General features: G+C 34.7%; 4 protein-coding genes and 1 pseudogene across 4 annotated transcripts; 3 read left to right on the top strand and 2 right to left on the bottom strand.

Annotated features, from left to right (window-relative positions):
* Nucleotides 1–3,621: 3,621 nt before the first annotated feature.
* Nucleotides 3,622–4,469, top strand: LOC132305004 (pathogenesis-related genes transcriptional activator PTI5-like). Its single transcript, XM_059802693.1, has one exon. It carries the CDS (start codon nucleotides 3,669–3,671, stop codon nucleotides 4,134–4,136), a length of 468 nt encoding a protein of 155 aa, XP_059658676.1. The 5' UTR covers nucleotides 3,622–3,668; the 3' UTR covers nucleotides 4,137–4,469.
* Nucleotides 4,470–9,157: 4,688 nt separating this feature from the next.
* Nucleotides 9,158–11,745, top strand: LOC132304995 (L-type lectin-domain containing receptor kinase VII.1-like; annotated as a pseudogene).
* A 6,529-nt stretch (nucleotides 11,746–18,274) lies between these two features.
* On the top strand, nucleotides 18,275–21,911 carry LOC132304986 (L-type lectin-domain containing receptor kinase VII.1-like). The gene has a single exon (XM_059802679.1). It carries the CDS (start codon nucleotides 19,555–19,557, stop codon nucleotides 21,619–21,621), a length of 2,067 nt encoding a protein of 688 aa, XP_059658662.1. The 5' UTR covers nucleotides 18,275–19,554; the 3' UTR covers nucleotides 21,622–21,911.
* A 1,499-nt stretch (nucleotides 21,912–23,410) lies between these two features.
* Nucleotides 23,411–24,244, bottom strand: LOC132306168 (ethylene-response factor C3-like). Its single transcript, XM_059803482.1, has one exon. The coding sequence runs from the start codon at nucleotides 24,242–24,244 to the stop codon at nucleotides 23,411–23,413; it is 834 nt and encodes a 277-aa protein (XP_059659465.1).
* A 2,398-nt stretch (nucleotides 24,245–26,642) lies between these two features.
* On the bottom strand, nucleotides 26,643–44,154 carry LOC132304978 (GDSL esterase/lipase At5g45950-like). Its single transcript, XM_059802674.1, has 5 exons — nucleotides 43,779–44,154; nucleotides 41,623–41,753; nucleotides 27,559–27,792; nucleotides 27,205–27,442; nucleotides 26,643–27,006 (listed from the first exon to the last, which is right to left on the bottom strand). Exons 1-5 carry the CDS (start codon nucleotides 44,074–44,076, stop codon nucleotides 26,819–26,821), a joined length of 1,089 nt encoding a protein of 362 aa, XP_059658657.1. The 5' UTR covers nucleotides 44,077–44,154; the 3' UTR covers nucleotides 26,643–26,818.
* Nucleotides 44,155–68,463: the final 24,309 nt, after the last annotated feature.

Here is a 68,463-nt window from a genome sequence, read left to right as displayed (position 1 = left end):
ACGTTTCATAAGATGGAAAAAGTAGCTTTGATGGATGTTGGTTATTATTGCAATACATGAATGAGAGAAATTGTCTAAGATTTACAAGGGTTGGATATATGTACTAGACAAATTCAAATTCCCTTATATATATATATACAAATTCCCTTATATATATCTATATCTATATATATATATATATATATATATATGCATGTATGTTTCTTAGATTCTAAAACTTGACCAGGTTCTCTGTTTCACAGCCAATGCTAATTTGGCGGTCTCTTGAACTATCGATTAGAGAAATTATTTGAAATTTACAAGATAATCCTTGCACGGCTAATGCCAAATTGGAGGTCTCTTGAATGGCCGATTGAAGAAATTATTTGAAATTTACAAGGTAACCCTTGAAAATAGTCGTAACTTTTCAAATGTGATAGATTAAAAGTCACATTTATTAATTTAATTTATAAATTTGCGCTTCACATACATACTCTATTATTTTTAAATTTTATATTTGTCCTTCCATATTGAGTTATTAACCACCGCTCTTTCACCTTGTCTTAATCTCTTTAAAGGTTTCATTTTTTTCTTCCACCTCAAATTCTCCAAGATGACCAACTATGCACTAGACAAATCCATATTCCCTTATATATATGTATATGTATGTATGATATATGTATATCTCTTAGATTCTAAATTTTGATCGGGTTCTCTGCTTCACGGCCAATGCTAAATTGACAGTCTCTTGAACGGCCGATTGGAGAAGAGAAATTTAGGTAAATTTCACGAAACTTTGAGCATCGGAGTTTACAAGTCTGTCTGATCTCGATTTCTTCAATTTGATTTTCAATCTCAAATTTTCTTTTCTGTTTGGTTGAAATTAATTCAACGTCCATACCATCAATAAACATACTCATCAATGAACAAAAAAATGAAATACTTATTTTTTTATTTATCAAAATAATTTTTTCTTTCTTCTGCTTTATTATTATTATTATTATTTTATTTGGTGTGTGTGTTGTGGTAATAGGCTTGACTTTTGTTTTCAGTTTATTTACTCTCTTTTGATTCTCTATGACTCTTCGGTTATATTTATCAATTCCCCATTTTTTTTTTTTTTTTTTTTAAAGAAAAAAATGTTCATACTTCACTCCACTTTTGATCTTCTTCGGTTTTATGGTTCAATGAGCACGAACCCCATCTCTATAAAATTCATCACTTCGTATCAGACAAGAAAGTTTATATTTATGTTTATATTTATATTTATATATATATCTATATTTCTCTTAATTAGTGCATCAATGGAATTAGTATCCAAAAAAAGAAATGATGCAGTATAATATTACTTTCTCCGTATTATTTTAAATGTCACTGTTGAAAACTGTAACCTACAAACATAAAAAAATTTTGAAAAAGAAAATTGAACAAGCTTGAGCGAGCCAAGTACGAAGTGGTATTCAAATTCTATTTCTAAACCATACCAATCTTTGACATATCTTAAACTCACTTATCTCTAGTTTGTCTTACCATTCCCTCATCAATTTTCTTTAATTAACACCATTATTCAAATTTCTAGTCATTCTTTCTTTCCTTCGTTCAAACCACGTGAATTTTCTTTTCCTTTTCTCGAAAGAAAGGCAGTGTCTGTGGAAAAGGAATCTCTGAGTTGGACCCTCAATTGAACCATTTTCATTCCTCCCCACCAATAAGGGTTTGGTTTGATTTTAATTTTCCTTTCCCTTCATGAGACATGAAGCTTCGGTTGAAAAGTCAGAATTGATTAGTGATTGATACCCTTTTTTTGTTTTCTGGCCACCGATCAAGAAATGTAGCGGATGTGATGAAGACCGTGATCTCATCTGTTCTACACAATTCAAACCATGTGTATCATCCATCCAACCAACCAACTTTTTTCTAATTCCCTTTTAAATTATGGTCACCTGATGACGTCACCGTACACATAAACAACAACCCAGCTAGAAAGTGGGCATCTCTATTTTGCCCCTATATTTGCCATCAACTGCAGAATTGACCCTTCTTCCTTTTTCTTTTCTGATATATTTTTTTATTGAAAAGGGATGAGCGTTTGAGATGAGTTGTAATGGGCGTGTTCATTGACGGATTCAGAGAATTGTACGGAAGGGGTGACTTTGGACAACAATAATATATGGTGGGTATCATTAAAAATTGAGTGGAAACAAATTTAACACTTTTACAAAAATTAGAAATATTTTTAAAATTTTCACAAAATCTATGAGTAATTTTGTAGACAAAAAAAATTTCAGTAGAAGCAGCCCTTCATCGGTCCGTGTCTGGGCGGTTGTTAAAAAGGTCGTGTCCTGTATCGAATTAGGATGAAGACATGCCTTCAACTCCAACATATATGGAACTGACAAAATGGTTGCTTGCACGGTCTTGATCACCTACTAAATATATTAGGTATGATAAATAAGTCACATTGCCTTCGCGATGAAATGATACGAGAATGGAATAGCTATTTTAGCCTGTCAAAATGGGTAATTCTAATTTCTCAGATAATTGCAATATATGAATGTAGTTTTATGAAAATATTTCCAAAATAATAAGGTGAGATTGCTTGAAATTTTAGAGTCCAATTGAATATCATTGGGCCCACTAGGACGTTAATTTCTTGTGAGTGGGCCCCTACTAGGTCATTGATTCGATTTTTGGGTACGGAGGTCATCCATTAATTCGACTTATTGAATTCTAAAAAGTCACTTGATTTTTTTTTTTTTTTGGGTACAGATATTGGTGGTGAATTTATGATACTGCACTTGGCATGTTGCATTAGGAGTTAATTTCAGTACATATGAGTTAGGTTGTATGTCAAATTGTCAATAATTTCAAGGTTTGAAATATATATTGGGTGTCCTAACATGTCACTCAAAAAAAAAAAAATAAATAAATAAACAATTTTCAATTAGACGCTAGCAAAACGACTTTGTTCTTAACTTCATAAAATTTGTCACGCGTAAAAAATGTTAACAATAAATTTATATGGTGCATTTTCATTTTTGTGATTGTACAGAGTTTGGATATAATTGATACAAGAACAATATAATATGAGGTAAGTGCAAATATTTATGCAATCACTAGACCATGGTGTCATAAAAAAGTCTAGATCATTTTTACCAAAATAATGAATTTACATATAAAAAATGTTAACAAGAAGTTCATATGATACATTTTCATTACCGTAGTTATGCAGAATTTGGACATAAATTGACTTAAAACAATATAATATTAGAGTGTCATAGAAAAGTTTAGATCATTTTTACCAATGCAGAATTTGGACATAAATTGACTTAAAACAATATGATACCATGGTGTCAGAGAAAAGTTTAGTTCATTTTTACCAAAATAATGAAATTAATATTTATACATGTTCAAAAGATCAAATTTGTGAATCTTTAATCTTTTTCATTTACTAATAAAAAACACAAAGGATCAAGAGGATTGCATTCTTGTAATATAAAGAAAAAGCAGAGGCAATTGTTTGCACCAAACAACCAACTAAGTATATCCTCCACTTCCTCTCACCTTCCTTTCTCCACTAAATAAAACTTATATGGCCCCACATTTCTCTTTCCTATCCCTCCACTTAAATAGAAGTGTACCACCAGATAACACAGACTTCAAACTCTTCACAACACACCCCAAAAAACATGCTTCAAAAGGCCATGTCTTCATCTTCCCAAAGTGAGCTCCCTCTTAACGAGAACGACTCACAAGAGATGGTCCTCTATGAGCTCCTGAATGAGGCCAGCGCCCTTACCAGCCCATTTTCACCCCCCAAAAACCCGAACACAGCTCGTAACATCCTCGAACCGACTCGTACTCTAGGGAAGAAGCACTACAGGGGCGTCAGACGACGCCCCTGGGGAAAATTTGCAGCTGAAATACGTGATTCTGCACGCCACGGTGCTCGTGTTTGGCTCGGCACGTTTGAAACGGCTGAAGAGGCCGCCCTGGCTTACGACAGGGCGGCTTTTAAAATGCGCGGTGCCAAGGCCCTCCTTAACTTTCCTGCCGACGTAGTGGCAGCCTCCGCCGCGCAGAGATTTGATCTTAAGTTGTGCGCAAAGAGCTTAGGTAAGCATGAGAGCAACCCCAGTAGTGGTTCATGCCAGTGAGTGTTGCATGGTCTGGTTAGAATTGGAAAGAGGACAGCTAGAGATTCAAATGATTTGGGTCAAATTACCCAGAAAATTTTCAAGATCTTCAGTTCTTAATGTGTACCATGGAATGGAGACACAGTGACCTTTAATGGTCATGCAGGTGTGGGTAATTCTCTTTTCTTTTTTTTCATTTTTTTTTTTTTAACCTATGTGTATTGTTTTCTTCAATTTTGGTGTTTCTGATATGTCCTTATAGTCATGTATATATAAGGCATTCAGTCAGAAAGATCTATGTTTTAAGTTAAAAACGTCTATTCAATGCACAATTGTCTTAATGTTTGCTAATAATAGCTCAAGCATAGAATTAAAAGAGAAACAGGGGGGATAAAATCACTTTGTTTGGCAATTTGAATTTGTACTTTGTGGGGAGCATTTCACTGTCTTATGCTAAGGGGAATTTCCAAAACCATTTTTCTTAGATTAAATTTTTTATTTTCAAATAAAATCAATTTCTCAAAATGTTTTTAGGTGACACTATAAGAAGATCTAGTGTTATATTAATACTACTTGAAAATATAACATCACATATGTAATATTTATTTTTTACTTAATTTTAGTATAAGCCGTATTTTTGAATTGTGGATAGTTGCAAATATTCTCAGTTTACGTTATAACTATGAGCCAAAAGGCGGCTAAAAAGAACAGTTTCTCATCACCAAAAGATTGGAAAAGAAAAGGGAACAATCACGTATATTTTTTACTTTTTAATTTTTGGTTAAAACCAGAAAAATAAAAATGAAAGATAAAGTGTCTGTTTGGGAAATGTTATGATATTATTTTTCTGATATTGATATCTAAATTTGGGCCCTTAATGGGCATGTAGGTGTGGGTAATTCTCTCTTTTATTTTTATTTTTTTTCTCTATTTTTAATTTTTTTTTTCTTTAAACCTATGTATTTTGTTTTCTTCAATTTTGGTGTGTAGGAGATGTCCTTATAATCATGTATATATAAGACATTCTGTCAGAAAGATTATGTTTTAACTAATGTATATTCAATGCACAATTGTCTTTGATGTTTGCCAATAATAGCTCAAGCATAGAATTAAATGAGAAACAGAGAGGTGATAAAATCACTTTGTTTGGCAATATGAATTTGTACTTTGTGGGGAGCATTTCATTGACTTATGCTAATGGGAATTTTCAAAACCATTTTTCTTAGATTAAAAATGTAATTTTCAAAGAAAATCAATATCTAAAAATATTTTTAAAGCCAAGAAGATCTTATTGTGATATTAATACAACTTGAAAATATAGCTTCACATATATAATATTAATTTTTTTACTTGATCTTAGTATAAGTCATATTTGTGCCAAAAGGCGTTGGCAAGAACCGTTTCTCATCACCAAAAAAATTAGAAAAAAAAAAAGGAACAATCTTATATATTTTACACTTTTTTACTTTGGGTTAAATTTAAAATCAAAAAGAAAAAAAAAAATTAAAGATAAAAATGTTACTTTTGTTATCTACCTGAAGTTGTAATATATGCTCCCCACCGGCAACCCTTTCAAGCTGTTTGGTTGGACTTGGAGGTCACTGGTCAATGACTCAAGGTCTGGGTACCCCCTCTAATAACGAGCCAACAGTGAAAATCAAGGAAAATTCTTTCTTTTTTAACAAAAAAAAAAAGGAATATTCTTTCTTTCTTTTTTATTTTTATTTTTTTTATTTTTTTAGGTAAATATAACAAGAACACACTAATTTCATTTGTTTGAGCGTAAAATATTTTTTAAAAAATATAATTTTTGTATTTTTTGTGTTTGATTGTCGTAAAATATTTACGAAAAAAAATATTAAAACCTAACAAAAAAAATTTATTCATCAATTTTCAACAAACTATTTTACACGTCCCACCTGATGCATTCGACCTCAATCTCGACCTAAACCTTTGTCAAATATCAAAATATAATATATATATATATATATATATATATATATATATATATATATATATTGTATGTATTACTTAAAAAAGTATATATGTATATAATTTATGTCGAAACAAGCCGAGCCTAAATTGAGATGAATTTAAAGAACTCCATCATCTCCTTTAGGGAAAAAAAAAATTAAAAAAAAAAAGAAGAAGAAAAAGAATTATTTATATCACTTGAACTAATTACACAACAATAATTAACTAAAAAAATTCTTTGAGGACTTAAACTTTCTACGTTTAGTTAAAAAAAATAATTAAATAAATAAATTACCACTGAAGTACAGCTCAATAAGCAATAATGATAATCTAATATAGTCCAAGTCAATTTGGAAATACAAAGAATTTCTCAATTGATTGATTCATTTGAAACATTAAGAGAATGTGAGAAGTATGATCGTGCCATATATGGTCAAAAAATTGGTGGAATGTGGACCGTTCCTAGTCTAAATCGTGACATTTCAATGACTTGTAAAGTTACATTTTCTAGTAGAACAAAGAAATGGTGTCCCATATGGACTCTTATTTTGGACCTAGCACCATATTCACATCTCCAAGAAAGAACAACGCAGAAAATCACAATATTTTATTGCTCAAGAGTGACATGATAGAGATGAAGGACAATTTGAAGACCTCGTATATAAATCCATATATAAAAACAATAATTAATATGACACCCTCTTTATACTTTTAGAAAAATAAAATAAAAAACAATCAATTAATCTATTCCTACTTGAACCATTTTGAGGTGGTCTTATTATGTTATGACACGTATCTCTTTGCAGATTTGGAGGCTTTTTTTTTTTTTTTTTTTTTTTTTTTGGGAAGGGGCGTATGAATGATTTATTTTTATTTTATTCCTACTTGAACCATTTTGAGGTGGTCTTATTATGTTATGACACGTATCTCTTTGCAGATTTGGAGGCTTTTTTTTTTTTTTTTTTTTTTTGGAAGGGGCGTATGAATGATTTATTTTATTTTATTTTATTTTATTGTTCCATAATTGGTACTCTTACACGCATATCTTTACTGAGATTTGAACATTTAACCTCCCTTTGAGAAGTAAGAGACTGATACTGTTAGGCCATTGGCCTGTTGGTCATATGAATGATTTTTTTATTGTCTTTAAATGCATTACCTATGCTTGGTTAAGAAGGAAGAAAATTGGACGGAATGGAGAAAAGAAAGAATAAATAAGACATCCATAGTTCTTCCCTCTTTTTGTTCGGCCGGATATAATAGAAGATAAGAAACTGACAATTTACTGTAGGATAAGAGGGAAAATAGATTTTTAAGTTGTTTTTATCATTAATCCCATCACTTATGTTATTTGTGGGATTTATTAAATATTTATGAAGGTTGATATAGTAATTTAAAACTTCTATAATAAGTCCGTTTGTCTTTTCTCATCTCTTCTGCCCATATTTAAAAGGATAAAAATTTGTAAAGAATGAAGAATGACTCATCCATCCTATTATCTTTTCTTTTCTTATATTATCTCTACCAAACCAAAAAAGTTTGTTCTTCTTTTTTATTTTCCTTCTTCCATTTTCTTTCATTTCCACCAAACAAAACATTAGGTTACAAGAACAAAACATTAGGGTTACATGATTAGGTTGAAAATTTCATCCTCTGGCATATAATATTTAGGTTAAACAATTCATTTATTAGATTACAAGTCAAGTTGTTAAAATATATTATGCTTGAGAAATTAGATTATTTGATGACTTGGGTTGGTGGATTGGTGTAACTGGTGGACGCTTGTTTATTTATCCAAAAATTTAAGTACTATTGGGTAATACTGCATAGCCATCTATTTATATACTTTTCAATTCCCATCCAGATCTGATATGGGACAAGTCTCACTTGTAACATTCTCCCTTACCCAAATTCGGGCAACACCCTTGTTAAGGTAAGGCCACCTTGCCTACTTAGGGTGAAGATCCAGAACCCTCCGAGCGGAACGTTTGGTGTGACATCGGATGGATTGAGTCTGACTCAGATACCAACTATAACGAGTGGACACTTATTTATTTACCCAAACACTTAAGTTATTATGTAGTATTACATATCCACTCATTTATACACATTTCAATTTTTGTCTAGATCTGATATGGTACAAGTCCCACTTGTAACAATTAGAAATAAAAGAATATGACTTTGACTTTTCTTTATTATTTAATTAAGGGTATAGATAATGAAGAACTTATTTTCGGCCTACTTGTAATTATTAGCTATACTATTTAAGGCCCATTTTGTAGTAATACAGGCCGAAACTATTGAAAATTTTAAGCCCAATATGGCCCTATCAACCATATATATGTATATGTAATTGCATTACTTTCACTTTAACAAGTTGAGAAGATATTAGCTTTACCCTTTAACAAAAAAGGAAAAAACAAACAGTTGAGAACGAATTATTAGATTGTTATCATCCTATTTAAGGCCCATTTCATCGTACAATGGGCCAACACCTTGGAATTCATCACCTAATGAAGCCCATCATCCTGGCCTACATGCATTTGGATATCTCAATCATTTATTTATTTATTTTCACAAATCTAAATCATTGGCTTTTTCACCGTTAGATTAAAAAGCAGCGCCCAACAAATGATTCTTCTTTAGCCTATACAATGATGTCATTGCACTAAGAAGAGCCCGTTCATTCATACTTTCAGTATCAGCAAATTCCGTACTTCTTGTAACAGTCAAAACCGTCGAGTTTAACTCCATACTTTGTGAAAAAGACCTCCAAAAGTCCATCCTTTTGTAATTATCCTTTAAATTCTTCTCACCCGCTATGATCATGACTTGTCCAAGTTAATCTAAAACATGCAGTAGGTTTGAAAAATATTTTTCAAAGTTGGAATTGCATGTGTTGAAAAAACTAACCTAAAATTAAATGGGTTTGAACAATATTTTTCAAACTTGGAATTCTGCTTAGAGGTTCTTTGTGTCTCGGTTTGGTGTTGTAATCTAACCAATTGCCAAGCTTATATATATATATATATATATATATATATGGAATTCTGCTTGTATTGGAAAAACAAACCTAAAATCCAATCACTCTCTCTCGTCTGCTTCCATCACTCACCTCAAATGTCTCTCCAAACTCTCCCCTTACTCCTCCTTGCCACCTTCATCTTCTTCTACTCAGTTTCAGCAATCGATTTCACATTCAACGGCTTCAACTCCTCCTCACTCCTCACCTTCGGCAACGCCTCAATCCAATCTTCAATCGTCAGTCTCACCAACGGGACCGACACTAGAGGCCTAGTTCTGTACCCACACCCAATACACACTAGACCCCCAAACTCATCTCATCTCCTTCCCTTCTCAACCTCTTTCATTTTCTCTATCTATCCGTACCAATACGGCCGTCCCAGCCAGGGCTTCGCCTTCATTTTTGAACCCAGTACTGGAATCCAAGCCACCAATTCTTCAAACCTCAATTCCACTAATGATGCCAACTCAGATAACCATTTCTTCGCCGTGGAGTTCGACGTGAATTCTCTCTCTTCTAGGGCGGCTTATGAAGCTGGGGTCTGGAGATATCGTAGTTATCTTACTTCATACTTTTCGGGTATTCAGCTTAACACTGGTAGCGAGTATAAAGTGTGGATTGATTATTTTGATTCGTATATTAACGTTACTATGGATTATGTGTCGGAAATGGCAAAGCCTGATAGGCCTTTGATTAACGTTACTATTGATCTTTCTGATGTTTTCTTGGATCAAATGTATGTTGGATTTCGTGCTGCGACTGGGCAATCGCTTGATAGTCATACGATTTCGTCATGGAGCTTTAGCAATTCGAATTTCTCGATCGGTGATGCTTTGGTGACAAGGTTTCAACGGCCATCTTTGGTTCCTTCTTCGAATGGTTCGGTTGTTCGTTCCAAAGGGTTGATCGTGGGGTTTAGTGTTGGTGGGGTGTTTGTTATTGGATGTGTAGCTGTGGTGTTTGTGGTTTTGGTTAAGAGAAAGAAAAGGCAAGGGACAGTGAAATTGGAAGATTGGGAGTTGGAATATTGGCCTCATCGGATGGATTATCAAGAGATTTTTGCAGCAACTAATGGGTTTTCAGATAAAAATGTAATTGGGCGTGGTGGGAATGGGAAGGTGTATAAAGGGGTATTGGTAGGAGGAGATGAAGTGGCCATAAAGCGCATTTCACTCGAAAGTGAGCATGGAATGAGAGAATTCATGTCTGAGGTTTCAAGTTTAGGCAGGTTGAGGCATAAAAACTTGGTAGGATTAAGGGGTTGGTGCAAGGGAGAGAAAAGAAGCTCAATTTTGGTGTATGATTATATGGAAAATGGGAGTTTGGATAAGAGGTTTTTTGGGTGTGAAGATAGTATGGTGCTTAATTGGGAAGAGAGGATTAAGGTCTTAAAAGATGTGGCTTGTGGGGTCTTGTATTTGCATGAGGGATGGGAAGCCAGAGTCTTGCACAGAGATATTAAGGCAAGCAATGTGTTGCTCGATAGGGATATGAATGCTAGGTTGGGGGATTTTGGATTGGCCCGAGTGCATAATCATGGAGAATTATCTAGCATGACACAAGTGGTTGGCACTGTGGGGTACATGGCACCTTAAGTTTTTCGAACAGGGCGTGCCTCGACTCAAACCGATGTGTTCAGTTTGGGGGTCTTGGTTCTAGAGGTGGTGTGTGCGAGACATCCCATCCAAGAAGGAAAACCAGGGTTGATTGACTTGGTTTTGGGGATGATGGAGAGAGGGGAACTGATTAGTGCTCTGGATGAGCGGCTAAAGGCCAAGGGTGGGTACAGTGAAGTGGAAGTTGAGAGGGTGCTTCATTTGGGATTGTTATGTGCAAATCCGGATCCCAGTAGTCGGCCTGCAATGCAGCAAATAGTGAAGGCATCGGAGGCAACAAATGAAGGTACTGAGTCTGAGGTTGAAGCAATGGATGCAAGTTTGCTTGATAGAATGGAAACAACAATGCGGTCTAATTATTGTTGCCCCATTGGTGGAGGATATCCTCCATATGAGGAAATGAAGAAGGCTCAGTCTTCTATCATATCTCTCTCCGAATCAGATATCCTTACAGAGGGTCGATAACATTGTGTTAGTTGCAGTTTTGATGATACCATTAGATGGGTGGTTTATAAATTGTGATGAGAATGCGCTCTGTTAAATGGGCCTTTTGGTAACAACTGTTTGATTATTCCCGTGCTTGGGTTGGAACGCTTGCAACGAGGCTATTTTGTGCATTACAGAGGGATGCATGCTCAATCTGCGCTAGAACCCGAAACTGCAAGTGCTTTAGTTGTTGTTCATCTATTGGGAATGGTTACCAGAAGGCGTGTCATGAATTGGACCATTAGGCTGGTTTGTTAATTCTCCTTCTCTCTTTTTGAAGATCTTTGTTTCTTGAGGAGGGTGGGATTTGGAAGGTATGTCCCCATACTCTCCTTTTTTATGATGCTTCATTCTGTAATCATGTGCGGCCAAACAAGGGTCTTTACTCTAGTTTGGATACACTATATATTCACTTGCTTTAAGAACATATTATTTTGGTTGTTATCATTTACGACATATGAATACGTATTTTCAATGAGCCTTAAAGTAAGAAAGCTCTATCCATGCACTAAAGTATGATCTACAATGTCTATGGCAGTGATTACTATGTGGAAAAATTGTTACTGTACAAGAAAAATCTTAAGTTGTTAAAAATCTTAAAGAGGTATAAAAGGAAATGTATTGCTTCTCTCCCACTTAGTTAAATAAATAGTGATGGGTACAGCAATTTGTTATGGAAACAAAACATCAAAACATGAATAGCATTAATAATTACAAAAATTTGGGGAAAAAATAGCCAATATCTCAAAAAGATGATAACTAAGAAAAAGAAAAAGATGATGACTCAACAATCTTGACTATTTACCTTCGACATTTGAGTATTCATAACTCCTGTGAATTACAAATTATCACATATTCTCTACTACTGAATCCATGTTATAATAAGGAAACACTACACATACCCACCAAAAAAAATCCAATTGGAAAGCCAAGAATTCTAAACACTTGGAAGATTCGATGATTTCGATAACCCTGAAAGCGGAAGGACTTGGTACGAACACCCTTGGCGTGACAAGGGATCAAAGACGGGTGCTCTGATACCACTTATAATGGATTAGACGCCTACCTAGGGGTGTAATTTGGTGGGTTTGGGTAGATTTTTGGCTGATCACGGGGTTTTGATAGATTTTTGGTTGATCATAAATGAACAAGTCAATAATAGGATAATAACTCGTTATCAAGCGGATGTCTATAAATAGGTGAGTGGTGTCATTTGTAACCAACAAGCTACCATTGCTCGATTAATATGTATTAGTTATAGTTTTGATGATTACATTAGATGGACGGTTTATAAATGTGAATTTGTATTTTGTGGGGGAGCATTTCATTGTCTTATGTAAGGGGAATTTTCAAAAACATTTTTCTTAAAGAAAATCAATTTCTCAAAATATTTTTAGGTCACATAAGACTATCAGAGATCTTAGGGTGATATTGAAAATGTTATACTACTTAAAAATACGTCACATATATAATATTTAGTTACTTAATCTTAGTATAAGTTATATTTGTGAGGGTAAAGTGCAAATAACCCCCCTGAACTATGGGGAAATTTGCAACTAACCCCCTGAACTACCAAAAATGCAAAAAACCCCTCAAACTATACAAAAAAGTTGCAGATCACCCCATCCGGTGACCGGCCGTCCAAAAATGAGCGCGTGATTCACACGCGACAGACAAACTAAGTTTTTTGGACAATAATGCCCTTCTATATATGAAAATACCAAATTATCCTATAACCACCACCACCGTCGTCTACGACCACCACCACCTTCTGCAACCACCAACATAACCACCACCACCGTCCGCAACCACCAACATAACCACCACGAAACCCTCCTGAACTCATGCCAAAACACACCGTTAAACGAAATCAAACCCACCACCATCACTACCACCTCCATCGGCATCTCAACGGCACACTACCAAACCCAATCGAACCAGTACACAAACCCACAGCCACCACCCCAATCCCGCCACCACCATCACCCGTCATCACCAACCACAGCCCAACCTTCTCTCCATTAAACCCATCACACACCGTGAAACCAAACCCCCACTAACCCACTGCCATCACCCCCTTCAATCATAATCTCTGGTTCTCCCTCGGGAACGAAGGCGGCATGGAACTGCTACTCGGTGGCGTCGGATTCCGGTCTGATAGCGGAGCACTAGTATGGGCGGCGATGGATCCGTATGCGAGCAACGAAGCTTTCAATTGCAGCAACGGCGATCTGTTCAAGTGGAAGCACTTGTGGAGAATGATTGCGGAGTAATTTGGGGTTGATGAAAACGAGAAGTGGGTGACCGTCCCGATCGGAACAGGGAGGTTGGCAGATGAGGCAAAGCTCGGCCGCTGTGCAGCTAAGCCGCAACTAGCCCATCGCCGCGAGTTAACCATGGCCGAACCAGCCTATTGCCGTTCAGCCCACCTTGCTCGCCGGTCCTCTCCACCATCCGAGCTCGTTCCAGCTGTCACCGCAAGAGACGGTGGCGGGGCAGGCGCAGGAGATGACGGCAGCGAGATCCCAGCGGCGACGAGGATGATTTGGGTTTTGACGCGTCGACTCCGCATCGTCACCATAATCGCCGACTTACCTCCTCTTCCGTCACCATAATCGCCGCCGCCGCCGCCACCATATTTTTCCTTCATTTTCTTCATGATTCAATCTCCAGCCTGATGCTTCTCTCTCTCTTCAATCTCCAATGTTATATATATATATAAACACATATATATAAATTCAGTTTAAAACCAGAAACATATATATATATATATATATATATATATATATATATATATATATAAACGCATATATATTTATATACCTTATACAGTAGTGAATAATCATAAGGGCAATTCAGACTTTTTATTTTTCCGGTTAAGTCAGTCACCGGAATGGACTGAAATGCAACAAATTCATAGTTTAGGGGGGTTTTTTTAGTTTAGGGGGGTTAGTTGCAATTTGTCAATAGTACAGGGGGTTATTTGCACTTTACCCTATTTGTGATTTGTGAATAAATACAAATATTCAAAGTTTACGTTATAACGACGAACTAAAAGGCCTTGCAAACAAACAATCTATTTTTCAGTTTTTTAGTTTGGGTTAAAAGCACAAAACAAAAAAGAAAAAAAAAAAGTAGAAAGATAAAATTGTTACTTTTGTTATTTATCAAGTTGTTATTTACCTAAATTATATATTTTTCAAATATTTTGTTATTTACCTAAAATTGTTACTTTCTTTTTTTCATTTCCATTTTTTTTAGGTAAAAAACACAACAATAATTAACTAAAAAAAGTCTTTGGGGACTTAAACCTTCTACGTTTATTTTTTCCACTGAAGACAGCTCAATAAACAATAATTTGATGGGCATGATTTAACAAATATGGATAATCTAATATGGTCCAAATCAATTTGGAAATACAAAGAAGTCCTCAATTGATCAATTCCTTTGAAACATTAAGACCACGTGCAAGTATGATTGTTTAATATATGGTCAAATAATTGGTGGGCTGTGGATTGCTCTTAATCCAAATCGTGGCATTTCATTGACTTGTAAAGTTTGAAAAAATAAAAATAAAAATAAAAATAAAAATAAAAGTATTGACTTGTAAAGTTATATTTTCTAGTAGAATAAAGAAATGGTGTCCCATATGGACTCTTATTTTGCACCGACCACCATATACACATCTCCAAGAGAGAATTACGCAAAAAATCACAAGTAGTTTATATTTTATTGCTTAAGAGTGACATGATAGAAAGACAATTTGATATATAAATTCATATAGAAAAAACAATAGTATTAATGTGACACCTACCCTTTATACTTTTAGAAAAATAAAACAAAAAACAATCAATTAATCTAATTCCAAATTGAACCATTTTACAGTGATCTTGTTATGTTATGACATGTATCTCCTTACAGCTTTGAAGGCATTTTACTTATTTATTTTTTTGGAAGGGGCATATGAATGAATTTTTTGTTGTCTCTAAATGCATTATTTATGTTTCATTCGGAAGGAAAGAAGAAAATTAGATAGAAGGAGAGGAAAAGAAAGGATGAATAAGACATCCATAGTTCTTTCCTCTTTTCGTTCGGATGACTAAAATAAAAGATAAGAAACTGATAATTTACTTTAATAGATAGGATAAAAGGAAAGTTGTTTTTTTCATTAAAATCATCACTTACTTTATTTTTAAAATTTTATTAAATATTTTCTAAAGGATGATAATTTAAAAGAATAATGATAGGGAGACCGATAAATTAACTCCGAATAAGTATCGAATTTAACGTGTTTTTGTCCACCTTATTTACTTAAACAGTTTCCAAAAATAATTATTTAACACGTAATAAGAATGACCAACCACGTCAAATTCGATACTAATTTGGTAATTCCTTTTCGGTTCCCCTATTATTACTCTTCTATGAATACAATACTTGGGGCAACATTTGAAAGCCCTGTAACGCAAGAACGGATCTATAAATTCATATGAGAGGGCAAATTTATATAGAGGGTTTTTTTTTCATAATTTTAGTGGGGACAATTTTAAAATTTTATGAATATAAATGTAAGAAAATATAAATTTAGAAGTGTAAAATGTAATACTAAAAAATTTCAGTGCGGGCGGATGCCCTCACTGAGCCCTTCACAAATCCGTACCTACTTTCACGCTTAGTTTACATTGTAATCTTAGATGTTGGAAGTCTTTTCATTAAAGGCATAAAAGGACCGTTAGGAGTTTTTTTATCCTTCCCTTACACAATCGCTGATCGATTTAAAAAGATAACTTTTGTTCGATTAATCTTGAGTCTTTTGAGACTTTGACATGCCCGCACACTTCCAAAATCGCATTGAGCCAAAGCTTAAATTCCAATCCATCATTAGATGACATTTAATGGACTAAAGAAGCATTTGTTGGGCGTAGCCTTTTTCTCTAACACGGTGGAAAAGCCCAAGATTGAAATTTCCTTTTAATAGAAGCTTAAGCTGCCAATTGCACGTAGGCCAGGGTGATGGGCTTCACTATTGGGGTGACGAATTCCAAGGTATTTGCCCATTTTATGATAAAATGGGCCTTAAATAGGATGATAACAGTCTAATAATATCTTCTCAACTTGTTAAAGTGAAAGTAATGCAATTATATATATGGTTGATGGACCATATTGGGCTTAAAATGTTCAATAGTTTCGGCCTGTATTACTACAAAATGGGCCTTAAATAGTATAGCTAATAATCACAACCACGGTGAAAAATAAATTCTTTTTATTTCCAATTCACAAACCCAACTCATGGAACAATCTAATTTTTCAAGCATAATACAGTTTAACTACTTGACTTGTAATCAAATTAATGAATTGTTTAACCTAAATATTGTATCCCAGAGGAATAATTTTTCAACACAAAAACCCTAATGCTTTGTTAGATGGAAAGGAAGGAAGAGTGGTAGAAGAAAAATAGAGAAAAAAGGAACAAACTTTTTCATTTCGTATAGATGATATAAAAAAAGAAAGAATAATTTGATAAATGAGTCATCCTTCATTTTTTACAAATTTTCATTCATCCAAATACGAGGAAAGAAGATAAGCGGACTTATTATAGAAGTTTTAAATTAGAATAATGATAGGGGAACCGAAAAGGAATCACCGAATTAGTATCAATTTTACATGGTTGGTCATTCTTATCACGGGTTAAACAATTATTTTTGGAAACTGTTTAAGTAGATAAGGTGGACAAAAACACGTCAGATTCGATACTTATTCGGAATTAATTTATCAGTCTCCTTATCATTATTCTTCATAGAATCATAGGCCTTTTTAGTAGCTTTACATGAGAGACCCACATTTTGCGAGCAACTAAACCAAAAATTCAATATTTACTCGTTCATTAATCAACTTTAGTCATTTTGTGAGACCTGACCCATTTTCTATTTGCATGGACTTTGTTTCCATCTTTAAATTTGAAGGCCTAGGTGCCCGCTTAACTCGGTTTGTTTCAACATAAAAAATTTTTTTTAGATAAAATATTTTTTTATTTTTACTTTGTCGATACTTGGTAAAGGTTTACGTTAAAATTGAAGTCGAGTCCATTGGACGAGGCATGCAAAATAGCTTATTGAAAATTAATGAATAAATTATTTTTATTAAATTTTAATATTTTTTTCTTTATAAAATTTTACGACAATTAAACACCAAAAAATAAAAAAATATTTTTATAAACAAACAGAGCTCTAAATGTCTTCCAAACTCATCACTTGTAACACATGATCCCACATTCAAGTAAAAAAAAAAAAAAAAGTTCAGCTTGTCCGGTTTAATTTTCATCTTGAAACCTGAATGCATGTGACACATGTCCATTCCATATTCTCCGTTACCCACTCATTTAAGGACCGATTAACCCATGGTTTTAATCATTTTCTTGTTTGGAGTAGTCCCGTCTCCATACAAACGCATTTAGCAGAAACATCATACCCTTTATTGTAAGAACCAAGTCAGGACACTATAATAAGAATAATACTTACACATATACAAAAATAATAGTTGAAAATATTGAGAATAGATGGGACAAATAACCAATCTACACCTAAGAGTCATAAAGTGAGAGTTAGAGTGCAGTGAAAATTTGAACGGAAGTGCGTGCGGAGCGTGAGAATAAGAATACGCTCGAAGCGTAAGAGCGACATCTGTTGAGAAAAATTGTGTGACTTATATCTACACATTATTTTTTTTTTTATTCAAAGTCGTGACCGTAAAAAAGGTGACTTTGACTTAAGTCACATAAAACAGGAGCGAGAGCGAGAGCGAATTCGAGAGCGGAAAAATAAAGTCATAAATGGTGCGAATTTGAGTCAGAATATGCGCGGAGCGTGAGAATAGAAACACATTTAAAATATAAAAGCAATACCCGTTAAAAAGAATTGTGTGATTTAAACTTTGCTTGTAAAAATAACTCCAAAAATTTATATGCTTCCAAGTTCCGTACTTATCTTTTAAATTTCTCGTCTCTCGCCATGAAAAGTGACTTGTGCAAGTTAATCCAAAATGAATTCAACATTTTGGTCGGTTTGAATAATATTTTTCAAAGTTGGAATTGCATGTGTTTAAAATTCAACGTTGTATGGATTTGAACAATACTTTATAAAGTTTGAATTCTGCTTGTGTCGAAAAAAAACCTAAAATCCAATCAGATTGAACAGTCTCTTCTCTCACTCCACCTCCAAATGTCTCTCCAAACTCTCCCCTGCCTCTTTCTGACCACTTTAATTTTCTTCTACTCAGTTTCAGCCATCGATTTCACATTCAACGGCTTCAACCCGTCCTCACTCCTCACCTTCGGCAACGCCTCAATCCAATATTCTTCAATCCTCAGTCTCACCAATGGCGTCTTCTTCTCTCTAGGCCGAGCTCTGTACCCACACCCAATACCCACTAGACTCCGAAATTCATCTCACATTCAACGGCTTCAACCCGTTAAAAAGAATTGTGTGATTTAAACTTTGCTTGTAAAAATAACTCCAAAAATTTATATGCTTCCAAGTTCCGTACTTATCTTTTAAATTTCTCGTCTCTCGCCATGAAAAGTGACTTGTGCAAGTTAATCCAAATGAATTCAACATTTTGGTCGGTTTGAATAATATTTTTCAAAGTTGGAATTGCATGTGTTTAAAATTCAACGTTGTATGGATTTGAACAATACTTTATAAAGTTTGAATTCTGCTTGTGTCGAAAAAAAACCTAAAATCCAATCAGATTGAACAGTCTCTTCTCTCACTCCACCTCCAAATGTCTCTCCAAACTCTCCCCTGCCTCTTTCTGACCACTTTAATTTTCTTCTACTCAGTTTCAGCCATCGATTTCACATTCAACGGCTTCAACCCGTCCTCACTCCTCACCTTCGGCAACGCCTCAATCCAATATTCTTCAATCCTCAGTCTCACCAATGGCGTCTTCTTCTCTCTAGGCCGAGCTCTGTACCCACACCCAATACCCACTAGACTCCGAAATTCATCTCACATTCAACGGCTTCGACCCGTTAAAAAGAATTGTGTGATTTAAACTTTGCTTGTAAAAATAACTCCAAAAATTTATATGCTTCCAAGTTCCGTACTTATCTTTTAAATTTCTCGTCTCTCGCCATGAAAAGTGACTTGTGCAAGTTAATCCAAATGAATTCAACATTTTGGTCGGTTTGAATAATATTTTTCAAAGTTGGAATTGCATGTGTTTAAAATTCAACGTTGTATGGATTTGAACAATACTTTATAAAGTTTGAATTCTGCTTGTGTCGAAAAAAAACCTAAAATCCAATCAGATTGAACAGTCTCTTCTCTCACTCCACCTCCAAATGTCTCTCCAAACTCTCCCCTGCCTCTTTCTGACCACTTTAATTTTCTTCTACTCAGTTTCAGCCATCGATTTCACATTCAACGGCTTCAACCCGTCCTCACTCCTCACCTTCGGCAACGCCTCAATCCAATATTCTTCAATCCTCAGTCTCACCAATGGCGTCTTCTTCTCTCTAGGCCGAGCTCTGTACCCACACCCAATACCCACTAGACTCCGAAATTCATCTCACCTCCTTCCCTTCTCAACCTCCTTCATTTTCACTTTCGATCCGTCCCCTTACCGAAGTGGCGGTCTCGGCGGCCATGGCTTCGCTTTCATTTTTGTGCCCACAACTGGAATCGAAGGCACGAGTTCATCTCAGAATCTGGGTCTCTTAAATTTCACCAATAATGGCGACCCAGATAACCACTTGTTCGCCGTCGAGTTCGACGTGTTCCGGAACGAGGAGTTCGATGATATTAGTGACAACCATGTTGGGGTCGACGTGAATTCACTGAAGTCTATTGCCGCTCATGAAGCTGGGTTCTGGAGTTGGGATTCTGATGGTGATGGTAATCCAGACTTTCGGAGATTGAAGCTTAACAATGGTGCCAAGTATCAAGTGTGGATTGACTATTTTGATTCGCATGTTAACGTTACTATGGGTTGGGCGGGCATAGGTAAGCCTAAAAAGCCTTTGATTAACGTTTCTATTGATCTTTCTGATGTTTTCTTGGATCAAATGTATGTTGGCTTTACTGCTGCCACTGGGCGATTGGTTGAAAATTATATGATTTTGTCATGGAGCTTTAGCAATTCAAATTTCTCGATCGGTGACGCTTTGGTGACGGGGGTTGGGCCATCGTCTGTTCCTTCGAATGGTTCGGTTGTTCTTTCGAAAGGGTTGATCGTGGGGGTTAGTGTTGGTGGGGTGTTTGTTATTGGATGTGTAGCTGTGGTGTTTGTGGTTTTGCTTAAGAGAAAGAAAAGGCAAGGGACAGTGAAATTGGAAGATTGGGAGTGGGAATATTGGCCTCATCGGATGGATGATCTAGAGATTTTTGCAGCAACTAATGGGTTTTCAGATAAAAATGTAATTGGGCGTGGTGGGAATGGGAAGGTGTATAAAGGGGTATTGGTAGGAGGAGATGAAGTGGCCATAAAGCGTATTTCGCTCGGAAGTGAGCATGGATTGAGGGAATTCATGTCTGAGGTTTCAAGTTTAGGTAGGTTGAAGCATAAAAACTTGGTAGGATTTAGGGGTTGGTGTAAGAGAGAGCAAAGAAGCTCAATTTTGGTGTATGATTATATGGAAAATGGGAGTTTGGATAAGAGGCTTTTTGGGTGTGAAGATAGTATGGTGCTGAGTTGGGAAGAGAGGATTAAGATCTTAAAAGATGTGGCTTGTGGGGTCTTGTATTTGCACGAGGGATGGGAAGCCAGAGTCTTGCACAGAGATATTAAGGCAAGCAATGTGTTACTCGATAGGGATATGAATGCTAGGTTGGGGGATTTTGGATTGGCCAGAGTGCACAATCATGGAGAATTATCTAGCATGACACAAGTTGTTGGCACTGTGGGGTACATGGCACCTGAAGTTGTTCGAACAGGGCGTGCCTCGGCTCAAACCGATGTCTTTAGTTTTGGGGTCTTGGTTCTAGAGATGGTGTGTGGGCGACGTTCCATCCAAGAAGGGAAGCTAGGGTTGACTGACTTGGTGTCGGGGCTGATGGAGAGAGGGGAACTGATTAGTGCTCTGGATGAGCGGCTAAAGGCCAAGGGTGGGTACAGTGAAGAGGAAGTTGAGAGGGTGCTTCATTTGGGATTGTTATGTGCAAATCCGGATCCTAGTAGTCGGCCCACAATGAGGCAAATAGTGAAGGCGTTGGAGGGAACCAATGAGGGTACTGAGTCTGAGGGTGAAGCAATAGATGCAAGTTTGCTTGATGGAATGAAAACAACAATGTGGTCTAAGTATTGTTGGGGCATTGGCAGAGGACAACCTACACATGAGGAAATTAAAAAGGTTCAATCTTCTTCTATCATCTCTCTCTCTGGATCAGATATCTTTACAGAAGGTCGATAACATTGTGTTAGTTGCAGTTTTGATGATTACATTAGATGGGTGGTTTTGTAAATTCTGATGAGAAATCATTAGTGATGTTAAAAATGTTAAAGAGATATAAAAGGAACTGTATTGCTTCTCTCCAGCTTTGTAAAAATAAATATTGATCTAGCTGATCATTCTAAAGGGTACAACGATTTGTTATAGAAACAAAACATGAATGAAATAAAAAAAATAAAAGAGGAGAAACAAATACATACCACTCAACTCTCTTGACTATTTACCTTCGACATTTGAGTATTCATAATTCCTGTATAATTAAACGTTTGCTTATAGCTTACATGTTACAGTATGTTAGTAGTATTTTTATACCTTATTTGATCTATTGTAAGACCATCATTACTGGACTACAATTATGTTTAGTGACGTACCAGCCAAACAAGCATCAACTATAACACAGACTAAACAGTTCAAAACATCACTTTTAATATTAAAACCTACACTTTTAAGCTGCTGCATAGTTTCTAACATAACATGGAAACAGAAACGTATCAGGAGAAATTTATTGTCAATTTTGATAGCAAAATGTACAACATAAAGACCTTATTAACAAAATTGCATTCGGTAACAAAGAATCACCAAATGAATCGAGGCAACAATCATGAAGCTGATGCCAAACAAAAGGAATGAGCACAATTGAAGGTTTTGTCAGATCTAACGCAGTGATCTATATATACGTGCACTACCAAAAAAAAATGGATAATTTGAAGAAAAATACATGATTTTTTAATTTTAATTTTTATGTATACTTTTGGTCATGGCAAAGAACTCCCACAATGTTCTTGAGAAGCTTTCAATTTGGAAGGAATAGATATACCACTAAGGCTCCGTTTGTTTCGACGTAAAATATTCTTTTTGAATTTTTTTTTTTTTAAGGTAAAATATTCGTTTATTTTTACTTTGTTGGTGTTTGATAAAGGTCTATGTCGAGGTTGAGGTTGAGTCTATCGGGCTGGACATGTAAATTAACTTGCCGAAAATTGATGGATAAATTATTTTTGTTAAATTTTAATATTTTTTTTTCTTAATAAATATTTTACGACAACCAAACACCAAAAAATAAAAAAATATTTTCTGAAAAATATTTTATGTCCAAACAAACAGAGCCCAAGTCACACATTCACCATTCACCAGACACATCATGATTGTTATCGAATTTGATCATTCTGCAACCCAACTAATTGAAATACATGAGTGTTACTTATCATCATCATGATTATTAGTATTAAAACAATTAAAGGTCCATTTCGTGGTACCATTGGTCAAAGCCCTTGGGATTCTGCAGACCAATAATGAGGCTCAACACCCAGACGTATTTGCAATTGCAAAGCTCGCAAATTCTGTTAACATAAAAAGAAACCTCAATCATGCGCTTTTCCATTAGGAAGGAGAAAAAAATCCACCCAACTGGGTGGAAATGATGAAGAATATCAAATTTTAATCAACAACTTAAATAAAAATAAAAATTCAGTTCTTTAAGGTAAAAACAGTGTGTTTAATTTGATGCTTCTATACAAACAGAGATGGTAAATTGTGAACGGATCTCCTTAATCAAGAGCAACAAAACTATTTCATTGCTACAAATGAATTCAAACCACCTAGCTAGGTATAGCTACATGGGCAGTCCATATGGCCAACAATGTAATATACTTGTAACAAAACAATTACACTACGCCACATATACATATTGAAAGTATTATTCACCACATTAGCATCATTTTTTGTTTTTAGTACCTTGTTCTAAATTTGTTCACAAACAGGACAGCAAACTCTCCAAGTAATCACTTCCAAGATCCTGAAACTCCAACACATCAAAGTGATCATTCCCAAATGTCTCTTCCATGCTTGCCTTTCTCTTCAATGCTGGTTGTCCAGACACAAACAACTCCTCCTCTTCCCACTCCCTTGAAACCCTTTTCCGAGGATGAGGAATCACCTCACCACACCCAACAAATGGGTAAGCAGAGTTATTCCCTTGAAATGTTGATGGTGAACATTCCAAATTATTTTTTGCACAAGTGAATCCCGTGGCGTTCGCAACGGTCTCAAGTGGGAAGTTGAGATGTGCCTTGGAACCCCTAATTCTCAATGCAGCCTTGTCATAAGCCAAGGCAGCTTCTTCAGCTGTCTCAAAAGTCCCTAGCCAAACTCGAGCCCCTTTTCGCGATGAATCCCTTATCTCTGCGGCGTACTTGCCCCAAGGCCGCCTCCGAACTCCCCTATAGTGTTTAGCGATCACCTTCTGTTCAACTCTAACGGAATTTGGCTTCAAACCCAAGTTTGTTCTGCTGCTACTTGAGTCTAGGCTACATGAGTTTTCCATGTTGCTTGGAGGAACTATTCCATTCAGAAGTTCCTCCCACGTATCGGCTCCCATTGATATCCATCTCCCAAGACTTGGTAGCCTTTGTAGAACCTCCATCGACCCGTCTCTACCATCAAGACTAGGCAGTTCTTCCCATGGATTGGACACTTCAGACGCCTTTTGGGTCTCGCCGTCTGTTTCAGTTTTGGCAATGAAATTCACCCACACCTTCTCTAATATCGCTTCCGATCCTGCATGGTGCTCCTTCTCTACAGCCATGTTGTCTGTTCACATGCCACAAAATCCAATCTACCAAATTCACATGAACAAGAGGGAATTGAGAAAAATGGTATCTTCGATATATATATATATATAAATAAAGCTGGACGCGTTGTTCAATCGTCAATTTATATGATAATAAGTAACAACTCAGCAATGGTATTCTATTCAATGTATGGATGGGAACACAGTAGGAAAATTGTGGTGCAAGCAACTGAGAAGCTGAATTGAAGGGGGAATATTGAGAACGTAGATATTAAGAAAGGTGGTAAGGTTGATATTTTAATGTTCATAAGTTGAATTGTATGGTTGTGCTAATCATTAGAGAGTGTAGAACCTAGGTTCTTTGTATATTTTATTGGAAATCCTTACTGTACTTAATGGTGATTAGAAAAGAAACAGAGAATTTGGAAAACTTGCCAAGACTTCAAGTTTTAATTTATTTTTGCACTGGTCCCCATTGTTTAGCATATTTCTGTTTTCGTTTAGTATGATTTTGCACTTTTTCAACCTACACTATCCAAGTGATCTTTTCATTTATCACCTCCGATCTGGGTGATATGAACGGGACTTATAACCAGTTTGCAAATTTATATCAAGTTTAAGGACTAGCCCAGTGCACGAGAATCTCATAGCGAGTGAAATCATTTAAATTGTATGGTCGGATGAAAAATATATATAATAGGGATGTATGTAGAAATATGGCAGAAAGTAAGGGTGTCTATGCAAACCAGTTTGACCTTTGATTTGAGTTGCTGTACTGGCAAGGGTATTGCTTGTGTGCTTTTGAAAAAGATTTGGGAGTGGTAGAGGGAGCTTTACTTGGTCATTTCTTAGGAGATACACACGGTTTCTCAACAAACCAGTTTCTAAGGGCAACCCTAGTTTTAAAAGCTTAAAGGTACTGTTCTTCCAAGACATTCCTTTCTTCCTAATTGATATCATATTTTCAGGGGAAAAAAAAATGATATCATATTTTACCTACACCCAAACAGTAGTTCATATTAGGACTCATTTAATACACAGTCGGAAAATGTTATTGAATTCTTGATTTAGCGGTGTTGCAATGCAATGTTGTATCTCGATGAAATATGTTACATATGTGTGGTTGATTCTTTTTGGATGATATGAGTATGAACTCTGTTTTCAGTGCCTTTCGATTGCCGGATCAAATAAAAAGGAAATTCAAAAAATGTGAAAGGAAAAAAGAAAAAAAAAAAGAAAAGGTTTTAACAACTTCCATGCCATCAATCTTTTGTGCAGCTAGTCAGTAGCATTGATCCTGAATCTGACTTTTAGGTCATTTCCTTAAGGCTCGAAAATACCCACCATGATTTAAGGAAGATAAGAGTGTTAGATGGGTTCCTAAGCACACGTTTCATTATATAACATAATTTTGGCAACGACAATAGGGGATGGCTATATATATATATATATATATATATATATATTACACACACATATGCTTGTTATTGACGCAAAATTATGTCATTCAGCTGCGGCGATCTGGATTCGATGTATCATGGGAGAATAAACTTATGTTATTGCTGCAAGAAATCCTAATTGACGGTGATACCCCTTAAATTAGTGATATCACGAATATCTTGATTGACTTCTTGTTTGAATTTTACTACCTTGATTCAAGAATGTCTTGATGGACTTGTTTATTTATTAATTTTTTTTTTTTTGTATTTTACTACCTTGATTGTCAAATGAGCTAGCTCATATTTGATCCCTGTGGCACTCGAAACTATTATTATTGCCAAAATGCTCACATGTTTTGCTACAAAAATGTAAATATGATGATCCAAAATGCTCACATGTTTTGCCAAAATGCTCACATGTTTTTCTACAAAAATGTAAAATGTAAATATGATGCTCACATGTTTTGTCTTCTTCTTCTTTTATTTTATTTTTTTTATTATTATTATTACTTTTTTTTACCAAAACTCACACATCTATTTGTCTTTATGATAACTTGAATTCCCACTAGAGGTTGAGGATATACCACTCACAACTAGACCACAACGCAATTGTAAAATAATAATGATCATAATTTGTTATTAAAAGGTCATTTAGGTGAAACCCATTTAGGGCAAAGTCCAGATATACGAGTATGAACATACTGATTTAAGTACAAAATTGTGCCTATATATATAAACACACACATTGCAATGGTATGAAGTTGTACTGCTTGAATAAATTGATGTACTTTTACCAGATTGTGGTTGCTCATAGAATTAAAGAAGTATGCAACATTTGCAGGAATATAAGTTAATGATGTTTCTGTGTCATGACATAAGCACAAAATTTTTCTTCCTTGAGATATAGATTAATTCAGTTGAGAATGTTTGATTTTAATTCAAATCTCAATACATAAGTTTTAAGGAAAAGGCAGTGAATTGAAAGTGCATGCACTTAAACATGATCACATCTTTTATTCTAGCCAACATTTTCAAGCATGGTACAAAAAGAAACACAACTAGCTAGAAAGATCGCCCATGCACACATTTTTTTTTTTGGGCAATCACGCGCATGAATCATATATATATATATATAGAGAAACACATGCAATTATGGCTGACTATTAATGACTGCTTCAATAGCCTCCTCAGCAATGATTTTATAAATGCTTTCTGTCAAATGAACTGCATCCCAGAATATGTATTTTGTACGATCTGTGCATGTATCCAAACCCCGGCATGTATCCGCGTATTCAAAAGTTCCAGTCCCACAACACCCCCTTTTAGTTTCTGAGAAACCTGTCAATCGAACAAAAACTACAGTCAATCTTGTTGAACCAACCTCCGAAACAGACATGGCATTACTCGATTCAATTTTCAAAAATTGGCCTACTAAGAAGTTCAAAATTTTATTTGGTCAATTATTTTATATTTTGGAGTTGGAATCAGAGAAAATTTAGTTCAAACAAGGAGAAATAAAAATTACTGTATACTAACCATATTTCTTGGGGTTTTGTAATGCACTCTCTATGATACTGTATGCATCTATATAGCAATTTCTGATGTTTTTCAGAGTGGCCATCTTTGCTTTTAACTTGGAATTGAATGAGAGGGCAACTTTGTTGTAACTCTCATCACAGATGGTCTCACCCTTTAGGGTTTTGACAAGTGGCGAACATCCGAATGGGGATAGCCCCACAACAGCCAATCTCCTTACTCCTAGACGATACATTTCCTGTGACCAAAACAGATACAGCTTATGCACATATAACTCAAATTTTTATTATTGAAAAGAAAAAGAAAAAAAAAATGTGTGTGTGTGTGTGTGTGTGAGAGAGAGAGAGAGGGGACCTTGATGGCACGAGACATGCAAGAGATGAGATAATTCTGGTACTGTTCAATGGTGAATTGGTCGGAGCGAAAGGAATCAAGGTAATAGTTTTTGAGGAAATCATTGGTGCCCATGCTTAGAACAAATAGGGCATTGCTGGTTATTTCTTCAGCTTTCTTCTCTCCCACCACTTGTCTCAAATGTATCTTGTAATGCATGAAATACTCCAGTTGCTTGGTCATAGGAAATGCGTTCTGCAGGTTAATCAAATCAATATACATTAATAAGAAAACTATATTACTGATCTATATATATATATATATATATATATATATATATATTGTCCAAAATATGGTCTAAGTATATTATATACTATAGTACTATTTATTTAAATATTATGTAAAAATATAATGTTTATATATATATATTGAATTATTATAAAATAATAATCTCTATATATAATTATTTATAATATATAGTTTAATAAAATAAAAAAAAAACTATAAATAAAGGAACCTAATTAAAAGTCGAGGTTAGAATTTTATTCTATATCCTTAAGACAGATTTGCTTCGCTATAGTGCTAACGGACTCGTGACGTTTATCTCCCAAGATATAACGACTTGTCTTCCTTCGGTAGTAGCACTGCAAACCAAAAGAATATGCGAACCGGCTCGGTGTAGTACTTTCTGACTCAAACTCGGACTCGGAGTGACTGACTAAGGCTCGAACCCAAATACTTAGGTTCGAACCCACAGACTAAAGAGAGAAAGAGGAAGAAGAAAATTCAGAAGAAGAGAAAAATTCTCTGAATTTTGGTGTGATTGTAAATGACCCCAAAAGGGGGTATTTATAGGAAGCAAAGTGCCTTTTCGGGTATGGGTGCAACCATGGGTCATGTTGGTTCATCACAAGTTGCATCCCTTTAGAAATAGATGCAACTCTTTGGAAAATAGATACAACCCTTTGGAAATAGATGTAACCCTTTTAAAAAAAAAAAAACTAACTTTTAATTTAAATTAAAAAACCAACCACCCATTTACATAAGCCCAGCCCAATCCAAAAATCCATTTAGTAAAAACAATAATTGGATTTTACAATTAGGCCCAAGCCCAAGCCCAAATTTGACTTATTTAAATTCCAATTGGTTTTAACATTTTTTCCACGTGGGACAAACACTTTCCACATTTTGCATACCCATTTAGGCTTATCAAAACACCACACTTTGGAGCTAATTTTTCATTCACCCGGAAACGGATTTGAGAAAGTAAATATACCACGTTTATCTCCTTGTGGAGAAAAACAAGCTCGTCCAGAGATCCGCAAAAAATTCTTAACAGAATCTATTCCAAATCTTATCCAAAGTTTATGTTTTTTAATGTCCCTGTTTCCAACAATCCCCCACATGAATGGAAATTTGCGAAAAATGCAAATGAAGAAGAAACATACACTAGAGAGAGTACTATTGGAAAGTTACTACATCGGGATAGATAGCTTTTGGCCTTGAACCTTCCCTAGTATATTATTATCGGATTTACTGGCTAACCAGTGAACATGATGTCTTGAACTGTTCAGCCGTTGATGTAAACCAAGACAATAGCAAACACACAGTTCATTCCCGCACAAAGTCGGTTCTCACGGTTGTGTTCATATGGCCCTGGACAACTCCTAGTATTTCATGAGCGCTCTAAAAAACTTAGCCTTAGAAGTTCTCATAGAAACGGCCCCACTTCACACTCATATAGGTGACTTCTTATTAAGAGTATCCTACTATACCCCACTTGAATTTTCAAGGTATAAGAGTCATTAAAAGTATAACTTATCATACTCAACGCTATAGGTAGCACTGTCTCATCATAGAAATGGTTAGAAGATTAAATCTTCCCAGTGCTTCTGGTGAGCCATTCAGAATTTCTGTTGTCCCTTTGAACTTAGATCTTGGGATCTCCAGTCAACTAGGTTGGGTTTCCATTAAGATGACTCGTTAGCTTTCGGCTTTAATCCCATTCCCCTCGATGAACTATACACATGCTCTCTTGTCAAACATTTTTGTAAACGGATCCGCTAAATTATCTTTTGACCTGATATAATCTATTGAGATTATCCCACTTGAGAGCAATTGTCTAACGGTATTATGTCGTTGATGTATATGTCGAGACTTACCATTATACATATTACTTTGTGCCCTTCCAATTGCTGATTGACTATCACAATGTATACATATAGCGGGCACAGGTTTAGGCCAATTTGGAATATCTTCTAAGAAATTACAAAGCCACTCAGCTTCTTCACCAGCTTTATCTAAAGCAATAAATTCATATTCCATAGTGGATCTGGTAATACAAGTTTGTTTTGAAGATTTCCAAGATATGACACCTTCTCCAATAGTAAAGACATAGTCACTTGTGGATTTAGAATCCTTTATATCTAATATCCAATTAGCATCACTGTATCCTTCAAGTACTGCTGGATATCTAGAATAATCTAATCCATAACTTATGGTATATCTTAAATACCTTAGAACCCTGATTATTGCAGTCCAATGGTTCTTTCCTGGATTACTTGTACATTTACTCAATTTATTAACTGAGTATGCTATGTCTGGTCATATGCAATTCATCAAATACATTAAGTTTCCTATAATGCGAGAATACTCAAGTTGTGATATGCTAGGACCCGTATTTTTCAATAAATGAAGATTTACATTAACAAGAGTCTTTATAAGACTGCTATCTTCCTTATTAAACTTTTCTAATATTTTCTCAATAGAATGAGATTGAGATAATACTAGACCATCTGATATTCTAGAAATCTTGATTCTCAGTATGACATCAGCTATGCCTAAATCTTTCATATCAAAATTTTTGGTCAACATCTTTTTAGTAGTTTTGATTATAACATCATTATTACCCATTATTAGCATATCATCCACATATAGGTACACAATGACATATCCATTTTGAGTGTTTTTCACATTAACACATTTATCACACTCATTAATTTTAAAACCATTTGACAACATCACTTTGTCAAATTTTTTATGTCATTGTTTAAGTGCTTGTTTCAGTCCATATAAGGATTTTACAAGCTTGCACACCTTCTTTTCTTTTCCTGAAACTATAAAACCTTCAGGTTGGTTCTATATAGATTTCCTCCTCTAATTCACCATTCAAGAATGCAGTCTTAACATCCATTTGATGTATTTCTAAATTTTGCAATGCTGCAATAGCTAGTAACAATCTAATGGATGTTATTCTTGTGACTGGTAAATATGTATCAAAATAATCCAAGCCTTCCTTTTGCCTATATCCCTTAGCAACAAGTTGGACTTTATATTTATCAATTAAACCATCAGGCTTCATCTTCCTCTTGAAAATCCATTTATACTCTAAAGGTTTAGTACCATGAGGACAATCCACCAGCTCCCAAGTATGATTTTGCATGATGGATTCAATTTCACTATTTATGACTTCTTTCCATAAAGGAGCTTTAGGAGAAGACACAACTTCCTTATAGCTTTGTAGCTCATTCTCCAATATATATGTCAGAAAATCAGGACCAAATGACTTAGACGTTCTAACTCTTTTGCTACGTCTAAGTTCTTCTTTATTTTCATCATCTATAGACTCTTGGTTTATTTTCTCTTATATATTGCTATTAGCAATATCATGATTTCTTTTAAGAGGATTTTTACAAGGAAATATATCTTCAAAGAAACAAGCATTCCTTGACTCAATAATTGTATTGACATGGATGTCAGGAATGTCTGATTTATGCACAAGGAAACTATATGCACTACTATTCTGTGTATAGCCTGTGAAAATACCATCAAAGGTTTTTGGTCATATCTTAACTTTCTTAGGAGTAGGAACCGCAACCTTAGCTAAACACCCCCACACTTTTAAGAATTTATAGGAATGTTTTTGACCTTTCCATAATTCATAAGGTATCACATTCGATTTCTTTTGAGGTGTTTTGTTGAGAACATAATTAGCAGAGAACAAAGCTTCCCCCCACAAATTCTGGGTTAAACCAGAACTTATCAACATAACATTCATCATTTTTTTTAAAGTACGATTTTTGCGTTCAGAACACTGTTCTGTTGAGGTGAATAAGGAGCGGTACTTTGGTGAATAATACCATGTTCTGAGCAAATGTCAGTGAATGGTGTTTCGTATTCACCACCTCTATCACTTCTAAACACCTTTATCTTTTTGCCAAGTTAATTCTCAACCTCATTCTTGTAATGTTTAAACATTTCCAAGGCTTCATCTTTACTTCTTAACAAGTATACATAACAGTATCTTATGCAATCATCAATAAAAGTAATGAAATACTTTTTCCCATCTCTAGTTGGCACAGATTTAAAGTCACAGATATCACTGTGAATTAATGCTAGAGGTTCAGTACTTTGCTCTATAGAGTGAAATGAGGTTCCAGGAATTTTGCTTCTACACATGTTTAATATATTAGATTTAAATCAGTACTAAATTTAGGTATAGACTCCATGTTAATTAATCAACGAATCGTATCATAATTAACATGTCCTAACCTACTATGCCACACATCAGATGATTCAATCATATAAGTAGAAGAAGCATTAGCTTTATTATTATTATTAATAACTTTGGGTACAACAGTCATTATATTGAACTTAAATAATCCATTACTTAGATACCCTTTGCCCACATACACCCCATTCTTAGTCAGCACAAACTTGTCAGATACAAAGACCAGCTTGAACCTATTCTTGTTTAGAAGTGACCCAGAGACCAAGTTCTTCCTGATATCTGGTACATGCAGCACATTATTAAGAGTGAGCTCTTTCCCTGAGGCCATTAGTAGCTTGATCTTTCCTTGTCCTTCAACCTTTGCAGTAGAAGAGTTCCTTATGTAGAATTGTTCTTCATTATCTATAGCTTCATAGGTAGTGAACATCATCTTTTCAGAGTAAACATAACGAGTAGCTCCTGTGTCCACCCACTATTTTCTATTGTTGCTCACCAGGTTGATTTCAAAAACCACAGCTGAAAGATTTAGCTCTGACACATTTTCTATTAACTTATCTTCCTCAGCAATATGCACCTCAGTGGTCTTTTTCTTGGGGTTGTGTTGTGCTTTGCGGCTACGACAGTCTTTAGCTTGGTGTCCCAGCTTGCCGCATATGAAGCACTTACCAGTGAATCTCTTGTAGTTTCCTTGACTGGGACCTTCGGCAGAGTACTTCCTCTTCTTGTTCTTCTGTCCAGCTTCCACTGCATTTGCCTTTGACACCATTGAAGAATTCCCGGCTTTCGTTTCAGATGTGCAGTTATATTCTTCAATTCTTAGCCTGACAATTAGGTCTTCGAGCCCCATTTCCTTGCGTTTATGCTTCAAGTAATTTTTGAAATCTCCAAGTAGGTGGCAGCTTTTCAATAATTGAAGCTATTTGAAAGGATTCACTCAATGTCATCTTCTCAGAATGTATCTCATGTAGGATCAGATAGAGCTCCTACACTTGGCTCATGACAGTCTTGGAGTCTATCATTTTGAAGTCCAGAAATCGTCCGACCACGAACTTCTTTAATCCAGCATCCTCTGTTTTATACTTTTTGTCTAATGACTCCCAAAGCTCTTTAGCAGTATTTATTGAACTGTACAAATTATATAAAGTGTTGTCCAATCTATTGATGATGTAGTTCTTGCATAGGAAGTTTCCATACTTCCATGTATTAACAGCTCCTAACTTGGTAATGTCAGTCTCACCCTCATCTAGTACTGGGGTAGTCTCAGTTAGATACTTACTTAGATTCAGAGTTGTAAGGTAGAACATCATTTTCTGTTGTCACCTTTTAAACTCCGCCCCATTGAATTTTTCGGGCTTCTCCCCATGACTGACGGGAACATTAGGTATAGTAGTACTCATACTTGCCATTTGTCTGATTATTATATATTAAATATATAGACCACAGTCAAATTTACAGAAATAAAATAACAACAATATTTAAATAATTAAACTATAGTATAAGCGGATTCTGTCTTAAGATTGTTGTCCAAAATATGGTCTAAGTATACTATATACTATAGTACTATTTATTTAAATATTATGTAAAAATATAATGTTTATATATATATTGAATTATTATAAAATAATAATCTATATATATAATTACTTATAATATATAGTTTAATAAAAAAAAAAAGACTATAAATAAAGGAACCTGATTAAAAGTCGAGGCTAGAATTTTATTCTATATCCTTAAGACAAATTCACCCTGCTATGGTGCTAACGGACTCGTGACATCTATCTCCTAGGATACAACGATTTATCTTCCTTTAGTAGTAGTACTGCAAACCAAAGGAATAGGTGAACCGGCTCGGTGCAGTACTCTCTGACTCAAACTCGGACTCGGAGTGACTGACTAAGGCTCGAACTCGAATACTAAGGTTCGAACCCACAGACTAAAGAGAGAAAGAGGAAGAAGAAAATTCAGAAGAAGAGAAGAATTTTCTGAATTTTGGTGTGATTGTAAATGACCCCAAAGGGGGATATTTATAGGAAGCAAAGTGCCTTTTCGGGTATGGGTGCAATAATGGGTCATGTTGGTTCATCACAAGTTGCATCCCTTTAGAAATAGATGCAACTTTTTGGAAAATAGATGCAACCCTTTGGAAATAAATGCAACCCTTTAAAAAAAAAACTAACTTTTAATTTAAATTAAAAAACCAACCACCCATTTAAATAAGCCCAGTCCAAAAATAAAAGCCTAATCCAAAAATTCATTTAGTAAAAACAATAAATGGATTTTACAATTAGGCCCAAGCCTAAGCCCAAATTTGGCTTATTTAAATTTCAATTAGTTTCAACATTTTTTTCACGTGGGACAAACACTTCCCACATTTTCAATATTTTTTCCACGTGGGACAAACACTTCCCACATTTTGCATACCCATTTAGGCTTATCAAAACACTACACTTTGGAGCTGATTTTTCATTCACCCGGAAATGGATTTGAGAAAGTAAATATACCACATTTATCTCCTTGCGGAGAGAAACACGCTCGTCTAGAGATTCGCAAAAAATTCTTAGTGTAATCTATTCCAAATCTTATCCAAAGTTTATGTTTTTTAATGCCCCCGTTTCCAACAATATATATATATATATATATATATATATATATATATATATATATATATTATGATTTCAGTATTAGTTATGGTCGTAGTGTAATGAACTCGGATAAAGTCAGTATAAACTGATCGATACCGATCGCATATCAGACTTGAAAAAGGATCACGTATCGAATGATACGGCCAACCATAATATATATATATGAAGTAACAAAAAAATGCTCTCTCAATTTAGAAAGATATTTTCATACACTTCAAATAATTTAACCTCTTTTCCTTCTCTTTTGATACTATTTATAGACATGTACATTCCTTCTAGAACACTACTCTCAAAACTCTCTCTACTGGGCCGATATTAAGTAAGTTTTTTCTTGGGCCGGACCGTGAAGAAGATCCTTTCATCCTCCTCTTGGGATTGGGCCTCGAGGCAGTCTTAACGACTATTGGGCTTGTTGTACCGTTCTGTGTATGGGCTGATGACCTTTCACAGTTCTGGGCCATTAGATTAGTCCGTGTAAGACCTCGATGTATTTTTGGTATCTTCGATCAGCTGCCCCCTAATCTCTCCCTAATTAATTAGGGTGAGATTATCGAAGAGATGCAATCATGATTGTGACGGCTTGAAGTAGTGACGTGGGAAAATGAACGGTCGGCGCAAAGATTAGTGCTTTGGGAACTTAAGTCTCATCATTTTCCTAATGCCTTGGTCAATGAGTCCACTTTTTCTTTAAAAACCCGTATTCCGTGTTCCGTATTCTCAGTTTTTTCTTCTATCTTCTTCATCTCTCTTGTCCTTTTCCTAACATCTGTTCTTCTCCGGCATCGGCAAAGTTTTCTCTGGCGAGTCTTTCCTAGGGGTTGATTTCTTGTTCTCTAGTTTTTTGCGGTAACTTCATCAAACCCATCCATTAAGGTTAGTTCCAATCTCTTGTTATTTCTCGAAAAGCTTTCTTCTTTTTCTTTAGATTTGAGGATTCCCCTCATCGCCGTAATGGTCGATGACTTAGATTCCATCCATTCAAGATATGAGATCCCTGAGAATGTAATCATCAAGCTTTGTCCCGAGGATGTGAATGTGAGGACTGACGAAGGTCTCCTTCCTTGGGAGATTCTCTTCTCCCTCCTCCATTTAAATATGATTAAATTCCCTTTGCATCATTTCTTCTGTTATATTTTTAACAAATTGGGGCTTTCCCCTCTTCAAGTAAATCCCAATTTTCTTAAGGTCTTGTCAGTTCTCTTGATTTTGAACCGTGACAGAGGTCTAGATCTTGATAATCTGCATCATCTCCTACGTTATAGGGTCAGCAAAATTAGGCAGAACGAACTATATTACCACTTATTCCCTATTGCCAAACGATCTATATGTACGGACAAACTTGATTCGGAAAAGGGTTGGAAGAGTAATCTAATTGGGCTTAGAGGGTCCTGGCAAAATCCATCCTCGAGGGGTTTTCCCATCCTGACCTTCTTTGGGGAATGTTCTGTTCCCCTTTACAAAAATATAAAAAACACAAAAGTGAATGCCATTGTGAGACTTGCATTCCTCACTTCTGTTCTTTCCTTTGCTACTCTTTGGGCATTCCTTATGATGAGTTGGGTTATAGCGTCTACAAGGCAGCCTTAACCACTTGAAGGAGAAAGTACTGAATAACATTCCCTCTTCCTCCGAATTGCTCATATAAAAGAACCTTCGGGACATATCACTTTTAGGTACTTGTATAGAGGAAATACAAATTGCCTCGTTCAGTAGGAGAATGAATCCTCCCGGGGTTGTCCCTGCCACTGCCCCTGTTGCTAATCCGAGCGCTACTTCGAGCGATGCTCCAACCGCTACTCCTAATGACAATCTTCCTAGGGTTGATCCTCCTAGGGCCGCTCCTGTAATCATCCCTAGCGTTGAGAGCTCCCAACCTGGCCGAGCGTCTATTCAGGAGAAAGACAAAAGGAAGAGATCTCAAACAGAAAGGGGGTCTGGATCTGATGTGGATGAGATTCCTCTATCACAAATGGTTCGGACATATGGGACAACTACACCCATCCTCCCCCAAAGGGTACCCAACTCTGGTGGTGGCACTAACGGAGTAGAGGGAACTTCTGCTTCCCCTACAATAGTAATTCCATGGTTCCCTAAACTTATCCGAGTAAATGAATCAGTTGTTGGCCCTAATGACACAATGTTCAAAGACGGCCCGACCACTCTTGTTTACTACAAGAATATGTGGTCTCCACAAGATGTTAAGGTCCAGAAGGAGTTGACCCGCAAGGAGATATACAGCCGGTTTCCCCTTGCTGCTATGGAGGTGAATTACTTCCTGATTTTTGATAATTTCTATCTCTTTTATGTTCCATCTTAGGCTCACCTTGGGCGTAATAGATTTCATGTAACTATTTGCAGACCTTGTTCGAGATAATCACTATGCAGAGACATTTTGAGATGGCTGATAAAAAAGTGAAAAATTTCTTTGCTGGGCTCAAAACTGCAAATGATGAGATGAAGCTGATCGGCAACAAAAACACAGATCTATTGGTCCAACTAGTTGCCATGGAAAAAGAGAGGGATGCTCTGAAACAAGAAAGAGATTCTCTTCATGATGAAAATAATCTTCTGCAAATTGAGAAGAACTTCATTCAGAATGAGAGGGATTCTTTAAAGGTTGAGAAAGAAGATCTTCAATGCCTCTTGGACACCGAACGGGCTAATCGGTCGGTTCTTGAAAAGAAATCTTCAGACGAGCATATGGCCCTATTGGAGGTGATGAGTATAATTGATGTTGGAATTTAGGCTCTGCATGCTCGCTTTTCCCGAGTTAGAGCTCTTAGATATATATGCTGAAGGATACATGGATGGTTTTATAGACCGTTCCCCTCCTGAAGGTTAGACAAGCTCCTACACTAGTCCAGATGAGGTTGACAAAGACTTGAAGATCGATCTTCTGAACAATTACGCCAATCTAATTCCTGACCCTGCCAAACTTATCTTCAAGGAATGCAAAAACATTGTGGCTTCCGGGGTCATTCCTATTATTTCCACCTTTCAACCTTTAGGCATTGCTCTTGGCCCTTCCATTATTCCATCTGCTAATGTTGTGATGGCCAGGTTCAGACACCCGAAGAGATTATCCGGCTTGATTACCCATCCAAAGTTGATGAGATAGTGTTTGATGTCCAGGATGATGCCGGATCAACCAGGGGAGATGAAAGGACTGAATAGGATTTTGTAGCCCTTCACTTTGCTTTTTTGTTTTAACTTTTGTAAAACTGAAATAATTTTGTTCTTTCTGAACGGCATTATATGAAGGGATTTCTCGAGTTCTATTATACTCCTGATCTGTCTTGCAAATCTTACTAGTTTTTTTTTTTTTTTTTTTTTTTTGGCTTATATTTATTTAATTACTTTACACAAGTTTTTGGCGCTCGGCTTCTGGTGCCATTTGCCATTTAACTATCTCTGTTCAAGTGTTTGGCGTTCGACTCATAGTACCACTTGCCACTTACTTGTTTAAGTGCCTGGCGCTAGGCTAGAATGCCACTTGCCACTGACTTTTACTTATGCAAGTGTTTGTCGTTCGGCTTATAGTGTCACTTGCCACTTACTTGGTTAAAAGCTTGGCGCTCGGCTTCTGGTGCCATTTGCCATTTAACTATCTCTATGCAAGTGTTTAGCGTTCGACTCATAGTACCACTTGCCACTTACTTGTTTAAGTGTCTGGCGCTAGGCTAGAATGCCATTTACCACTGACTTTTACTTATACAAGTGTTTGGCGTTCGACTTATAGTGTCACTTGCCACTTACTTAGTTAAGTGCTTGGCGCTCAGCTAAAATGCCACTTGCCACTGACTTTATTTGTGCAAGTGTTTGGCACTCGGCTCATAGTGCCTTTTGCTACTTACTTGGTAAAGTGTTTGGCTAGAATGATACTTGCCACTGACTTTTATTCGTGCAAGTGTTTAGCGTTTAGCTCATAGTGCCATTTGCCATTTACTTGGTTAAGTGTCTGCTCAAATTCTTTTTAATCAAGAAAAATTTATAGACTTCGTTTGACCAATACACTTGTGCTTACATGAAAGAACACATTTCTAATAGAGACTGAAATTGGAATTTAACTAACTATTTTACTTTAGCGGTAATACTTCTTTAGGAATGTTGCATTCCATGGTTTGTTAACTAGTTTTTCAGCTAGTGTTTCCATAATGTATGCCCCCTTTCCTATGACTTCCGCAACTCTGTACGGTCCTTCCCATGGTGGTATCATCTTCTTAACAATTCCCAACTTTCTTTTCAGCACTAAGTCACCAGGTGCAAGGCCTCTATGTTTCACCCTGTTATTATGACTGTTCATGAGTGTCTGCTGGTAAGATGCGAGCCTCACTGCTATTGTGTCTCTTTTTTCTTCTAAGAGATTAAGGTTGAATTTTAACATATTGTCGTTCTGTTCTCTACTCCATGCCAAGCTCGAATGGCTCGGTTGGTATTACTGCTTTAGTGCCGTACGCCATAGCTAATAGGCTTTCACCAGTCGGTCGTCTAGGGGTTGTTCGATAGGCCTATAAGACGTTCGGGAGTTTATCTAGCCATTTTCCCTTCTTATCCTCGAGCTTCGTCTTGATGTGGGCAAAAATTGTCATGTTTGTGATTTCAACTTGTCCGTTACCTTGTGGATGGCTGACAGCTGCCAATTTTTGCTTGATCCCATGTTCCTCCAACAGGCTCCTCACATGCTTATTATCCAGGTTAGTACCATTGCCCATAATGATTGACCTTGGCACTCCAAAACAACAAATGATGTTACTCCAGATGAAACGTCTTACCTGAGTTTGAGACACACTTGAGTATGGCTCTACTTCCACCCACTTGGTGAAATAATTTATTGTCAGTAGAATATATTTGTTTTGTGATATTGTCTTTGGTAAAAGACCAACCACATCCATCCCCCATTACGCGAAAGGCCTTGGTTTAACCATTACGTATAAGTCTTCAGGTGGTTGGTGAATAAATGGTCCATACCTTTGACACTTGTCATATCTCTAGGAAAATTCTTCGGCATCCCGTGACATATGTGACCAAAAATATCTGCATCATTGCCTTATGCGCTAGGGATCTTCCCCCCGAATGGTTTCCATACACTCCCTCGTGAATAGTTTGCAGGATCTGCCTTGCCTCCGTGTTCTGAGCACCACCGCAAGCTCAGCGCCGAGCTTCGCCTCATCCACCGACCTCCTCGTTCAGAGCTCGCCGCCACCTTCATCATAGTCGACACCATCAAAGCTAAGCTAGCCGCCGCGAGTTCACCATCATAGCCCACTGCTCACCGCCCCATGCTCTCCACGGCCGAGCCAACAGTCAAGCTCTCCATAACCGGCCGATTCTTGCCCTCCGTCCGTCTCCACCAACAGCCAAGGAATTCTGGGGCACAATGCTTCAGAAATTTTTAATTTTGTTTATATTTTATAAATTGACAGTGTTTTATGTTTTCATGTGTCTATGGAGTGAATTTTTTTGGGATTTTCTCAATTTAGGGTTATAAAATTGATTCGTCTTCAAGAATTTCCTTCAAATCGAAAGATCATGAAGTAGCAACAATAGATTCATTTAGGGTCATGTTTAACCGTCCTTACGGTTTAGGTTGAAAACAATGATGGGGGTGGTGGTCGACGATGAGGGTGTGTGTATATATGTGTGTGAGTATTCTTAATGGATATAATATAGAAAGAGAAATAATCAGAAACTTTCACGGGCACTGGAGTTGCTGATGTAGGTGGTTGATGACAGGGGTGTGTATGTCTATGTATATACAGGCTGGATAGGGATAAAGAAGGATATAATATAGAAAGAGAAATAATCAGAAACTTTCACGGGCACTGGAGTTGCTGATGTAGGTGGTTGATGACAGGGGTGTGTATGTCTATGTCTATGTATAGAGAAAAGCAGAACCTTGATGATAGGGATGAAGAATGAGAAATTTAGGAGTTCTGGCCTATTTGGGATTTAACAGTAATAAAAGGGGCATTGTGGTCTTTTAGCTTCATAAAGGGTTGTATGGTCATTTAAAGAAATTTAGGTTGTCACGTGATCCGTCATGTGCTTCTTCACGGTCAAATTCAACCGACTGATCATTGGACTTGGTTGATTGCAACAAAATAGTTAATTCAAGGGATTATATATCAAATTATTAGATAAAGGGGTTTTTTTTGTACCCTACCCTATAAAATATGATTTCTTGCATACTAACAAGTAAGTAACTTTCTTCCCACCATTTATGACACTTCGGAGACACCACTTTCGCATGTATATAAATATATATAATCTTAAATGGGACAAAGTTTAAAACCGTCCATAAACATATAAGCATGCTTATACATAGAAATTTTCTCTACACCATTTATGACACTTCGGAGAGACCATTTTCCCATATATATATAAATATATAAAATTCTTAAATGGGGAAAAGTTTAAAATCCTCTATAAACATATAAGCATGGGTGTACATAGAAATGAATCTAACACACCGGTGAATAAAAAACTTATTCACGCCAAGTATATTAATTGTTCAATATGATTTTGGTATCTACCTTTTTTATCCCTAGTTCAAATCCAAAGATCCATATGCTTTGTGTGGAGAAACACGGAATTTATATCTTGTATAACAATTATATTCAACAGTCACCATACTTGGTGTGGATAAATTTCTTGTTCAAGGGTGTGCAAGAAATTTATACACACCAATTGGATATAATTCAAGTATATAAATGATAATTACCAAAAAGACACAGCAATCATATTCAAAGTTGATTATGCTTGATGTGTTTAAATTCTTTGCATTTTGACGACTAAGTGATCATTTCTTGTAAGATTGCTCATTAATATGTAAAAAATTTATCTACACATAATGACCGTCGATGCTATATACTGATATATGCCACTTTTTGCAAACCTACTCAAGGTTGTGAGAGGTTTAATTGGAGAACTTACTGAAAGATTGGTGGTGTAGTCATCATAGCCAGCACCACCTGATGCGAAACTAACGCCACTAACCAGATCTTCCTTCTTCAAATTTGGGTCGAGAAAGCCTGGAATTGCTTCTTTAAAACCTAATGTGTCGGCTACAAGGAAAAAGTAAAACGGGGCAACAATTGTATTAAAAAACATTAATTACAAAGTTATTTATTTAATTAAGATGCATAACAAATGATATATATATTCCTTGCAAAATCTAGCAGGGACACACACATACGGAGTATATATATATACACACAACCATATGTATAATTTTATATATATAACAAATGATATGTATAATTTTATATGTTTTGGTTGGAGTAATATATTATTTTGCGCACACATGTTTTTATTGAAGTTTGAACTTCTCACCTTCATTTGGAAAGTAAGAATCTAATACACTAGGCAACTGTCGGTTTGTGGTTGGAGTGTAAAATTAGTGGAAAGAGATGGATATAATACAATTGTTATTGTAACAATATATAAAGGATAAGTTTGAATTCGATTAATCTATGAGTGGTAGGGATTCATGTTATTCTAATCACATTAACAATCTTGACATCATCTATATATATATATATATATATATATATATATATATAAGCCCCCATATATTACTGTCTCAGTCGACCACATTTCTTTTTCAGGATATTTCAAAATATAAGTCCACTTCCATTTTTGGAAATAAATTTGTTTTAACTTCCCAAATTGCCCTTTGCATAAAATTTTCTTTTTCCAACTTAGTTGTACACTGTACTCCATAATACATACATATATGAGTGATACACTACATATATAGAGAGAGAGAGAGAGAGCCCTCACTGTCGAGATCGTGCGAGAGAGAGAGAGAGCCCTCACAAGTCACAACTGTATCTGGAGGGAGAGATTTATTAAAAATCCAATTACTTTTCATATATAAATAATTTGCTTAATGCATTAAATGCATGTCTTCTGAGCATATTAATAATTTCATAGAATGAAAAAGCTAAAAACATACAACTTGAAAATCCGTTGGTTGAAGTATTCAAAAACCATCATCTATGTAAAACTATGTTAAAAAACTGTATGATTTTAAAGAATATATCAAATTTTGCAATTTTTTACCACAATTTTCTATTTTTAGAATTCTTGAAAACTAATTTCAAAGTATCTGTTTAGTTTGTACTTATGAAAATAGTTTTCTGTTCTTGAAAAACTGAAAATAGAAAACTATACAAAAAATATGTTTGGTTTAGTTTTCTGAAAACTGTTTATTGAAAACTTAATTATAAAAGACTTTGTGTTTTTACATAACAGTCTTTTATAATTCTTTGAAAATTGTTATCTGTTTTCTAAATTTATGAGAGAATTATAAACTAAACATATTTGATTCAGTTTTTCATTTTTTGAGATTTAAAAAAAAAAAAAAAATTATTTAGTTGACAGTTCAAGAAATTGTTTTCCAAGAACTCAATTAAAAAATAATAGTAAAGCTCCAAGGAAAATAGATCTCTAAAAATAGTTTTTTATTTAAAATTTTTAAAGACTATTTTTAAAAAATTGAATCAATTAGCTCCTAAATAGCTTATCATTTCCTCCCTAACAACTATGAATTTTGTTTCCTATGATTGGATAGTATAATAGCAAAATGGTCACTTCACATGTGGTGAGAGTTCAAAGCCTTTGGAACCACTCGTGAATTTTTTTTCGTAATTGCCTGGTGCATGCATTGGTGTGCTCTAAAACCTTCGAACGCCATCATCATAAAAATAAATAAAATAAAATTCTTTCATTTGCTTCAAACCCAACATTCTTGGGGGTTGGTACTGTGAACTGTCTACTAAAACAAGAAAAATACATTTTTTTTCTTTTGTATTTTTTTTAAGGTTAAGCAAAATCACACACTTATAACTTCACGGAAATTCAAACTCCAATCTCCTCTTTAAAAAGATGAATTTGTACCTGTTGAGCTGTCCATTTGGTGCAAAAAAATTATTTTCAAACAAATCCTAAATGTGTCAATAATATTACTCCTAAAACAAATCCAAACATATATATTTTTAGTATCTCTGTGCAATCTGCAGAGTCAAATATATTAAAATACCAAAAATATATATATATATAGAAAGACAAATACATATAAGTTTTACCAATGAAGTCTGTGGCAAGTCTGCCATTACTAAACCTTCCGGTAGCACTGCCATTGAAGAAATCCTTCCCATAGGGTGGGAAGTTGCATTTAGGTGCCAATGGGAGATGGTTGTTATTGCCCGGATCAACACTCGAATCTCCAAACACAAGGACACATGTCACGTTATTCTTCGCTGCAAACTGCCTCACCCGACGAATGTCAATGGCAGCTCGGACCTGCAGCAATGGGTTCACGGACAATAAGATTATGATCACCATAATAAGTGTCACCCTCATCATAATCCTCACAGTACTCATTATGGAACCAGCTTAAAAGAAACTGAGTTTCAGAGTGTAAGAAGGTTTTTGTTTCTGATGTGTGAGCTTATTTAACTACTCTGATCTCTTTAAATAAGCCAGGGCATTCGGATGTGTTAGGTTTAGCATTTATGATTGCTCTTCCATAATTGTACAGAGTGATACATTGAGTCAATGCTTGAGTTAGAATAACTTTCTTTTTTCTACTGTAGAAGTAAAATGAAAAATGAAATAACATGCAGAGACAGAGACAAATCCAGAGAATTATATAAGAGGGACGATCTTAAACAACAATAAGCAATGCGTGAGTATCATTAGAAATTAAGTGTGCGCCTTTTTAAAATTTTACAAAAAAGATAGGGATATTTTTAAGAATTTTAAACAATTATAGGTAATTTTATAATTAAAAAATTTCAGTGAGCAGCTTACGCTAGCCCCTAATGGGTTCTTGCCTGGTGACAAGAATAGTAGAAGAAATCAATAGGCACCAGATGATATGATGTCCATCTCTTCTCTAAAAAGAAGATTGAATTTTTTAATTTTCTCAGAAATAACATTGTGATTGTGTGTACGGATGTATACAAAAATAAAATAAAAATAATAATTTTTATATAATTATAGTGAATTGCTAAATTTACTATTTTGATTAGACAATTCATTATGTGAATATCACTGCTCGTAAAGTAACAGAAGAGAATAATTGATATTGAATTCACATCCCAACCGATGTTGAATAAACACTGTAATTAAAAGAAGTACTTGTTCAGTAACGTGCTCTAAAGAACTAGAGCTGTCTTTTTTTTCTTTTCTTTTTTCCCGAATGAGAAGTAGTTGTTGTCCTCTTCTTTAAAACTATACATTCTTTTTATGGACCACTAAATTGTAAAGACCTCGAAACTTATAAAGATTGAGACAAGGTTATATATATATATATATATATATCTCCTACTACTCTTAACAAGAGTATGAACATATATATATATATATATATATATATATATATATAGTAATTCATCTATATATATATATATATATATATATTCATGGAATTGAATTAGTTTTCATATAGAAAGATGATATTATTATAATTGATAAGATTATAATGACATTATTTTTACTCAGATAAAATAATTGAATTAGTCTGAAAATAATCCAATTATTCTGAAAATTGGTGTCTTTATATTTCATATATGGTCTTAGGAATGGAGTCTCGATATGGGACCTTAGTCAATGGCCTTTATGGCCCAACTGTCAAGCTGGTCCAATTTGACAGCCGTATGGTTTGGCCTGTTAGCAAAGTTTAGTAAATACGTTTCATGCATTTTTACCAAGAATAATTAGTGCTATTTTTTTTTTCTTAGTCAAATATTTATTAGTATCACTAATTAGGGGTCCATTTAGTAACGTTTTCATTTTCTACTTTTGCAGTCTTAAGAAAGCAGAAACACGATTTTGCTTTCTTCAGTGAAAATAGAAAATATAAATAATGTTTATTAACACTTATTATTGTCACGAATTTGAAAACATAAAACAATAATTGTGTTTAGTAATACAATATATTTTTTACAAAATGTATATAATATTCTTTAAATTTTTTATTTTATTCATGGCAAGAATTTTAAAAGTTATTGATTAGAGATGAGGGTAGATGACTTGAACATGAACTCTCGGATACAGAAAGCAATCTAACCACTTAGGCACGACACTTGCTTGCAACTTAACCACTTAGGCACGACACTTGCTTTTATTAATATTAAAAAGTCATAAATCTAGAAAATCTAATTTAAAATTATAAATCTTAAAAATACCCAATATATCATAAGTACAAAATTAGATATACCAAGACAAAAATATTCTAACCAATTATGTATAAAAATACATGTATATGCATGATGTATACATTTATTATGTGACATATAATATATTTAGCATATGATAATTTATTATGAATAAAAAATATTAAATAATATATCTTATATGTAATAACATATAAATTGTGTTACAATATTGTATATTAATTATAATTTAATATTTACATATAATATAGATATGATATATAATAATATAAAATATCTACTGCTTAATAATTTAATAAAATTATATTCTATATCAAAAATTATTTTGTCACAAAAAATAATTTACATTATTATTTAATATATTATATATTAAAATATATTTTTATCAAATAGAAAATAATATACAATATTTAATTTATTTTTTATTAAAATATAAATTTTTTTATTAACATTTAATATGCAACTTAGTATAAAACACAAATAATATGAATTTTATTTGAAATGAATAGTGCATGTGCAGTAACATCAGTGAAAACGTTTCTACGCTATAGTGCCGAAAACATAAGAAACATCATTTTGATGTTTTCTCTTTTCTTCACAAAAATTGAAAACGTTTTTTGTTATAGAAAAACAAAAACATTTTATTGAATACGATTTTTATTTTCGTTTTGCCTTTTTAGAGCTAGGTTGACAACAGAAAACATGAAACGTTTCTCGTTACTAAACGCAGCCTAGTTTTAGTGATTTTGTTTCTTTCTTTATTTTTAAAAAAATTTTGACGCAAATTTGATTTTTAGAAGTTTTTTTAGTTTTCTTATGTTTTTTGGGTCTCTTATGTTGTTATGATTTCTTAGGGTTTTATATTTACATGTACTGCAGAATATATTGCTAATTCAATCTGTCAATATATATCAGAATTCTCTACGAATTTCTTTAATTTTGTAGATTTAAAGTTACCCTTATTCCTTTTAAACATATCATAACTTTCGCTACATCAATTAATATCAGGGCCTTAATTTATCATTGAACATAATGGTGATTAATCGTTTTGGCAGAATCTACTCTGCCGATGATGATCACAGAGTGAGGGTCCATTAAACAACCATGCATAGTAAAGAACGATTCATAACTTCCAACTACTTCATTAGGAATCTTGGGTGAACTATCCTAATGTTGAGCTCAAGTGGCAAGACCCGAGGCATAAGAATGAAAAATAGGTTGGCTTGTTATTTCATTTCAATTATAAAAAATGTAAGAAAAACATATGTCGTTTTATTATTATGACAAAAACTAACTACTTTCATATTTTGAGACAAGTATTGTTCATCAAAAGGACCATATCCTCATCCTCATAACTTCCAACTACTTCATTAGGAATCTTGGGTGAGCGATCCTAATGTCGAGCTTAAGTGACAAGGCCCAGAGGTATATGAATGAAAAATATGTTTGGCTTGTTATTTCCTTTCAATTTTCAAAAATGTAAGAAACATATGTCGTTTTATTACTGTCAGAAAACCTAACTACTTTCATATTTTGAGACAAGTATGGTTCATCATGTGAAGACCATCTCCTCATCCTCAAAACTTCCAACTACTTCATTAGGAATCTTGGGTGAACTATGTGAGATATATATATATATATATATATATATATATATATATATATATATATATTGGGGATATTGTGAAAAATATATATTTTATTGGCTAATTTTGTTGTTAAAACAAGTCCAATCGAGTTGTAAAATTTCAGTTCAGAATTTCTAGATTGAAGATCGAAAACGGATTTGAAAAAGTTCAAGTATTCATGCTTTAGAAGTTTTGGAAGTTTTTAAGGGAGAAAATACTTTCTACCCAACTTGACTGGTTCAAGAATTTAGGGAACATTTTCAACATCTGAGGGAACAGGTTCAAGAATCAAAGAGGATCGGAACTTCAAAATTCACTCTGGTCATCTTGAACCGGTTCAACAAATCCTGAACTGGTTCAAGGCTTATTGATCAGTTTAGAATTTTTAGTTTCCTTATCCGTTTTGATTCCTTTTTGGATCAGACTTCTTTCTAAAACCTATACACGAATTTCACTTGTTTTACAAGTATTTTAGGTCTTCCAAATTTCTATATGATGCCTTTTTCATTCAACATTGAGGCACGACTACAAAAATTCAGATCTAATTGAGAGCCATCTTTGAGAGATATTTTGATTCAAAAAATCAATCTGATTTTTCTGATTTTATTTTTGAGAGCACATGCATAAACACAAGAGTGATTTAGGAGTGTTGTTCCCTATCTCATTGAAATTGGAGCATAATTGAAGATTCAGAGATTATAAAAAGCAGACCTATTCGTTCTTCATCAAATTCAGATCTTAAAGAAGAAAGGTGAAGCTATCACACTTTGAAGGGGTCAAAGGATTCGTGGAGTGTTATTTGATCTACCTGCAACTCTTCTATAGAAATCAAGAGTAAGCATGAGGTCGAGAGCTGTTTAACAGGAGAGTTGCAAAGCCATGGATTGTCGGCGATTGATTTTTTGTAGAACGATAGGGTGTAAGCTCATGGACGGAGCTAGAAATTTTTTTCAAGGGGGGCACATTATAGTATTGTATACCATAACATATATTTATAATATAATCTACCAGCATATAAGTCAATGTTTATGAGTAGATATATATATATATATATATATATATATATATATATAGAAAGAGATAGTGATATATTTGGCATGAAAATAATTTACAGATATAGAATATAAAGATTAAGGAAACAATTTAAGAGAAAAAAAATAAGAAACATATATAGAATTTTATGAAGAATGACAAAATTCAGGAAAGGCACTTTCCATATTTTTATTAAATATATATATATATATATATATATATATATATATATAAGAGAGGGAGAAAATCAAGGGGGGACACGTGGCCCCTGTTCCTTAACTCTCTCCGTCCTTGTGTAAGTCTGAGTCAAAGTTTAGTATATTTTGCTTCAAACATAGTGGATCATCTTTCTCCGGACTGCACAGTCCACGAGTTTTTTCCCACAACAATTGATCTAATCTTCTAATTAGGGTTCCCTTGCTAAAAATTTTGTGTCATCTCTTAAACTTTATTTACTTTACTTATACTTTATTTTTACTTTGTGGGTTTAATTTTAGTTTTATTTCGATAAAATTAAAATAAGTAAAAATTTGATAAATGAGCAAGTTAAATCTATTCACCATCGTTCTAGATTATTTTTAATGCAAACTTTCACATCCTATTCCGCTACCCAACTCATAAACTATCCTAATGTCGAGCTCAAGTGACAAGGCTAGAAGGCATACGAATGGAAAGTAGGTTGGCTTGTTACTTCATTTCAATTTTAAAAAACATATGTCGTTTTATTATTTTGACAAAACCTAACTACTTTCATAATTTGAGACAAGTATTGTTCATCATGTGAAGATCATCTCCTCATCCTCATAACTTCCAACTACTTCATTAGGAATCTTGGGTGAACAGTCCTAATGTTGGGCTCAAGTGACAAGGCCCGGAGGCATGTGAATGAAAAATAGGTTGACTTGTTATTTCATGTCAATTTTCAGAAATGTAAGAAACACACGTTTCATTATTGTGACAAAACCTAACTACTTTCATAATTTGAGACAAGTATTGTTCATCATGCGAAGGACCATCTCCTCACCTCTCCTCATCCTCGTAACTTCCAACTACTTCATTATTAATCGTCGGTGAACTATCCTAATGCTGAGCTCAAGTGACAAGGCCTGGAGGCATATGAATGAAAAATTGGTTGGCTTTTTATTTCATTTCAATTTTCAAAAATGTAGGAAACGCATGTTTTATTATTGTGACAAAACCATCTCCTAGTGGATGAGTACTAGTTGACAGTGACGTGACCCATTTTATAGCGACCAATCATCAGCCCACGCGCTAGTAATGCAACGGAATCCGGCACTAAAATAATCCCAGACAATCATGGCCTCGCATATAAATAAATGTATTAATTTTATTTAATTTTTTTACTTATATGACCAGTATAATTCGCTGTGATCGTGTAATCCCGCCACATGTAATAAATTCTTTTGTGAACAATGCAACCATTATAACAACTGACAATGGACAATCACAACTACACACACACACATAAAATCTTGCACGATAGATGCGCAACATTTATTACTAGTTTACTACTGCAGTTAAATATAGAGAGTTCATTCAGCATATGCCCCAAACTATCTTTTGAAAAAGAAAACTCTAATTTTATCTTTCTTTTCATTCTTACTTTTCTTCTTCAAAATTTATTATTATTTTTTATTCTCTTCAAAAAAAAAAAAAATTTATTCCCTTTATTCAATCAAACTCTGTTTTTTTTTTTTTTATTATTATTTTTATTCCTTCAAGGTTGTTTCATATTTTTTTCCTTTTTATTTTCTTCTTTGGATTATTATTATTATTTTTTTTTTCACTTGTTTTTGTTATTGTAGTTGAACAATGCGAATTTTTTAAGGCAAATTGCATAAAACACCCTTCTACTTTTAATTTTTGGCAGGAAATCCCTTGAAGAAAAAAATCAACATAAACTCCCCTAAGTATTTAATTTGTTGCAAACTGATGTTATAATGACACAAATGCCCTTTAATATAAATTAAAATATTTTTTTATTTTTTATTTTTTTCATTTTAAACTTTTTTAAAATATAATTTTAAGAAAAATAAAATAAAAAATACACACCATTAAAGTGAAAGCAGAGGGGGTTTTATGTAATTTGCCCTCTTTTTTTTTTTTTATATAAAAACCAATATAATGTGAATACCATTTTTAAAAACAATTCAAACAATTTTTTTTTTTATAACAACTTGTGCAACAAATTAGTTACCAAACAAGTTTTTGTTAATCACAAAGAAAAATAAAAAAAAAATAAAAAAATAGTTATTGTTTCACCTCCATATGAAATCAAAAATGCAAAATAGAACTTGTTACCAAAAGGACCTTTAATATTTGTATTCTGTTTCTGATTTTTTTTACAACAATTATTAAAATTCTATATGAATTTTGATTATTGTAATGTCACTAAAATTTTATTTTTTGACTTGTTATCTTAGTACGAGGTTATCTTTGGAAGAAAAAAAAAAAAAAGGTATTCTCTTTAATATAGTCTCCTGGTGTAATGGAGAGGTGCTTCGCGAGCTCTCGTTGCGTGAGGGCCACCCTACTTATTCGAGTTGGCGCATTCGAACACATCCGGGCAAAAGAGCTTGGAGTGGCATCGGATTAAGGTTTGGGTCTGATTTTAATATCAACTGTAACGTGTGGGTGTTTTGCAATCTGATCTAAAAGCTTAAATTATTAGGTGGGACTACTACCCAACTCATATATAACCATTTACTTTTTCATCCGGATCCGATGTAAGACAAGTCCCCAATTGTAACACCGGTTTATATCGGATAAAAATTACAGGGTTTTTATAAATGAATTCTTTTTTAATAAGCCTACTAACTAAATGTTAACGGAAAGACTATTCTACCCCCTTTATATGTACGAATATTATAAAATAGAAAAATAAATAACTATCTAATCAAAACACACACACCCCCCTCCTCAAAAAAAATAAAAATACTGCTAAGCTAAAGATGGTGGTGCACGAAGTGACAGTCAATCTCGGTGATCTTGGGACACTCATAAAAAATAGACTTATGTATAATTTGAAAGACAATCGGGTTATCACAATACAAAAGAGTAGGAGTAAAAAGGGAAATTCTCGGCTCCAGAGTGTTGAATTAGTATTGTGGATTTGAAATTATATAAAATTTAGTTTAAATTTTGAATTATGTTTTTTAATTTTAAATTAAGCCATTAGATGCTTCCACCATGACTGAAATTAAAGATACTTTGGCTTGTAAAGTTGTCTTTCATCTTTGATTTCAATTTTCAAAAACATTTGTCTTTTCATTCTTTTAATAAAACCTAATTACTCATAATTTTTTAGACAAAGTATTTGTTTATCCTAAGAAGATCACACGTGTGACGGTATTACTTGAATGGAATGGCAAAGGATTGCCGTGGCAAATATATATATATATATATATATATATATATATATATATATAAGAAGATTACGTATTAATGGATGACAATGACGTGGCGGTACTAATCCATAGTTCATGAGGGGACCAATTATCATTAATCCACAGAGAGTAATGTAAGCGATCGATTGCAACAACTTGTTGGAAAATGCAACAAATTATTACTAGTAACTTTTTTTCTTGGCAATGCCAATACATAACCACTTGCACAGTATACATATATGCAACATTAATAACACTTGTGGACAATTAATATTCCACTTGATATTCTACAGCATGCCCACACCTCGCATAACCTCTCAACATATTATTGGTCACCACGTAATTAGAACCTTATAATATTAATTAATTAGATTGTACATTATTGATTTTTTGGGTATTAACAACAATGAGTAGTGGTCTCTTATTACTTCCCTTGGAGTAAGAAAATTCATTCACACTTTCTATAGAGATCATTAAATCTAATCTAATGGTCATTATAGAATTCCACTTCCATCATTTCCTTTTAATACAAAATCACTGTTATTATTTTAGTTTCTAAATTGAATATTTACCAATACCACTAATTACAACAATAAAAAGGTAATTACCCAAAAAAAATTGAAACCTCCTTACCTATGAAAATCATGTCTTTCAAACAAATAATTACAAGAGACAATTAGAAAAAAATGATTTTAATCCATTGAAATTTATTGAGTGAAGTGTTGTGCAGAAAAAATAATTTTTTTTTTATTTTTATATTTTTTTTTAGCCAATGTTTTTTATATCACTAGCTTAATTTTCCTGCTTTGAATATGTTGACGTATGAATGATTAGGAATATTATTTATTATGAAATTGCTAAAAGGACTTGGTGAATAGTTTGCGGCAGTTTTGTAAGAATCATAACTTATGATTAAAGGGAGACAAAGGAGATAAAGAACTTGCAAATTCAATTTGTATGGAGAAAGAGAAAATACTCTTATAGTTCTTTGTTTGAGAGACGTGATTTTCAAAGATGAAGTGGTTTCTATTTTTCTTTTTTCTTTTTCTTTTTTGGGTAATTACTTTTTACTGTTGTAATTAGTGTTATTAGTAAAAATTAAATTTGAAAACTAGAAATAGTAATGGTCGTTTTGTATTAAAAGTAAAGAATATAGGTGGGTTTCTATATTGATCGTTAGATTAGATCTAATGGTCTCTATAGAAAGTGAGGATGAATTTTTTTATTTCACGGGAAGCAAGAGATCACTACTCCAACAGCAATTGAAGTAAAATCTATTAAAGTAGCTTGACTTCTGCAAAGAGCAACAATTATATCAATAGGTGTATTTTATTATGATAAATTTGACTAATTTTATATAAGTAAAGGTTGATTTTATTATAACGTCGAGAATATTAATGACATCATGATAACATTGAGAATATTAATAATCGGAGTTATTCGATTATCAAACTCTCATATAAATCGGTCGGAGTTATCCGATTATCAAACTCAAAATTATTATCCATGTCAGAAAAGAAAGACGCAAATTGATATAGTTTTGTAATTTAGAAAAGAAAGACGCAACTTGAATTCTTTACCACATAACAAAACAAATAAAAGAGTTTTACTTGAACTATATTTATCAGGAAACTCATATAGTGGACATTTCATAGGAGATAATTAAGACATTACTAACACCAACTTATACACAATTAATAGATTACGTACCGAAAACAACTTGCAATCAATTCAGACAAATCCCCTGACATAATTTATTAATGTGGTCACTTTGCAGTAATGACATTATATTTTGATATTAGTTTATTACAAATAAATTTGAATATTTATTTTTATTAAATTAATTCACCAAATATCAAATGGTTCACTATCGTTTAATAATTTTCCATCCTTAATATCTATATAAGCTAGGGGGCACATGCCCTTCAGAACCCATCTTTAATGTTCATATTTTATATTTCTAAAATTTTTATTTAACAAATTTTTAATCTAATTTTTATATATTATATGAATTTTGATTAATGCACGAGGTTATTACACTTGTATCTTTTCGGTTTGTTGTCATGTTGCTCGTCAGTTGGGGAAATTTTTTTATTAAGTATACTATGTCCTTGACTTTGCCCCTGATATATGTATATGCATATCTTTGTGCTTGTGTGTGTATAGTGTTGGCATTTGTAACTGTTGACATTCATTTTGATAAAATCTTGTGTTGGTGATGTGGCAATCATTTTGGTGATGATGTGACACGTAGGCAAGGTGGTAAAATAGTAGAGATATTCAAATTAAACTGTAGATAAGGATTATAATGTTAATGATTTTCTTTGAGATAGTTTAATTTGAATATGTAGTTACTTTTGTTATAGTGTCGTAATTTAATTAAAGTGCTTAAGTGTATGAGTTGTTTAAGTTACATTTTTTTTTTTTTATAAATAAGTGTAGAAGTATTCATTGTAAGAAGTCCAACACCCTAGTACTCATAGTATTATTTTTACTTTCTTAAGCTCTCACTCTCTAATTTTGCTTTCCTTATTTAGCAATCTTGTTATTCTCAATCTCTCTTGTCTTACTCTTCTCCTTCTCTGTTTATCTTTTTTCCTTCTATCTATATCTACTTCTCTTCCCCTATTCTATTCTCACATAATATATTCACTATTAAAAGTCTTTTTCGTTAAGGCAATTTTGAACCTACATGAGAGTTGGATGTTCTCTCTCGCAAACAATCGCCTGAAATATAATTTCCTTGCAAAAGAGACTCGATTTGACCCAATCCTTTCATATTCAAACCACTTGCTAGTTCTGGCACGCCCGCATACATCAATTTCTAAATTGGCTTTAACCAGTTGATTTTATGGTCAGCAGTAACTGTTACAGATGACACTCTTATGTATGAACGGTTGGAACCAATATATTGAAATGGTGAGTATCGAGGCTTAAAGGTGCGTAATCGCTTCTTGAAGATAGTTGAAGTCTCTCCCACATGCAACGGAAGACAAATGACAGTACTATCTTCAGGATTCAACTAAGCCCAGATATCAAATCTGTATGTTCATGAATGTTGCACTTCTTTCATGAACCTTTGTATTTATCTCCGTCCAATAAACTGAAAATATTAAACTCACACACTCAAGAGTCAATAGTTTGAACACACTTTTTAAAATCCCTTTTGATTCACTCTAACTAGTTTAGAGAGTGTGTGTATTATCGTAGGCTTCATATGCCATACTATTTATACTAATATATTTAGAAGTCATTAATTAAGTATTTAATGTAACTTTAAATTTAACTCATAAATAACATATTAATATAGTAGATTAAATGCATCAGGTGAAGAACTTAAAGTTTAAAATTTGTAAAATACTTTATATCTTCATAAATATATAATTACTATATCAATTTGAAACATAACTCCAACATGAACTAGTTTATGCTAATTTGGACTTTGGCAGTTCCATAACTATTTTCATATTCTTTATGATCTTAAATGGGTGTCATGCATGAGTAATACATCGAATCATGAACGGAATGGGCATTATTTAGTGATGTACTTGGTAGAACTTCCAATTCTCAGAGTAAGTGTGTCCTTGTTCCCCTTATTTTTTCAGGAAATATACATATATATATATGAGAAAACATATATATATTCTTATAATCGTATTATAATACACATTGAGAAAAATACAATCCAAAAAATGAGACAAAGCAACTTAAATAAGAAGTGATGAAAACTAATATGAAAAAAAAAAAAAAAAAAAAGAGTAGAGGAAGTAATAATAATAATAATAAATAAATAAACGTTGTTCAATAATTAAATTTTATTCAACAATTGTTTCAATTTTTCAAAAATTTAATTTTTGAAAAAAAAAAAATTCATTACCTTTAATTCCACTTTGAGGTAGACATTTCATTCTTACTTGATGAAAGTTTAAAGGGAAAATTTTGACATTTTAACTCAATAAATTTTTTATCTAACAAGTGACAACTAAAAATATTAACATATAAAATATTATTATAGATGACATTCTTGTCCTCATGATCTCACAATATTCTAGTTTTTCCTGGTTCTTGATACTCCCATGACTCGTTGATGGAGATTGATGAATAATCTTAGCAAATTTTTTTATTTTTTTATTATTATTATTTTTTTGTAAACATCATTTAGCGGAAATGACTGACAAAGAAAGTTAATGCCATTTTATTAAATATGATGACACATTAGTGTAATTTGTCCTTTATCCCTCTTGAATCCTTATAATGAAAATTAGAAATATATAAATGAAACACGTATGGGGCCCTTATTTCTCAAAGGGAGGTCAAGGGTTCAAGCCTCCATGGAAGCATGTATATGTGAGTACCAACTATGAAATTATTATTATTATTTTTTTTTTGGATAATGAGGTTGTGCGTTCACTTTAACTTTTAGAAGAAAAAAAAAATAATATTCCACCAAGAAATGTCACAACTGCCCCAATAAAAAGAAGAGTTGTGAGATGCTGACCAAAGTCCGAATTCAGAGTGTGAGACAATGCCCACATTGGCGCAAATCCTCTATAGTGTGATTCCCATGCTGTCTCCAGCAGTGAGTGTTAAGTGGTCTATATTTGGCCACGTTTTACTTTAATTAATAGACACTAAGACTGTGTTTGACAATTACACCACCATTTATGAGTAATATTTCACCCATATTTATAAGTAACATCATAGGAGTCTAAAAATTAACATCACCATTTGCAAGAGGGTAACATCACTACTTAAAAGTAAAGGTTGTTGACAGCTAAATTAACAAAATAGACTATCTTCTATGATACCCTTCGATTCTAGAGTCACGGGTGATCAAGTCCGAGCACAGATCCAAGAGATACCAAACAATTAAGTATTTAAACAAGCATGATTACAAGAAAAATTTAATAAATAAATAATAAAGCTGAAAGAATTATAAATATTAAATCCTCAAAATTAAATAAGTATAATAATCCGACAATCCAAAACCTCCAAGATAATAACTCGGGAATCCATCTAGTGGACCCCTAAATAAAAATCCCAACTGGAAATAAATAATTGAAAATAAAATCCAAATTTAAAACATAAAGGGAAATCCAACGTAATCGGAGGAATGCGTGACTGTTTCTGCTCAGCACGATCAATCTCTAAGACTGGAACTGTCAAACACCTGAAAAATAAGAGTGGGTCAGGCCCACGAGCAAGTTCTACTCTACTACAACCCATACAGAGACCCGATACGCAGATACATCCTAGATAACTCAGCAATAACTAAAGTAGTCCATATATGTATAAATACACACTATAGGACGTGGTGTACGTTGTGGGCAACAAGCTAAAATGTGCTAAAGAGTGGCTAAGTTTAAATTTGTAAAGTGCCACTATTTCCTCTAACTACTAATATAGTTAGGGTGAGTAGGGATCGTCCCAAGGGATCTAGCGTAATGTGATATGAAAACAAGGTCGGACTAGTAGGTCGAGTGATCAAAAAGTGGTTAGATTGGTTAATTAAACTATAATGTAAACAAATTCAATACAAATCAATTAAAGTAAATAAAGGGTAGAGAACAAGAGAGAGGGATCTTGGGATTTAGAGGTTACCACTAAACAACACCTTTCTAGATACTCAATGTGTAATAAATAAGGGGAAACATATGTAACATTACCCAAATGTGTGATTGATTGAATCAATAAGCATGGATGACTAATTAAGCATACACTGTGTACTCAACCTAATGAATAACACAATATATCAAATTAAGCCATTATTCCTTCATTTAAGCTCACAAACAAATACTTTAACTAGCCAGAGAATTATACTACTTGCATTTATAAGCATGGAATATCAAACAATAAGCATGGATTGTCCTCCTATCTAAAAAAATAAAGTAACTACACTACAACTAAACTAAGGACATGCAAATTAAACTAATTAAACTAAGGTAGAGGCACAATCCATCAAGAAATGAGTATGAACCATCAAATAAGCCACAAGAGTATTCCATTAAAGCACCATGCCTTGACAATCTTTAGATTCATAGCATCAACATACATAGACATGTATCAATATCACAAAACTAAGAGATAAATATATGAACATCTATTCTAGCATACATAGACATATGAATAGAATGAAATGATCAATTGGAAGTATTAAACAACATAAATCATTGTAGAAACAAGATTCATATATAAATCAAATGTCAAGGCAAAAATTACAACATAAATCCCCTCATAACACAAAACATCAAGATTTACAAGGAATGTTTAGGGATAACTCTAGCCCCAAGAAGATGTTTAGCCACTCATTGATGTAGTCATCCAACCCTCAGAGGCCATCTCCATGGTAGGGTTAATCTTCTTCTCCTTGATGGAAACCTAGATGAATAGAAGAATTCCCAAATGGTGTGTGTATCTCTCTAATCTCTAAGCTCTCTCTCTATTCAATTGTTGTATGATGATATATGATCCTCTATGTAAAAATGGCTCAAAATCCTTATATAGGTAGCTCCAATGTCACACCCAATGATCAGGTTTTGTACACTAGGGCTCCTTCAACGATTGCACCAAGAGCCATCTTTTAATGACCTGGACTCTGTTTAATTTTGGATTTGAGGAGGTTCGATCGATCGAATTCTGATAAGATCAATTGAAGAATTGACAGATCGATCAAAGTTTGGCCGGATCGATCAAACCTTGGCTGTGCCTTTTTGGAATAGGACAAGTCTGAGATATTTTTGGGATATTTTGGGAAAAAGACAAAAGTGGTAAGTGGGGATAAGATCAAAGAAGTTTGATTGATTGAATTGAAAGTTAGATCGATCGAAAATGGAAATTTAAGAGGATAAGGACAAGGGGTTTGATACATCTTGGTGAGGCTAGATCGATCACTGTGAGATCGATCGAAGATATGTCTAATCAATTGAACCTTGCTGTTTTCCACCACTTTGCTCCTTTTGGCTCATTTCTTCCATTCAGCTTGAGTAGCTTCTTTTATACTCTAATTTGGCTGAATTGACTTATTTTGGGGATAAGCGCCTGAAAAGGGCAATAACACGAAATTAATCTAAAACGGGAAAATAAAATAGATAAATGTTCTAGAATACTCGAACTTAAAAGGTTTAAATGCGCACTTTCAGTGCTCATCATACCCCAAAACTTAAATATTGTTAATTCATAGTAATGAACTACGAAGTAAAGGAATTAAATGAATTACTATACAACTATGAATCTATAAAGCAATAAATGGATAACTTCACTTTCGTACGGAACACGATTGCATTTAGCACATGCAAAAAGCCTTTTAAACTCCTAGGTTACCCCTAGTGGACGAGTGAAGTCTCATGAAGGTTTCTAGAAATGATACCCACAAACATTAAGTTCATTCTCACAAAAGAGACACCAATATTGCAAACAAGTATTGGGAGTAAACTACCTCAAGTATTCAATTTTTCAATCATTTCCAAGCAATCTCCCAAAATTCAACATCAAACAAGCAAGTATGGTCCTCCACACATCAAGAAAATGATCATGTAAATCAAAACAACACTAGAATCCTTTTTGAGTGGACCAGCATCAAGTATGTTGATATCTTAGCCAACTAAAGAAATGATCACATCATTACCCTCAAACTAGCACACAAATCTAGTACCGATCATCAAAATAAAGAGTGAACCTTTTATTAAAGTTTTATTGATCTAGGTGCGCTTATTCTTTTTTTTTTTTCTTTTTTTTTTTGCTATCCTAACGATCAAAGATGAAAGCATAGTGCAATGCGTTGATCTATTAAGCTTTCTAGCGATCCATGAGATCGAGCGTTAGGTCAATGACTCTAAAACCGGACGGCTTTAGGGCATTAGATGTTTAAACACCCATAAGGACTTACAAGCTCAAATCAACTAGGCTACAAATCAAGATAACCTCCATCTAATCATTTTTCACTTTTCAACTTTTGGGAGAAGTCATCACTTTTTTATTTGCTTTTGTAACTTTTATTTATTTTTTTATTTTTTATTTTAGAAATTAACCAAGAGTTTGGGCCCTCCACCTTTCGGCGCGAAAAATTCAGTGCTTGATAAGGCTAGAATCCCGGCTACTCAATGAAAATGGTTTGTTATCCACTTTGTCAAGAATGAAAGTTTTCAATGCACTACTAGCCCAATTGGGATATAACCAATTCAATAATTAACAAAGCATGTTCCCCACAAATGAATGCTAGTGTGCGCCTGTGCTAGTGTAGAATCTTAGAGTGAATCTCAAAATAATCATAAGATCAAGATGATATGGACCACTAATGCAAGCAAGATATCAATCTTTCAAAAAATTTACTCCTAAATGGCATCCACAAGGCATACAAAGAGTATTGGGCTCTCAAGTCAAGCAATTTTTAAATTTTAAGCAATATGGTCCTCAAAAGATCAAAATCATAGCTAGTTATGGACCAATCATAGACAATCCCTCAAATACACAAGTTATGCTCAAAATTTGAATTGAAAACAAACACTGCAAAGAACACCTATTACCCCATAACTTAAATGGCACAATGTCCTCAATGTGTAAAGAGAACAAAAGGAAAGAGTATACCAGTACAGTTATGGCAGTTACGACAAAGAATGGCCGGGACACAAATATCTAAAGTGGGTGGTATAACCCCCCCAAACTTCGGATTAACTGTGATCCTGAAAAGATGGCACTAGAATAAAAGCTGATCAGATAACAAATGGGATAATAACAGTACACAGTGGCATGCAAGTGTAAGTGGGAGAATAAATGAACTAAGGAGAGAGGAATAAGGATAGTCCTGAAAATTTTTGGGCAGCACTCTCTCACGGAAGTCACTGGGATGTACCTGATAATGGAGTCAATCACAGATAAATATATTAATATAATAACCAGACATCCAAAAATACCATGCATGTGATGGAGAAAATAAAAACAGTATAAGGTACAACACAGTATCTGGGCAACAGACTGGCCACAAAAATAAGATAAAGTATCAAAGTAACATTTAGGAATACAGATATATATAAAATGATAAAGAGATAGGGAGGTCAGGCAGGGCATAATCCCCGGATATCTCTGGGTAAATCCTGCAGCGCAGCCAAGACATCTGCACGGAGAGTGGTTAAGTCAGTGCTGAGAGAGGCCACATCTGACTTAAGAGATACAACCGCGTCCTCCAAGGTCTGTATACGCTCTCCTAAGCCAGGTGTCTGAACTAGAGCGTCAAGAATGACTAGGTCAGGAGAAGGATGCTCATCCGAATTCTGCTCCTGAGAATATACAAGCGACCCTGCCAGAGAGTGATGTGGTGATTTTGCTGGAGGCTCATGCTCTAAGTCGATCTCCATATGCGCGTCTGCAGCCATCTGTGGGTCTGTTAGATCGTGCTCTACTACTACTGCTGCTGCTGCCTCTGCTAACTCTGCCTCCTCCGCCTCCTCAGCTGCTAAGGCTGCCTCATCCTCGAGGCTCCGAATAAAAGCATTGTAGCTCTTATCCCAATCCTTCTTGCCATAGCGGCAAGCACCTGACTCAGTATGTTCCACTAAATAGAATGGGTAGTGCTGATCTCTGAGGATATGAGTAATGAAGTGGGCAAATGGAAGGAATGTGGCACGCTCGGGCTTGGTCTTGCTGATGTAGCTGGAAAGGAGTCTCATCATGACACTCTAGTAGAGTGCAAGAACAGAAAACCAATGGCCCATGTAGAAGGCGTAGAAGGCAGCTAGAAAATCTGAGCGCCGCTGGATCTTATGGCCCGCCATAAATACATTTTGGTATAGTACTGAATCAAATAACATAGATCATCGGGCAAATAAGTCCTGATGGTGAATGTCTCATCGTAACTGTATGGGTCAGTTAGGGCCACGACCATGTCTACATCAAAAGGCCTCCTCAGAATAGGATACTGAAGATCAGGAGGGCAGACGTGTGGGCATCGAGAGGATCTGGCCAATATCTCAACTGTAATGCAGATGAGATGGCCTTCTATAGTAGTCCGCAGCTCAGATAGGTTACTCGGGGCCGGTCGAAGGTTCTAGTAGAACAACCGGACGAGCCTCGGTAAACCGGGTAGGTGATTGGAGCAAGAATGGCTGAAATGCCAGGCCGCTCTATCTCATTAAAGGCCGCCCTGGTCAGGACTGATCGGGAAAAGAAGGCAGTGTCAAAGACAGACTCATGCGCCACTATCAGGCGTGAGTATCTCCTAATAGGTTTGTCTCGGACCTGGCCTGGTTGTGCTGGTGGCGGTGAAAGAGGTGGAATATGTTCAGCCTCATCCGCCGATGAAGAAGATGAAGAGGCGGAACGCTCGGACTAAACTGGAACTGGCTTTTCATGCTCCTTCGGCTCCTCTACTCGCTGTCTCACTTGGCGGGGATACTGCCGGCGAACTACAGTCTTGTCTCAAACCTTGGCCTGCAAAAAGAAAAGAAACATTTGCAATTGTAATCAGTAACAAGTATAAAATATAGAATTGAAACACAACAAATAGAAACATGAATGTCAAGTTAAGATAGACAACTCAGAATAAATCGTATAAATCTATGCAAGTGATAATCCAGCCAGGTATAGACAGTGACTAAGTGAAACATGTTAAACATAATAAGTATGGAATACATCCAAGGTGGAAAACACAGGCATTGGGCATTAATGAGATAGCATGAAACATGAAAGAGGGTAGATGAAGGGTGCATTCTAAGTATTGAAGTTCGATCAATCATGAAAAGATTGGATCGATCAGGATTTGGTTGAGATCGATTTTTCTTTGATCGATCAGAGAAAAATGTGATCGATCGAACTTTGCAAAAAAAAAATTAACAGTCACAGATCTATGCCGTTGACAACATGGGGGGCACCCGAGCAAGCTCGTGGGTCCCTCTACACCTCAACAAGTCAATTTTGGTCACTTAACTAGGCACGTGACTCCCGAAATGGAAATCGAAACAAAATATGTACAAAAATATATATACATATATATACATGCTTCAAAGTTTCAAAAATAGCATAGAATCAAACATGGAAGCTCACATCTAAGTATGGAAAACATGTAAAACTCGAGATTGGAGCTCAAAGTTGAAGACAAAATCGAAAACTTACCAAATCGAAAGGAGAGAAGTGGAGACCAAGAGAGAACGGGATGAGATCTAAGCCAAAAGAGAGAGTGGGAGCTTGGAGAACTTCGCCGGAAGCTTGCCGGAGGTGGGGAAGATGGTGAAACAATATGGGGGAGAAGAAAGGTCTTGGATCGATCTTGAAATCGATCCAAATGACTTTTAGGTCATATTTTTAAAAACTGTTTCCGACCTATTCAATCGACCTATTCATATTTTGGAAACCAGATCGATTGAACTTCGATCGATCTGAAAGGAACTCAGATCGATCGAACCCACAAAACGACAGAGTATTTTTGAAATATATTTTTGGATTTTTTTTAATTAAAAAAAGTTCAAATTCAAAAAGGAAGTCAAAAGTCAACAGGAGCATCCAAATCGATCGATCCAACAGGTGAAAACCTGCAGACATGTTTGAACGATCACACAGAGAGGTGATTTTTCATGGGTTCAAAAAAATTTCTAAGTATGGAATAAAGATCGATCCAAGAGAAAACTGGATCGATCAAAGAGTACTTGGATTGATCGGACATGAAGTCGCACGATGGAACAGAGAGCTGAAATATGCAGGGTATGTTCGCACGATGGGACAGAGGGCTAATTGAATACAGGATTGATGTTCGATCGATCGAATTCTTTTTGAGATTGATCGAACAAGCACAAAATGCTTAATTTGAAAATGACAGTGCATGCATTCTCAACCAAAGTCCCTAGCAATGTGTATGAACCCAGAATATATCTAGATGACGCAAGAAATGAAAGGTAAAATAGAAATAAAGGAAGAATAGGGTTGTAAACCCTACAAAGCACTAGTATTTAACGTCTCTAGCAAGACGTTGGGCTTTTTTAGCCTGGATCAAAAATCTAATTGTGCATCCCCTCCTTGACGGGGTAAATGGCACCTTGAATCCTACCCAACAAATGGTCCCTAAAGAACTTATTGGATTTGACTCAAAGGAGATTGATGGCCCTTTGTCAATTGTATTCTTGGGCTTCCATGCCCTTTCAACACTTGTTTTCGAAACTACATTCTTTGAAATCATTTTGGAAGATGGACCTTTGGAAATAAAATTTTTAAGCAACGACTCAACTTTATCAAGTTAATTTTCAAGACATTTTTCCACAACACACACTTCTTCATGTTTGTCCGTTGAACTAGGGGTTCGATTAAAGATGTTCAACTTCACTTTCATATGGCTAAATGAGATTTTCATTATCCCCGTCTTATAATTGATGTTGGCATTTGCGGTTGCCAAGAAAGGACGGCCAAGGATAACGGGAATTTGGCTCTTAGGATTTGGGACCAGTTGCGTGTCAATGACAACGAAATCAACTGGGAAGAAGAACTTATCAATCTTGATCAATACATCCTCAATAATACCCCGGGTCTTTTTGATGGATTGGTCGGCAAGTTGTAAAACTACCGACGTCGGTTTCAAGTCTCCTAAGCCCAATTTAACGTACACCGAGTACGGAGGAAGGTTAATACTTGCTCCTAAATTAAGAAGAGCCCGATTAATAATATGGTCACCAATGACATAAGAAGTAGTTGGTGAGTCGGGATCCTTAAACTTTGGAAGAGTGTTGTGTTGCAAGATGGAGCTTACTTACTATGTCAAGACCACTTTCTTTGGTGCTTGGCTTTTATTCTTCCTCTTTTGGGTGCAAAGATCTTTCAAGAACTTGGCATAAGCCAAAATTTGTCAAATTGCATCCAAAAGCGTAAAATTAATCTTCACTTGCCGAAACACTTCAATGATTTCATTCGCTTTGGTCTTTTGTTTCTCAATAGAAATGGATCATTTCAAGGCATCTAGAAATGGAGCCTTTGGCTCAAAAGTTTTTCAAAACCTTTCTTTGAATCACTTTCAACACAAAAAGTTTTTAACTCATTGTTCAAATAATTTTTCGAATCATTTTTTACCACTTTCTCGACAAGATGATTATGCACATGCAATGAAGGAGGAATAGAATGTGAAATGGGACGGGTGTCAACTTTTGGTTGCACCGGTTCACTCTTTTAATTGGAAACACTAATTTGATTGTCCACAATTTTTCCACTTCTCAAGGTTGTCACCGCGTTAACATGTTCAATTATGTGACCTTCATTAGTTTCCACAACAAATTGTTGCTTTGGTGGGGCATTTAGAGGCATCTTCCCTTTCTCTCTAGCATTCAAAGTACTAACTATTTGCCCGACTTAGGTTTCTAGCTTAGTAATGGATTGAGAATGGAAATGAAGCAATTGAGTGTTAGCCTCTAAAGTGACTAAAGTGGTCAACACTTTTCCTCAAAAGCGGGACTTCTAGAATTTCCTTGAGAATAAGGCAACTGATTAGGAAAATAAGAATTAGAAAATTGGTTTCCATGTCATGATTAAAATGATGATCTATAACCTTGGGAACCTTGGCTTTGCATTGGAGGTGGAACATACTTTCCTTGAAAACCACCTTGGGGAGGGTTTGAGCCTTCCTCTTGGTTTTTCCAAGAGAAGTTTGGATGGTTCCTCCATCCGGCATTATAGTGTGTGCCATAGGGATTATTCCTTTGGTTAACAAATGTGGCATTAACTTATGCATGGTTCTCACTTTGGACATGTCCATGTAGACAATTGGAAGAAGAATGTAAGACACTAGAACAAGTCATGCATGTTTCATTATATGGATGATGAACATGATTAGGGGAGGAAGACACTTGATTCACCGAATTGTGGTTGATCAAAAATTGATCAAGCCTTTGAGACAAAGACTTGACTTTGGCGGCTATGTCATTAGAATGGTCAACTTGATATAAGCCAATATTCTTCCTTCCACCTAGAATTCTATCATTTTTAAAGGATAAGGATCGATGCATGAAATTTTCACTCATACTTTCATACAATTGCTAAACATCATTTTCTCAAGATAAAAACCACCCATAGATGCATCTACCATTCCTTTTTTATTGTCCGGCAAACTTTCAAAGAAGTATTGGACTAATTGCCACTTAGGAAGGTCATGATATGGACACTTCCTAAGCAAATCATTAAATCTTCCCATGCCTCATGAAATAATTCCCCATCCCCTTGAGAAAATTCACAAATAGAAGTTTTCATAGCATTGGTCTTCGATACCGGATAGTTCTTCTTTAAGAACTCTTGTTGCATTTTTCCCCAATAAGTTATTGAAAAAGGCCTAAGATTGTTGAGCCAATATTTGGCTTTGTCTTTAAGGGTAAAAGGAAAGAGTTTGAGTCTCAAAACCTCTTCCAGCATGTCCGTGTATTTCACGATGGAGCATACTTCAAGACACTCATCCAAATGCTTGTACGGTTCTTCACTTGGAAGTCCATGATAGTTAGAAAACATTTGAATAGTTTGCGGTTTAATTTCATAATGGTGAGCTCTAAATGAGGGTAGTTGAATGCATGTCGGTGCATTGTATTCATTTGGCACATAATGATCACGTAAAGCAATGGGAGGATTCCCAACCGGTGGTGTTAAATGAACAACATGATTAACTTGAATTATGGGAGGTTGTGGAGAAAAATTGGCCTAGGCATTCCCAATGGAATTTGGCCTTATTGTTGTGGTGGAATGAATAGCCTAGGCATGCCTAATGGTACTTGAATGTTGTCATGATGCACATTAGGGTGGAGGATGCCTTATTGGTCTATGTGACCAAGGTCCTCCACATGGTCGTTATGTTGCTCCTCCACTAATGAAATGGAGTGATGAGAACTTTCTTTTCCCCTGGGATTACGAACAACCGATTCAAGATGGAAATCAAGTTGGACAAGAGTATGATTTAATGATCTACGACCATGCATGCACTAACAAAACAAATAACTAGTAATAAATCAAATATGAATTACTTCACCCCCACAACAAATCAATCAACAAACATCCTCCACATACATTGGTCCCATACTCCCATACTTTCAACAATATGCAAAGAAAATTAAATTGCCTCTATACGGGTTCACGATCTATCTAAAAATTTAAGAACTTGCCACTACGCGAGCCGACGATTTAACTAGAGATTGAGTTAGAAAAAGCTCACAAAGGGTCCTTAAGCAACTTCAGTTTAATTTTCAGGTTTTGCTATGCTTTGCAAATTTTTTAGATTTTTGGCCGTTTTATGCTTAGCTTAGCTTAGCTTCTTACTTTTCAATTCCCCATTTTCTTCACTTTCTTTCTCAATGCACCTAGCCAGTCAAGAACAAAACACAATAAGTAATCAAAATAAAATAAAGTAAAGACACGATCAAAAGAGTACTAATTCCTAATTATTTTCAAAACACAGCGTTGCCAAATAACTCCCCTGCAACAGCGCCAAAACTTGAAGTGCGCAGTGGGCAACAAGCTAAAATGTGCTAAAGAATGGCCAAGTTTAAATTTGTAAAGTGCCACTACTTCCTTTAACTACTAATATAGTTAGGGTAAGTAGGGATCGTCCCAAGGGATCTAGGGCAATGTGATATGGAAACAAGGTCGGACTAGTAGGTCGAGTGATCAACAAGTGATTTGATTGGTTAATTAAACTATAATGTAAACAAATTTAATACAAAGCAATTAAAGTAAATAAAGGGTAGAGAACAAGAGAGTGGGATCTTGGGATTTAGAGGTCACCACTAAACATCACCTTTCTAAATACTCAATGTGTAATAAATAAGGGGAAACATATGTTGCATTACCTAAATGTGTGATTGATTGAATCAATAAGTATGGATGACTAATTAAGCATACATTATCTAGACAACCTAATGAATAGCACAATATATCAAACTAAACCATTATTCCTTCCTTTAAGCTCACAATCAAACACTTTAACTAGCTAGAAAATTATACTACTTGCATTCATAAGCATGAAACATCAAATAACAAGCATGGATTTTCCTTCTATCGTAGAAAATAAGGCAACTACACTATAACTAAACTAATGATATGCAAATTAAACTAATTAAACTAAGGTAGAGGCACAATCCATAAAGAAATGAGTATGAACCATCAAACAAGCCACAAAAGTATTCCATTAAAGCACCATGCCTTAACAATCTCTAAATTCATAGCATCAACACGCATAGACATGCATCAATATCACAAAACCAAGAGATAAATACATGAACATCTATTCTAGTATACATAAACATATGAATAGAATGAAATGATCAATTAGAAGTATTAAACAACATAAATCATTGTAGAAACAAAATTCATATATAAATCAAATGTCAAGACAAGAATTACAACATAAATCCCCTCATAATACAAAACATTAAGATCTAGAAGGCATGCTTAGGGCTAACTCTAGCCCCAAGAAGATGTTTAGCCACTCATTGATATAGTTATCCAACCTTCAAGGGCCATCTCCATAGTAGGGTTGATCTTCTTCTCCTTAATGGAAACCCTAGATGAATGGAAGAACTT

The sequence above is a fragment of the Cornus florida genome, unplaced genomic scaffold, assembly GCF_030987335.1.
Source record: "Cornus florida cultivar Cherokee Brave unplaced genomic scaffold, ASM3098733v1 CherokeeBrave_3.0.0_Hap2_Chr01, whole genome shotgun sequence".
NCBI classification, from domain to species: Eukaryota; Viridiplantae; Streptophyta; class Magnoliopsida; order Cornales; family Cornaceae; genus Cornus; species Cornus florida.
Note: the sequence above shows the minus strand (reverse complement) of the source record. Positions and strands in the feature narration are given on the sequence as shown.

Coding starts and splice junctions, on each gene's coding strand:
- LOC132305004 (XM_059802693.1), top strand. CDS start 3,669: ATGCTTCAAAAGGCCATGTCTTCATCTTCCCAAAGTGAGCTCCCTCTT.
- LOC132304986 (XM_059802679.1), top strand. CDS start 19,555: ATGTCTCTCCAAACTCTCCCCTGCCTCTTTCTGACCACTTTAATTTTC.
- LOC132306168 (XM_059803482.1), bottom strand. CDS start 24,244: ATGGCTGTAGAGAAGGAGCACCATGCAGGATCGGAAGCGATATTAGAG.
- LOC132304978 (XM_059802674.1), bottom strand. CDS start 44,076: ATGAGTACTGTGAGGATTATGATGAGGGTGACACTTATTATGGTGATC. Junction 41,754..43,778: donor ACTTGCCACAGACTTCATTG/GTAAAACTTATA, acceptor TTTTCCTTGTAG/CCGACACATTAGGTTTTAAA. Junction 27,007..27,204: donor ACAAAACCCCAAGAAATATG/GTTAGTATACAG, acceptor TTCGATTGACAG/GTTTCTCAGAAACTAAAAGG.